Source organism: Lactuca sativa, chromosome 3 (genome assembly GCF_002870075.4).
Source record: "Lactuca sativa cultivar Salinas chromosome 3, Lsat_Salinas_v11, whole genome shotgun sequence".
In the NCBI taxonomy this organism is placed as follows: domain Eukaryota; kingdom Viridiplantae; phylum Streptophyta; class Magnoliopsida; order Asterales; family Asteraceae; genus Lactuca; species Lactuca sativa.
In genome coordinates, this window is record NC_056625.2 from 214,964,793 (window position 1) to 215,036,881 (window position 72,089).

Here is a 72,089-nt window from a genome sequence, read left to right on the forward strand (position 1 = left end):
TAGAAAGGAAAGTACACACCACCATAATATAAATATATTTGAAAAGTTTACATGATTGTATATGTTACATGTTTGCAAAAGAAATCAAATACAATATGGTGATCCAAAATATGTTACTAACGCCAGCGCGTTAGTCTTCAAAAGTAGTTGCTACCTGGTCTAGCGGTTTCCTGAGAATACAAGTTATTTCAAAGAAAAAGTGTCAACATTTAAGTTGGTGAGTTCATAAGTGGTGTTTTGAGAAAATGTATGCCATTCGAAAGTGCTTGTATGTTTTCCAGAAAATCCCTTATTTTCTATTAGATGTATGAAATGAGTTTGAAAGATTGTTGTATGTACTATATGTATTTGAACCAGGAAAATCCCTTATTTTCCTAAAAGTGAAATGCAGTCTCAAATGACCAAGACTGTAAGCTATAAGAAACTATGACATGCTCAAAAGTATGATGTTGTAAATCGTTATTGTACAAAATGAATGTATTTGAACTAGGAAAATCCCTTATTTTCCTAAAAGTGAGGTGCAGTCTTATTGTTAAGTAAAACTAGTTGTGGAAGTGTTTTAACCTGAGTTTTGATCATGCCGATAATACCCTAGAATATAGTTATTACCCCTCGAGCATGATTGAGTTAAGTATTACTACGTGCATGAGTCATTGTTTCCGCGTGTTGTGAGTTCCTCATAACCATACTAGACGCAGTACCTAATGTTGACGTTTGTCACCCCAAATGACGGACTGTAGCTAACAGTCAGGGTGCGGAGTTGTCAGCCCCGTATAGATCTATACACACTTGTCACGCTCTCCCTCCAGGAGACTCTGGTTATAGGTGAGGACTTTCGTTTGGTACAAACAAAGCCATATGCCATCACATGATTGCTAACAACAAGTTCACGAGTAATATGATGAAAATCGTTCGTATGAAATGATTTCGTTTTCTACCGTGTTACAAAAACGTGATGATGAGTTGAGTTTTCTTGTAAAAGCATCATGCTATAGTTGAAATGGTTACTCTTGACATGATGTAGTATGCAAACGTATAAATAAAACCTATTTCTATTTATAAAACATTTTGTATCCCAAGAGGGTAAAGTTGTGTTGTGAGGTGTTTTGCATGATAATGACTTCATAAGATAGTTAAAACAACAGTATGAAAAGTATATCAAAAGGTCGATGTTTCACACGATTATAGTTGTGTGTTTACTTGTATTCCCCCCCCCCTAAAAGTGTTTAAAAAGTATTTAAAGTGTGGTTGTAGGGGTATGAACTCACTTGATTGAAGTGGTTGATTTGAAGTAGTCGAGAGGAGAATCGAGCAGAACTTCGACAGGAAGAGTTGAAAATACGGGAAACTATCGGGATTCTCGGGAATCTCGAGAACACAAAACCTTCCTTCGGGACTTGAAGGTGAAAACAGGGGCTTTGGGAGGGTCTCGGGGGCTTAAATGCAGAGTTTCGGCGTGAGAAAGAAAGGGACTGAGCAATGGAACTCGGAGCCCTTGAAATCTATTTATAGGGCATTTTTGGGGTGTGCCACGTCGTGGCAAGTGATGGCCACGTCGTGGGGAGTCAAACCTATCCTCTTCCATTGATTGGATGCCCTCAGTCACTTGCCGGGTCGCGGCAAGCTTGTGCCACGTCGTGGGGCCTGACAGCCTCAGATTTTGGACCCCGAACTTGTAAAATCCATAACTTTCGCATACGAGCTCCGTTTTCGACGTTCTTTATATGCACGTGTAGCTAAAAATATGATCTACAACTCTCGTTTAGACTTCATCTGCAAATTTTGACTTTATTTTTAATTATTTATTTTTAACGGGCCGGGACACAAAAAGTCTGTTAAAAATCCATAACTTCTTCATCCTATGTCCGTTTTCGTCAGACTTTTCGCCGTTGCGCTACTAATGTTGAGACCTTCGATTCTCATTTAGGTTGTTTTGGTCAAAATTATTTCGAGCTCTATTTCGAGTTTTTAGCTGTCTACTGCAGTACCCGAATCTTAGAAAAATCATAACTTCCTCATACGAAGTCAGATTTGGACGTTCTTTTTATGTACGCTCACGGTTTGATGTTATATATAACTTTCATTTAGATACTTAAGGATAAAAACTATTTTATTGAAACTTCGCGTTTTTCGTTTAATCGGTGTTGCCGGTTTTGTCGGGAATTTTAGAATGGTTATAACTTCCTCGTTATAACTCGGATTTTTGTGTTCTTTATATGTATGAAAACCTTGTTACGATATTTACGACTTAGTATACTCAATTACAGTTTTATAAAAGTTTAAATTTTGACCTGAATTTTGCTGTTGTTACATTATCCCCCCGTTAGAGAGAATTTCGTCCCGAAATTCGCATTTTGACTGGGACTCCAATTCTTGCGGGCTGGCGAGAGTGCTTCTGGTTGATTTGTTCCTCTTGTTCCTTTATGAATCTAGATCCTAATGTGCGTGTTTTAGGGGACCTTCATTACTCCGCCTATCACTTCGACCGATCGGGATCGTGTGGTTTTGGGTTTATTTACTTATGTTCTTCTAAATGTTAGAATATTCACTCGATGCATTAGGGAAGCTACGTTTTGAAGTTCATGGTTGAATTCACTCCTAGTTTCTGAGCTTGGATTTGACTCGTTGTATGTGTGGTATTTCTAAATGATCTGTTGGGGGATACTACGGGAAGGTTGTAAAGATATAGTACTCCTCACATGAGTACCTCGGGGTTTTGAAACTTGAAACCAATTGGGTTTAGTGTCGGGTTTGTCGTGATAAATCGATCGAGTTTCGTTAGTCGATGGTTAAAGTGAAAGGGTCTACTGGTATGGGTAGTAGGGGTCTCCTGCTAGGTGGAAATCCAGCCATTGTGTTTGTACGAGAATAGGGAGATAAGGATTGTCTAGAACTAAGGCACACAAGGTTGACATCAACGTTAAACTATTGTATTCATAAAATATTCCTATAGTATTAAAAATGTTATGTTTGATTCTAAAGTTTATAAGTTTGGTAAGTTTTAAATTTGTTGTCCATTGCAGACACTCCTTGGCATACGTTAGTCGGCTCTTGGACAAATATAGTTGATCAGGCTATATTCTTCCCAGTTTCGATTACATGTCCCAAGGCATACCTGCACTGCACAACTTACTTATAATACTTCTATATTGTTTTAGTTATGATACCGACCATGTTATTAATATGAAATGAATGCATGCCTACTTTACAAAACTAAATAAATTTAATTTTAAAAGTATGACTCTTACTCAGAGTGTTTTTGCCCAGTTGTGTTTATAGTCGTATACCAAAATGGTTTTGATATACTTAATTCACTATAAACAATGCTCTGATACCAATCTGCCACACCCCCAAACCAGAACGGCGGAAACGTTCGGGGGCGGAGGACGTCATATTCAGTATCATAACAGTTCATAGAAAGGAAAGTACACACCACCATAATATAAATATATTTGAAAAGTTTACATGATTGTATATGTTACATGTTTGCAAAAGAAATCAAATACAATATGGTGATCCAAAATATGTTACTAACGCCAGCGCGTTAGTCTTCAAAAGTAGTTGCTACCTGGTCTAGCGGTTTCCTGAGAATACAAGTTATTTCAAAGAAAAAGTGTCAACATTTAAGTTGGTGAGTTCATAAGTGGTGTTTTGAGAAAATGTATGCCATTCGAAAGTGCTTGTATGTTTTCCAGAAAATCCCTTATTTTCTATTAGATGTATGAAATGAGTTTGAAAGATTGTTGTATGTACTATATGTATTTGAACCAGGAAAATCCCTTATTTTCCAAAAAGTGAAATGCAGTCTCAAATGACCAAGACTGTAAGCTATAAGAAACTATGACATGCTCAAAAGTATGATGTTGTAAATCGTTATTGTACAAAATGAATGTATTTGAACTAGGAAAATCCCTTATTTTCCTAAAAGTGAGGTGTAGTCTTATTGTTAAGTAAAACTAGTTGTGGAAGTTTTTTAACCTGAGTTTTGATCATGCCGATAATACCCTAGAATATAGTTATTACCCCTCGAGCATGATTGAGTTAAGTATTACTACGTGCATGAGTCATTGTTTCCGCATGTTGTGAGTTCCTCATAACCATACTAGACGCAGTACCTAATGTTGACGTTTGTCACCCCAAATGACGGACTGTAGCTAACAGTCAGGGTGCGGAGTTGTCAGCCCCGTATAGATCTATACACACTTGTAAAACAAACAACAACATCCATTGCATTAATAGTGCACAATAGTAAAACAAACAACAACATCCATTGCATTAATAGTATATGTTATATAAATATGTTTTGTGTAAAGTTTTAAGACACCAAAAACAATATATCAAAATAGAAGACGAGTCTTGAACATGTTCCGTCTTCTCAAAACCCGGTCCAGTGTACCTGTCTACTGGTGACCTGAGAATACTAATTATTTTGAAAGAGAGTACGAACATTTAAGTTGGTGAGTTGATAAGCATTTTTGTGTCAAAAGTTTACATTTGTTTCATGAAAATGTTTGCAATGGTTTGATGAAAATGTTTGTATACTTCCTAGAAAATCCAATATTTTCTACTTAAATGAAAATTAGTCTTCTACCAAGACTCGACTATTTTGTATATTTTGTTCTTTTAAATAAAGTGCAAAATGTAAGTTTGTACTTGATATAGTATAAATGTAATGTTTTCCATATTTGTAAAACTATCTTTATTCTAAAATAGTATGCATTTCTCGTGTGAAAATATCATTGTATGAATGTAATGGGAAATGAAGATTTACAATAGTATTGTATAAAATACACTACTAAATGTATTAACTACCGTATAAATCAAACTGGTTAAATTAGGTTAAAATGTGATAAGGTTATAACCATACTTGATAGACTAGTATAAAAGACGACGTTCTTCAGGCGTCGAAAATGGTATGGCATTTGTCACCCGTAGACCTGCAGGTCCCACTCTAGCTAGCAGCAAGGTGTAGGATGGTCAATCCCGTATAGATCATTACACAAACTCACGCTCTCCCTCCAGGATACTCTGGTTATAAAATGTGACATAGCAAGGATATTGCTACGCCATGAAGTAGTATCTCACACTTTTGTTATCTTGTTCTTGTTATAGTATGTATGTTCCTTCTTGTTCTTGTTATAATATGTATTGTAGTGTATAGTAATAGTATGTATGTACTTACTCATGCATGTTTCTCGATTCTATAAATAGGGTGTAGTGATCCTATAAACTATACCTATTATAGTTTACTAGTATGCTTGTTTGAACTGCTACTTATTTGTAAAAAAGACTCAATTGCTCACCCTAAGTAACTAAGTTAAGTTTGTTCCTTAAAAATGGGGTTTAATATTCATATATGTATTTAATAAGTATAACTAGGGGTGTGCGCAGTGCGGTTTGGTGCGGTTTAGAGTCAAAACCGCAAACCGCACCGCATATGCGGTTTGAATATTTTAGAAACCGCAAACCGCACCACAAAGCTTCAAAACCGCGTTATGCGGTGCGGTTTGATGCGGGTGGTTTATGCGGTTTGGTTGCGGTTTGTGCGGTTTGATGAGTTGTTCAACATTAAATCTATCAAAAAACTGACCCGATTAAAAAATTTGATTCCTTTTATTTTATAAAAACAAATACAATTTTCAAGTTAAATCGTTTTTAATAAATTGTGATTCATGCAACTATAGTTTTGTAGGTGTCACTGTTATTGCTTTATATTGCCGTTATAGTTGCTATATTCTTGTAAACTGTAGGATCTTGATCTAATAGTGATTTAATGTTACATTATAGATATTTGATTATTGTAAGAAATATATTTAAATACATCATTTCTAAATCGTGATTTGAAGTTATAACAAAGTAAAGAAAAAAAAAGTATATATATATATATATATATATATATATATATATATATAAATACATATATATATATATATATATATATATATATATATATATATATATATACATGTGGTGTGGTGCGGTTTGAACCGTGATTTTATAAATACAACCCGCAAACCACACCGCATAGTACGATTTGATAAAATGACGAATCGCAAACCGCACTACGAAATTCCAAACCGCATTATGCGGTGTGGTTTGGTGCGGTTTGTGCGGTTTTTTGCACACCCCTAAGTATAACTATGATTTAGCCGACAGTTGGACTAGTGATCCTACCCTAAGCCCACAACTAAACAAGGAACAGGAGTTACAGTATTTAGCAGTAGTCCTAGGTCCGTTAAAGCATACTTATACGTAAATAGATATACAAATATGATTTTGATAATAAACGACAATCTAAAATGGTTTCAAAAGAGTTCTAAAGTGTTTTTAACAAGTTTTTGAGTATAAGAAATCCCTTTGTTTGATGTTTTCACATGTAAATCAATAACACAATTATGTTGTGTTCAACTTGTATTCTCCCCCTAAAAGCATCTAAAAAGCATTTAAAACTGTAATTTGTAGGGGTATGAACTCACTTTGTGGGAATGATTAGAATGAAAGTTCGATATAGGATGATCGATTTCACAAGCTAGTTCCCAAGACAAAACAAGTCCTAAATAGAAATTTATGCAACATATTGGCATGAAATTATTGAATATAACCTCAAAGGTATTAGGAAAACAACCTAGGATGCAAGAAACAATTACAAAAGAAGTGTTAGAACCGAAATCAAGAGGCTGAAAGGAGTTCACGGCCAAGCTTCAAAGGGTTCACAGCTGTGCACGGTTCACGACCCAAGAACAGTTGGTGTTCTTGAGAGAAGGATAATGATATTTGAAAACAAAGAGATATTTTTGGTTGAAGATTATTAAGAGAGAAAGGGAGGTGTTTACGGTCAGAAGTGTAGAAGTGATGATAAAAATCAGTCAAAATTCTATATATAGGGGTGAGTTCATGGCTGCAAACCAAGGTTCTTGGCCTGAAGCCTGATCACGGCCCGAAGGCTCGTTCACGACCCGAAGGCTGTTCACGACTCAAAGGCTCGTTTGCGGTCCTCGGTCCAAAGGGTTTTCTCACTTAACATACAACACTTTAGAATACTAGGATTGAAGACATTCGTCTCATTAATCTAATCCAACCATAACATAATTAAAGTAATAAGTTTGAACTTTATTGGATAAGTTTGAATTTCGCTGACCGATTAGAATTTCGGGTTGTCACATCATCCCCTTGTTAAAGGGAATTTTGTCCCGAAATTAGAATTAAGAAAATACACATGGACGAAGGGAAAAGATGAGGATACTTATGTTTCATTTGATCCTCCCGCTCCCAAGTAAATTTGGGTCCCCGTTTTGCATTCCAGCGGACCTTCACTATCGAAGCATGGCTTTGTTTGGTTTGCTTGACTTCCCTATCCATGATCTCTACCGGTTCTTCCACGAAGTTGAGGCTCTCATTGATCTCGAGTTGATCGAGTGGGATTACAAGAGTCTCATCAGATAGGCACTTCTTTAGGTTGGATACATGGAAGGTAGGGTGTACGTTACTATGTTCTTGAGGTAGTTTGTGTTTGTAAGTTATTGGGCCGATTCTTGCGAGAATCTCGAAAGGATAATGTACCCTGGATTTAGCTTACCGCACTTTCCGAAGCGGATCAAGGCCTTCCAAGGTGAGACCTTCAATAGAACAAGGTCACCAACCTGAAATTCCAAAGGTTTTCATCTCTTGTCAGCGTAGCTTTTCTGTCGGTCTCTAGAGGCTTTCAATCGCTCACAAATCTGAACGATCTTCTCTGTCATTTCCCAAATGATTTCCGAACCTGCGAGAGTGCTGTCAGGAACTTGTCCTCTAGCTAGTTGCGTGTCACCCACCTCAGCCTAGCACAGAGGGGATCTGCACCTCTGGCCATAGAGGGCTTCAAATGGAGCAACTTTAATACTAAAATGGTAGCTATTGTTGTATGAAAACTCAACTAATGGTTAATGGATATCCCATGCTTTACCAAAGTCAATCACACAAGCTCTTATCATGTCTTCCAATGTCTATATCGTCCTCTCACTCTGTCCATCAGTTTGTGGGTGGTAGGCTGTACTCATGTCTAGCCTAGTTCCTAAGGACTTTTGTAGCGACAACCAAAATCTTAAAGTGAATCTACTGTGTCTATCAGATATGATAGATATGGGAACCCCATGCAGTTGTACAATCTCCCTAATGTATGTTCTTGTCAGTTTCTCTATCTTGTCCGTTTCTTTGATTGGCAGGAAGTGTGCGGACTTAGTTAACTTGTCTTCGATTACCCAAATGGTATCGAGACCACCTGTTATCTTGGGCAATTTGGTAATGAAGTCCATTGTAATCCGCTCCCAGTTCCACTCATGTATCTCTGGTCATTGTAGTAAAACTGAGGGTTTTTGGTATTCAACCATGACCTTGGCACAAGTAAGACACTTTCTCACAAAGGTCGCAATCTATGCTTTCATGTTAGGCCACCAATATAGCTCTTTGAGATCCAAGTACATCTTATCTGAACCTGGATGAACGGAGTATCGAGTATTGTACGCTTTGTTCATGACAGCGTCTCTGAAACCACTGAGCTTCGGTGTCCAGATCCGATCGATGAGGTACAAGGCTCCGTCACCCTTGACTTCTAAGTTCTTATCCATCCCTATAAAAGATTAAACTACCACACTTTCAGGTTTTAAGGCTTCCTGTTGAGCCTCCTTAATTTGTGTGGACAGATGTGAATGGATTGTCATAGTCACTTCTGTGACAACCCGATATTTCAACTCTATGCAATGACTTAAAAAGTCAAGTATTGTAACCACTTTTGATATAATGAAATTAACTTCGAAAATAAAATGTTCAAAAATCTCAAATTAATTACCTACTATGTTAGATGACATTAAACCATGATCTTACGTAAAAAGAACGACCAAATCTGACTTCGTATAAAGAAGTTATGATTTTTCCAAGTTCGGCTTAACGACAGACAGCTAAAAACTCGAAATGGAGATCTAGCGACTTTTGGCCGGAATGACCTAAATGAGAATCGAAGGTCTCGACAATGGTTTTGCAACGGTAAAAAGTCTGGCAAAAACAGGCGTCAGATAATGAAGTTATGAATTTCTAATGAAATTTTCTTACCGCGAACTTTTAAAAATAAATAATAAAAATAATTTCAAAATTTGCCAACGGAATCTAAACGAAAGTTGTAGACCGTAGTCTCACCTACGCGTGGATATAAAGAACGTCGAAAACGGAGTTCGTATGAAGAAGATGTGAATTTTTGAAGTTTATTAAATAATTAAAATATAAATTTTATTATTTAATCTTGGTATTATCCGAAGGAGGAGTCACCATGCTGATCCGAGTTACGCCCAGCATACACTCGTACGCCCAGCGTACTCGAGGCCTAGGCCTCGGATCGTCCACGTCGCCCCTATGCGAGGCTATGCCCCGTCCCATCCGAAGGTCCGAGGAAGTCGAGGAAGCGGTCACGCATGATGCACGAGTACGCCCAGCGTACTCGTGTACGTCCAACGTACCGAGGCGGTTCCCACCCCCTATAAAAGGGATGCGAGGGTTCCGAAGAAAAGGCAAAATTCCTCTCATCTTTCTTGCATTTTGCATCGTTTTCCGTGCACATACTATCCCGAAGCCCCGGTCTCCTAGCTCAAGTCCCGAAGGTCGTTTGTGCTCCCGAGATTCCCGAGAATCCCGAGAAAATCCGCTTTCTCGAGTCGAAATTCTGCTTGGTTTTCATCTCGCCTTTTTCGATCTATCAAGTGAGTTCATACCCTTATAATCCACACTTTTAAATGTCTTTTAAATGCTTGTATATGCTTTTAAGGGTGGAAATACAAGTAAAACACACGATTATTATCGTGTGTTATATAAGGTTTCATTATATACTTTTTATCAACAGAATCATATGTGATTTATAACTATTATAGGGAAACTTTCATATGCAAAACCTATCATGATAACATCATATCTTTTGAAATGAAAAATGTTGTTATATATGTATAAATCAAACACTCTGCTTATACTGTATGTATATGTGTGCATTTTAGGCACTATAAAAATTATACTTTTCATAACAAGTGAGCATTTTACTAGGGATTACTATACAAACGAGACACACTTTTAGATAACTATAATAGCTATAGTTTTACGAGAACATCACGAACTTTTACATACTAGAAACACTATTTTCAAGAAGTCACTTTCACATACAAGAACAAACGAACATTTTTACACGTAAATCTGTTTTTATACTAAGTTTTGTGAGACATTAACTTCACGTACGTTCGAGTACACATTTCAAGTCCTGTATTATATACCAGAATCCCTTGGAGGGGGAGCATGGTGTTTGTGTATAGATCTATACGGGCTTGACAACCCCGCGCCCTAACTGTTAGCTACAGTACACCATTTGGGGTGACAAACATCAGAACATTCCAACGCCTGAAGAACGTTGAGTATAGGCATTTCTAGTCAATAGCATGGTTATAAAACTCACATGGGGTATTAAAATACATTGATTTATGGGGTTTTTCAGACATATTGGAAATTTTATACGTACATACATTTTCTAGAAACAAACATTGATCTTGATAGAAGGCTACATTTATGCTAGTAGAAAATATGGGATTTTCTAGGAACAAACAAACAAAAACAAAACATTTCATTTCATACAGACATTGTCATTTATTACTTATGAAACTCACCAACTTAAATGTTGATCTACTATTTCAAAACTAATTGTATGTCCCAGGGATTCAGTAATTACAGGTAACACACAGCTTTTGAAGAAGGGACGCTGCGGCGCCAGTTTAAATTCATATTTTTGGCATCATATTGTAATTGGTTTTGAACATGTACCTTTTAACAATGTAAACTTTCAATTATATATATGATGGTTGTATTGATTTCCTTACTATGTATTCATTTGTTACGTTATCACATGAAGTCATCCGCCCCCGAACGTTTCCGCCGTTCCGGTTTGGGGGTGTGACAACTTCCTTGACTCTACGACCTTAGTATTCTTTCCGAATTAGGGCGTCAACTACTACATTGTCCTTACCGGGATGATAACAAATTTTTCATTCATAGTCATTAAGTAGCTCGACCCACCGTCGTTGTCTCATGTTGAGCTCGTTTGTTGAATATATGTTGAAGGCTTTTGTGGTCTGTAAAGATAGTGCTTTTCGTACCATACAGGTAGTGTCTCCAGATCTTTAGAGCAAATACCATTGCTCCTAACTCAAGATCATGTGTAGTGTAGCTGACTTCGTGCGTCTTAAGCTGTCTTGAGGCATAGGCGATGACCTTTCCTCGTTGCATAAGAGCATAGCCAAGCCCTTGGTTGGATACATCGCAGTAAACCACGAAATCTTCTATCCCTTCTGGGAGGGATAATATCAGTGCGTTGCATATGGCTTGCTTCAGCATTTGGAATGCCTTCTCTTGTTTCTCTTCCCAGTCAAAGGTCGCACCTTTCTAGGTCAATGTGGTAAGTGGTTTTTGCAATCTTTGAAAAGTTTTGAATAAACCTACGATAGTAGCCAGCAAGACCTAGAAATTGACGAATTTATGTAAGCGTCTTTGGTGCTGACCAGTTCTCAATGGCCTTTATTTTGGAAGGGTCCATGTGTATTCCCTCTTTGCTAACCATGTGACCCACAAATTCGACTCTACGAATCCAAAATTCGCATTTAGAGAACTTCATATAGATCTTCTCTGCTCGTAGTGTTTCTAAGATCTGTCGTAGGTGTTGACTATGCTCCTCCTTACTACGAGAGTAGATAAGTATGTCATCGATGAATACGATAACGAACTGATCTAAGTAAAGACAGCACACCTGGTTCATTACGTCCACGAACGTCGCGGGCACATTGGTTAATCCGAAAGGCATCACTACAAACTCGTATTGTCGATAACAAGTTCGGAAGGCTGTTTTGGGAACATCTTCCTTTACAACTCGTAACTGGTGATACCCGAATCTTAGGTCGATATTTGAAAAGTAGTTTGCTCCTTGCAGTTGGTCGAATAAGTTGTCTATAAGTGGTAGAGGGTATGGTTCTTAACGGTCAGTTTGTTTAGCTCTTGATAGTCGATGCACACATGCAACGATCCGTTTTTCTTCTTTACAAACAAGACCGGTGTTCCCCAGGGTGAGAAGCTTGGTCTAATAAATCCCTTTCCTGAGTAGTTCGTTCAGTTAACCAGATAGCTCTTGCATCTCAGCTGGTGCAAGTCAGTAAGGTGATTTGGCTATACGGGTAGCTCTTGGAATTAAATCAATTCTGAACTCGACATGACATTGTGGTGGTAATCATGGCAGTTCTTCGGGAAAGATGTCGGGAAAGTCGCGTACTTCTAGGATGTTGTTTATGTCTTTCACCTGTTGGCTCATATCAACCTCGTGTGCAAGGAATGCATGATATTCATTCTGTAAGTACTTCTGGGCTTGTATATTTGAGATGATCTGAAGGTTCATGCTAGGTTTGTCGCCATAGATAACTAGGGTTTCGCTATTCGGTAGATTAAGAGGAACGACTTTCTCAAAACACATGATGTCAGCACGATGAAGACTCAATCAATGCATGCCGATAATGACGTCGAAAATTTTAATTGAAACATGCACGAGGTCGATTTGAAATGAATGGCTATCTAGAGATAGGATACATCCTAGGTATATTTTTCTAGTGCTCTTAGTCTTTCCGTTAGCCATTTCTATGGTGAACGTTTCTTTTACTGCTCGTGGTTGTTGTTAAGTAAGTGTGCAAATTTTTGGTTCACGAAACTCCTCTCCGCTCCACTATCAAATAGTATGCATGCATAAGAGTTATCGAGGAGAAACATACCATTGACCACTATAGGGTCTGCCATGGCTTCCTCATGGCCTATCGCCAAAACTCTCCCTACTCCACCAACATTCCCTACTCCAATGCCATGGACCTAGGTGATTGGTCTTGCTGGAGCCTTACAGAAATGGGCAGTGTTCTCCTTCCTGTTGTAGTTATCACACTACATCTCCTGACAGGGTTCGACGTGGTGGAAGTTTCACTTGTTGCACTTCGGAAAACTCCAAGCATACTGTTTCGCTGGTACAGTGACATCAGGTGTTGTTGTGGCATGAACAACCACAATCGGATGCTTCTTGGTAGTGTTATGTGCATAGTTGTTCTTCCCGTCCCAAAACTTCCTCTTGTTGTCGGTTGCCTTGGCTGGTTCTGGGACAACAAGGGTTGTTGTTGGTGTGTGGACTCCATGGTTAATGAGTCGTTGTGCCAATCGTCTGGCACTATCGAAGGTAGTGGGGTTTGAAGACAATACATTCCCCTAAAATGGAGGTACCAACCCCCATATGTATCTCTCAATCTTCTTTTCCTCAGTGGGGACCATCCCCATACATAGAGCCACTAGATCACTGAAACTGGAAGTGTAGGCTACTATGTCTAAGCCCTTCATGGTTAGGTTCCAAAGTTCCTGTTCAAGTTTCTGAACTTCGTCCCTCGCGCAGTACTCCTCTGTCATGAGGTCTTTAGGTGTTTCCCAGCCCATCGCATTAGCCACTACTAGAGTAAGTGACTTGACATGGCCATTCCACTATGTGAGGGTTCTGTCTGAGAAGGTACATGCAACAAATTTTACTCTGCTTCCTTCCGGGTAGAAGCAAATCTCGAAGAGAGACTCCGTTTTCTCTATCCATTGTGATAGAGTGATAGTTCCACCACTGCCATTAAAGGCTTTGGGTTTATAGTTGGTGAAGTCTTTGTATGAGCACTCCGTAGGGTGCCCATGACTATCACCTTGGGTCGAGTTAACACTCATCTCACCTCCGCTAGTTCTGCTAGCATTTATTTGAGTTAAGGCTGCCGTTACAACCGCAATCACTACAGCATGGAAAACCGCATGATCGTATTGTGGAGAAGGTGGTGGTAGAGTTGGAGTTATCGTAGAATTGCGTCTTGTTGATATACGAGGAGGCATCTTTCAACTATAAGTCTACAAAGATGAAGATAATAGTAAGTATTCAATAAAGAGAATAATGAGAGTGATCCTTGTTCTAACACACCATAGATCAACATGTAAGAAATGAAGTGTTTGCAATTGAGTTGTACCGTTTGAAAGATAAAAGATATTGGATAAGGATTTTCCAAGAGGATTGGATGCTTGTCAATATCATTGGTATTATAGATGTAAAGATTTCATGAAAATTTGACCTTGTAATAGGTCTACAAATACCAATACAGGGAAAAACTTGACATCATAACGACGTAATTACTAAAAGTTCAGGGTCTAGATACAAACAGGAACATAATGCCAATGATATTGACAAGCATCCTGTTCTGTTTTCCAAAAGGTGTGTGTGGAAAACAGAACAGGAGTTGGCTGAATCCTCGGTAGAATCCAGTACCAATCAGAACAACACTCCCCGCGAGTAGAGCCTAAAAGTAGACTTAATCTATATCCAAAAGAGTGAATACTAGGCTCTACTCGCGGGGAGTGTTGTTCTGATTGGTACTGGATTCTACCGAGGATTCAACCAACTCCTGTTCTGTTTTCCACACACACCTTTGTAATGCCACTTGGTTCTGTCGAAGATCCGTAACTTCAGATTGACAGGCATTCAGTTCTACCTATAGGGCGTCAGTGTGTGTCCTTGCTAACTCCTGGTCATCGGTCAGATGGCGGAGACGAACTGTGTTGACTCCCGAGTTAGCACAAATTTCCATGACTTGGTCAAAGTTTGCTCTTCCCTATTCAACATTGCGAGCAACACGGAAAACCAAGATAGGAAGGACTCTGTCTGCTGAGCCTCCCTCATTCGGGTTGTAGAAGCTTTGGTCTCCATTGTAAGGAGGTGGGTGTCCTTGTTCCTGGCTCCACCTTCCCAAGTTCACTGCCCATAGAGGCGTCGGGCTTGAAAATCCTGACGTGGGTTAGGATTTTGAGCAATTTGGGGTGGATTATAGACCTTGAGTTCTGAGTTGGAGTCTTCCTGATCATCTTCTTCGTTCTCTTCCTTAGAACTCTCATCAGGGTCTTTTTCTACTGGGACCACCGGGTTCCCTTCTTCGGGTTCAACTTCAAGCCATCCACCGATCCCTTGATCGGGAAAGTATGGGTCACCAGGTAGATGGAATTCAACTATGATATCTAAGCGAGAAAAGGGGTGTAAGAAACATATAATAGATATACTACTAAAGATAATTATAAGTGGATCCTTACTAGTTACTTCTATACTTACGTAGTGCATACTAGATATACACAACTAAAGATAAAATAGACCTTCGAATAAGTGAGCCAATCATAAGTCCACAACCAAAGAAGGAGTATGAGGTAAAGCGAAGATCACGTATTCTAAGCCTATAACATCTTATTCACATGTAACCTAAGCGTATCCATTCAACAATTGTAACGCCCGTAGATCCGCGCTAGTCAATTTAGAGACGATTAGCATCAAAAATGACTCTTTTATGGAAGATTATTGAGAATGATTAATCTTAACTAATTAAAGTATATGTTACAAGGATTCCGTGCATATAAAGAACGCCGAAATCTGATTTATAACGAAGAAGTTATGACATGTCGAAGTTTGGCGACAGAACCGGCACGACATAGCGCGACGTAAAAAGTGAATTTATGATAGAGCGATATTTATCCTTAGCAATCTAAACGAAAGTCATAGAATACGTTAAACCGAGAGTGTACATAAAAAAAACGTCCAAATCTGACTTCGTATGAGGAAGTTATGATTTTTCTAAGTTTTAGCTTAGCAGTATGCAGCTCGAAGTTCGACTTTGAGATCGAGCAATTTTTAGCCAAAACAATCTAAACGAGAATCGAAGATCTCGTCAATGGTAGTGCAACGGTAAAAATACAGACGAAAATGGATGTCGGATGAAGAAGTTATGAATTTATAACGGAGTTTTCCTGTCCCGGCCTACTAAAAATAATATATTTATAATATATTAAAAATAAAGTGAAAATTAGCCAATAGAGTCTAAACAAGAGTTGTAGAGCATAATCTCACCTACGCGTGGATATAAAGAACATCGAAAGCGGAGCTCGTATGCGAATGTTATGAATTTCTGAAGTTCGAGGTGTGAACCCCAAGGCTGTGTCAGAGCTCACGAGGTGAACATATGTATTTCACGAGGTGAGCGTTAGTGGCTCACGAAGTGAACAGATGATGGATGTCTTCTAGGGCAAGTGGCCATGACGAACGCAATGACGTATCTTGCTCACGAGGTGAGTATATGTAGCTCACAGGGTGAGCCTAGCTCATGAGTTGAACATTAGAAACTCACGAGGTAAACCCAGAAAATTCACCCTATAAATAGAATACAAGGGGCAGCCGTGTTTGGTTGCTTATCTCTTACTCTCCCACTCCCGATACTCTCTCTAAGCCCTATTTTAACCCCCCGAAGCCCTGATATCATCCCGAGACCCGAAGCAAGTCCCGAAGCCTGAAGATCCCGAAGAAAATAGTTTCCAAGCTGAAGCTCTGCCCGCGAGAAGCCCGGTGTGCGAAGTGATCCCGATTTCACCGAGGAAGTACTACTCTTAGAGCCGTAGTGTTGTCCGATCATCTTCTGATCAAGTGAGTGTATAGTCCCTTTCATAAACACGATAGTAATACAAGTATTATTTGAATGTATTAAGTATATTGTTGTTTATATGTGTGAGTGTGTAGTTACTTTCTTCTAACACATAGATATGAAGTATTTGCTATGAAATACGTGCTATGTGTTTATACATTGTTTGTTTACTTGAGATGGGTGCTGAATGAATGTTTTATATGTGTTTTTAAATAGTTTTAAACTGTATATGTAATTTATATCTACAAATATGTTGGGTAGAACATGGGTAGATGAAATAGTTGGTGTGTGATGAAATAATGTGATAAGAGATAGGTGAGGATAATTAGGTGATGAAAGATAGGTAATGAATTATGAGTCCAGGCGATGTTGTGGTTATGTATTCATGCGATGATAGTCTAACCCTTATTATGAATTACGAGTCCAGGCGATGTTGTGGCTACGTATTCATGCGATGATAGTCTAACCCTTATTATGAATTACGAGTCCACACGATGTTGTGGCTATGTATTCATGCGATGATAGTCTAACCCTTATTATGAATTACGAGTCCAGGCGATGTTGTGGCTACGTATTCATGCGATGATAGTCTAACCCTTAGTATGAATTACAAGTCCAGGCGATGTTGTGGCTACATATTCATGCAATGATAGTCTAACCCTTATTATGAAGTATGAGTCCATACGATGTTGTGGCTACGTATTCATGCGATGATAGTCGAACCCTTATTATGAATTACGAGTCCAGGCAATGTTTTGGCTACGTATTCATGCGATGATAGTCTAACCCTTATTATGAATTATGAGTCCAGGCGATGTTGTGGCTATGTATTGATGCGATGATAGTCTAACCCTTATTATAAATTACGATTCCAGGCGATGTTGTTGCTATGTATTCATGCAATGATATATAGTCTAACCCTTATTATGAATTACGAGTCCAGGTGATGTTGTGGCTGCGTATTCATGTGATGATAGTCTAAACCTTATTATGATTTATGAGTCCAGGTGATGTTGTGTCTACGTAATCATGCGATGATACCCTAACCCTTACTAGACACATATTGAGGGAGTGATCCCCGAATTAGTATTGTCTATGCGATGTAGGCGATGATCCTTAGGAAAAGTTCTTACGAACAAACATATAAGGAAATAAGGTGTAAGGAGATGAGAGGTAAATATGATATAGGAGACGACCCTTAGGATAATATCTTTAGGGAAGATTAAACGGAGATAATGGGGATGGGTAATTAGGGTGATTGTATGAGAATTGAATATAATAATTATATTATTGTTGGTTGAAAACCCTATATGCTCACCAGGCTCCCAAGCCTGACCCACTCAGTTTTCTTTGCATTACATGTAATGGCACAAGGGTATAAGTTGGTGGACATGACGAGAGATTTTGGATTATAGATCGGTAGTTATAAATAACTGTTGTAAGGTCTATTTTATATTGTTTATGCTTTTGGTCTGTATCGGAACATGACATCCCGAGATTTTGTTATATAATGAAAATACTTTTATTTAAGAAATGCTTTGATAAATTCTTATCATATTTTTTTTGGGAACAGATTCCGCAACAGTTTTCTTTAAACGATTACTCCTATAGTATTTTAAGTTTATGTTATGTTCTAGAGTTTCATTGTAGTAGAGTTGGTAAATAATTTTTAGACTTGTCGCAACACCACAACCATTCCTAGGCACATGCTAATCACTTCTTGGGTAGATATAGTTGATCAGGCTATATCCATCCCAGACCTGATTATATGTCCCCCCCCCCCCAAGCCTACTTGTGTTGTTCAACAACCGCAATACTTTTGTTCTGTTCTAGAATGACACTGATCTAAGTATGAATGCATTTATGTATACTTTAGTAAATAATTTATTATTTTAAAAGTATAAACACTTGGTTAGAGTGTTTTGATTCCGATGTGTTCATAGTTGTATGTGACAACCCGAAATTTCCATTCTGTACAAACTATATCGCTTCAATAGAAGTTATAGCAGTCACAGTTAATTTTCAGACTTTTTCGTGTAAGTTTGAGTAATTCAGAGTTTACACTTCAGGAAATATCAGGAGAGTGGGTGCACTAGGGTTTTTTGCAACACTGTTATTCCAACACTCTATTATATTAGAGATCATTTCGGGAATAAAAATATTTTCTGCCAAAAATATCTCAGGACTATAAATAGAATTCTGAACCAAATTCATTCATTATTCGCATTTCCAACTAGAGAAAAGCCATTTTCTCTCTCACAGATCTTCGGTTTTTTATCCCAAAACATGAGTACCTCTTGCTAGTAGTGTTAGATAGCTTAATATGTGTTTATAACATAATTTAGATGGCTAAATCACTAGATTTAGGAGTTTACTCCCCAAGGTGTTCTTGGGCGGTAAACTCCCAAAACAAAGCCTAGACCTTCCCTTGTGACATGCTACTACCTTAGACTCATATGTATGTGTGTTAGGGACAAGAAAACAACCAAGATACACAAACACATGGGAGTTCACGGCCCAAGATGATCTTGGACCGTGAACTCCAATAAACTTGGATCAAAGGGTGCTTTTAAGGCACCTAAAGCATTGGACATTTACTAGGAATTGTTCCCACTTAAAACAAGGACCAAAACACATCAAAATCACCTTCCAAAGGGAGTTTACGGCCAGGACATGGTTCTTGGGCCGTAAACATGAAAGAAGGGCACCAAAGTGTGCCAAATGCCTTCATATGCTTTAGGTAAAAGTCTAGAACCTATCCTTCATATGCAAGAGACTTGAAAACAAAAAAACACCATTCCAAAAGATTTTATGGCCATAAACTCCAAAGGAAATGGCCTTGGTACCGTAAACTCCTCTAGGGAGTGTTTCTAGGCCTTTAACCCTTCCAAGGATTTAACCACCAAGTTGGAATAATTCTAAGAATCATTTAGAACTTCAAAACACAAAATACCACCATGGTTGGGAGTTTACGGCCGTAAACTCAAGAGTTTACAACCGTAAACTCCATGTGTGATGCTATATGGAGAGTAAACTCATATGTGGGATCCTTTGGAACCCTAAACCCAAGTACCTTGTCCCACAATAGCTTAGATGCAATCCTTAGGGCTTAAAACACTTATATAAAGTGTTTATTATGTTCTAGGATGTCTTAACATTATCAATTAGTAACTTAAGACTAATTGAGTGCATATATGTGTGATTATAAGTTCATTAGGATCCTAGTGTGTGTACAAGTCCTCACTTGACACCTAACAATCCTACACCGTCCAATTCATCCAAATCACCATCTACAGGTGAGTTCATACCCCTTAATCATAATTTTAAATGATTTTAAATTCTTTAATGGGGGGGGGGGGGAATACAAGTAGAAAACAATATGTTATTAAATCAATCTTATGTATTTTATAACTATGTTTTCACTCAGTAGATTTCACATACTTCAAAAGATGACACATGAAATGGTTTTCTATCTTAAAATACCTTGATAACAAAAGTATTAGTTTTGAAATGTTTATTAAAATGACATCAAGTCACTCTTAATTATTGTTCAAAACTCCTAGGTATCTTGCAAAACCATTATTTTTACCTTCTTGAGCAAAACTACACTTATACACATATGTTCTTATATATATGTATTGATGTTATAGTTTCCATCCTTCGTTCAGTTTCCCACACCCTGGTGTATCGAGGGTGTATAAATCTACTTGAACAACCAATTACTTTCTAGTTAATTATCCTAGGGATATTTAGAAGAAACAAAACATTATTCCTATTACAAGGAACCACACAAGAGTCAGTTCATTCATGAGTCTATACCAGCACATTACCTGATACATGAGTACATTTACATATACTTACCTGATACATGAACACACTTACATGAATACCATACATGAACACTATTACATCGATATATTATCCTGTATTCACTTTCCTGGATATTTGTACCTAGAGTTATTAGGAAGATTTATTCGTACCTTCTATGTAAATTTTCCTGCCTATCCCTGTTCAATGGGATGTCTATACGGGACTAACTATTCCGGAACCCAGCTGTTAGCAACACTGGGTGATGAACATCTACGGATGTCTAAGGTTGTTTCTTATATTAGGAGTCAGTTACGGAACTAACCATTCCTCCATCTCCTGTTGCAACAGAGGATGAGATGAAAATCTTCGGATGATCATTAGGTTAACACTGTTATGGGACTAACCCTCCCTCCACCCTGCAACCGCTACTGAGGGTGAGGGGACAATCTTCGGATGTTCATAGGGTATACCTTTCACTTCGGCGATGTCGTGTTAATCCTGGTCACCCAGGGATACCACTTACATGATTATGCTTTTTCTTGTTTACTTTATTTTGTGATATATTCACATAAACAATGAGTTAGACTACGTACTTTTAGTACTAGTCATAAGAAAGGAAAAACTATCATTTTACTTATAGAACATTTGGGTCTTGGTAGAAGACTATCATATTATTTTCCTATATTACTTTATTTTGTGATATATTCACATAAACGATGAGTTAGACTACGTACTTTTAGTACTAGTCATTAGAAAGGAAAAACTATCATTTTACTTACAGAACATTTGGGTCTTGGTAGAAGAATATCATATTATTTTCCTATTTTACTTTACTTTGTGATATATTCACATAAACGATGAGTTAGACTACGTACTTTTAGTACTAGTCATTAGAAATGAAAAACTATCATTTTACTTACAAAACATTTGGGTCTTGGTAGAAGACTATCATATTATTTTCCTATTTTACTTTATTTTGTGATATATTCACATAAACGATGAGTTAGACTACGTACTGTTAGTACTAGTCATTAGAAAGGAAAAACTACCATTTTACTTACAGAACATTCGGGTCTTGGTAGAGGACCACATTTCATACTTATATCAACTGTTCTATTTAATGATTTATACGACATTCTTAACAGCATTCCAAAACAGGACAATAACACCTAAATACTTATGAATTCACCAGCTTTAAAGCCGATACTCTCTTTCAAAATAACTTGTATTCTCAGGTCATCAATTAGACAGGTACGATGTCTAGGCCTTGAGAAGACGGAGCACAGTCAAGACTCGTCATATTTTGATTATTCATTGTTATTGTTGTACATTATGAAAGAACACACATGTATTAAAACTTTACCAATTAATGCAATGGATGATGTTGTTGCTTGTTTACTACTTTACATTGTTATGATACTTCACATGACGTCCTCCACCCCGGAACGTTTCCGCCATTCTTGGTTTTGGGGTGTGACAGATTGGTATCAGAGCATTGTTTATAGTGAATTAAGTATATCAACCCATAAAAGATATACTAACTATAAACACATTGGGATTAAAACACTCTGTCTAAGAGTTTATACTTTTAAATAATAAAACATTTAACAAAGTATACGTGCCTGCATTCATACTAAAATCCGTGTCACAACGACAAGAACAAAAATTATTGCGATTGTTGAATATTACAAGTAATCTCGAGGATGTATGGTCAGTCTTGGGAGTGGCATAGCCTGATCAACTATGTTGTTCCAAGGAGTGATTAGCACATGCCCAAGAATGGTTGTGATATGGCAACAAGTCTAAAAACTTACCAACAGTACCATAATGAGAACATTATAACAGAACCTAAGTCTAAAATACCATAGGGGTATTTTGTGTTAATATAAGTACTTTATACTTGAGAACTAAAATGGAATCTTCATTCCTAAGTTGATAATTGCTCAGTGGATACGTTAAAGTTATATGTAACTAGGATGTTATAGACTTAGAATCGGTGAAAATTTTGCTTTACCCCTATTCCTTGTGAATTTGGAGTTGAGGTCACTTATTCGAAGGCCTATCCTATGTTGATTACATATAACTGGTATGCACTTTACATGGCTGGATTCCATCCCCACGACAACCTGTTCCTTCTGAACGAAGTGATTGCTGGATGGTTTGGGGAAGAACCAGAAGATGATCATCCAATCCCTCTGAATGATCACCATGCTGACGACCTTTCAGACGATTCCATCTCCGAACCCGAGCTTGAGAACCTACCCCAGTCAGCTCCCTTTCCGATTCCTAACCCTCGTCCGACTTTTCATGGCCCGACGCCTGAGTGGGTGGAATGTTTGGAAACATGGAGCCAAGAACAAGATCAGCCCATGCCATTTAATGGTGACCGAAGCTTCTATGACCTAAGCAATGGGGGCTCAGCAGACAGAATCATGCCAATTCTGATCCGAAGAGATGCCCAAAACGAAATTCAGGGCAGAACAGCTCTACAACGTATCGCAGAAGTTGATACAAATGGAGGAATGCATATGCTTCACACCAGTCGCCTCAAACAAGCTCGTGAGAGGTCTGAGAGAGACCATGAAACCCTGCTGCAAGCACTGGCAGAATCACGAGCCGAAGTCATAGAACTTCGAGTACGTCAGAGAGTGTATGAAAGACACCTACTTGATGCGAAACGCCAACTAGCTGAACTAAGAGTTCTCCAGAGCGATGACCGTCGCTAGTAGTAGGTACTTTACCTTCTGTGTAAATTTTCCTGCCTATCCCTGTTCAATGGGATGTCTATACGGGACTAACTATTCCGGAACCCATCTGTTAGCAACACTGGGTGATGAACATCTACGGATGTCTAAGGTTGTTTCTAATATTAGGAGTCAGTTACAGAACTAACCATTCCTCCATCTCCTGTTGCAACAGAGGATGATATGAAAATCTTCGGATGATCATTAGGTTAACGCTGTTATGGGACTAACCCTCCCTCCACCCTGCTGCCGCTACAGAGGGTGAGGGGACAATCCTCGGATGTTCATAGGGTATACCTTTCGCTTCGGCGATGTCGTGTTAATCCTGGTCACCCAGGGATAACACTTACATGATTATGCTTTTTCCTGTTTACTTTATTTTGTGATATATATCCACATAAACGATGAGTTAGACTACGTACTTTCAGTACTAGTCATAAGAAAGGAAAAACTATCATTTTACTTACAGAACATTCGGGTCTTGGTAGAAGACCACATTTCATACTTATATCAACTGTTCTATTTAATGATTTATACGACATTCTTAACAGCATTCCAAAACAGGACAATAACACCTAAATACTTATGAATTCACCAGCTTTAAAGCTGATAGTCTCTTTCAAAATAACTTGTATTCTCAGGTCATCAGTTAGACAGGTACGATATCCAGGCCTTGAGAAGACGGAGCACAGTCAAGACTCTTCATATTTTGATTATTCATTGTTATTGTTGTACATTATGAAAGAACACACATGTATTAAAACTTTACCAATTAATGCAATGGATGATGTTGTTGCTTGTTTACTACTTTACATTGTTATGATACTTCACACGACGTCCTCCACCCCGGAACGTTTCCGCCATTCTTGGTTTTGGGGTGTGACAGATTGGTATCAGAGCATTGTTTATAGTGAATTAAGTATATCAACCTATAAAAGATATACTAACTATAAACACATTGGGATTAAAACACTCTGTCTAAGAGTTTATACTTTTAAAAAATAAAACATTTAACAAAGTATACGTGCCTGCATTCATACTAAAATCCGTGTCACAACGACAAGAACAAAAGTATTGCGATTGTTGAATATCACAAGTAAGCTCGGGGATGTATGGTCAGTCTTGGGAGTGGCATAGCCTGATCAACTATGATGTTCCGAGGAGTGATTAGCACATGCCCAAGAATGGTTGTGATATGGCAACAAGTCCAAAAACTTACCAACAGTACCACAATGAGAACATTATAACAGAACCTAAGTCTAAAATACCATAGGGGTATTTTGTGTTACTATAAGTACTTTATACTTGAGAACTAAAATGGAATCTTCATTCCTAAGTTGATAATTGCTCAGTGGATACGTTAAAGTTATATGTAACTAGGATGTTGTAGACTTAGAATCGGTGAAATTTTTGCTTTACCCCTATTCCTTGTGAATTTGGAGTGGAGGTCACTTATTCGAAGGCCTATCCTGTGTTGATTACATATAAGTGGTATGCACTTTACAAATAGCGATGGAACTAATGAAGATTTCCTAAATAATTATCTAGATAGATCGTCTAATAATTATTTTCTTACCCCAATTCTCGCGTAGATAACATGGTTGGATTCCATCCCCACGACAACCTGTTCCTTCTGAACGAAGGGATTGCTGGATGGTTTGGAGAAGAACCAGATGATGATCATCCAATCCCTCTAAATGATCACCATGCTGACGACCTTTCAGACGATGCCATCTCCAAACCCGAGGTTGAGAACCTACCCCAGTCAGCTCCCTTTCCGATTCCTAACCCTCGTCCGACTTTTCATGGCCCGACGCCTGAGTGGGTGGAATGTTTGGAAACATGGAGCCCAGGACAAGATCAGCCTATGCCATTTAATGGTGACCGAAGCTTCTATGACCTGAGCAATGGGGGCTCAGCAGACAGAATCATGCCAATTCTGATCCGAAGAGTTGCCCGAAACGAAATTTAGGGCAGGACAGCTCTACAACGTATTGCAGAAGTTGATACAAATGGAGGAATGCATATGCTTCGTGCCAGTCGCCTCAAACATGCTCGTGAGAGGTTTGAGAGAGACCATGAAACCCTGCTGCAAGCACTGGTTGAATCACGAGCCGAAGTCATAGAACTTCGAGTACGGCAGAGAGTGTACGAAAGACACCTACTTGATGTGGAACGCCAACTGGCTGAATTAAGAGTCCACCAGAGTGATGACCGTCGCTAGTAGTAGATACTTTACCTTACATTCCTTGCCTAAAAGGAATCGTGTTCCTGTCTATGCCCGATGTGGCATTTTCTATGAAACTATCTTGTACTGTAAGTACTTTCGTTAGGTCTTTATGCTGTCAAGAACTGTCTTCTCTGGATATGATGTAAGACCTATTACAAGGTCATTTTCCCGAACCTGTACGTCATGAATACCAAAGATATTGACAGTCGGCTAACTTCTGTGTCATTCTTTATTCAAATACTCTTGTCATACTTTCATTTGCGTCTATTTGAAACATGCTCTAGTCAAGTCATTGGACTATAGCCATTTAACTCCGGAGTCATCTCCGAGTCTCTTTTAATGGTTGGATCACGTTATACGCCAACCAGCGATATCTTGACTAGAACGACAAACGTCTTGAGACATTGTACGAACTTACTTCCGATCATTGCAAGGACTGCATCATAGGGATGTAGGTCAAACCTTCATGTACATACTTCCATTCCGTGCTAGGACTGCATCATAGGGATATAGGTCAAACCTTAGAAAACATACTTCTATTCTTTTCATGAGCAATCGAACTACGTCTAGGTTCAAACATTTTCGCTCACAAGATTCATTTTCTTTTGGTGTAACAGAATCATGTCGCCGAAGAAAAACGATCAGCCCATCAACAAACCACCAACTCTTCAGATTGATGCAACTACCTTTCAAGCTGCAGTCTCGGCTGCCGTGTCAGCTATTTTGACCCATCTGAACGCTAACAACACGAATGTTAGCGGGACTGTTAACAACAATGCCAACCCAAGTAACAGTCCAGTACCCCAGCAAGCAACAAACTACCACGATACCCCGAGTGCTGAGGCCAAGAGTAACAAACAGAAGTTTTGGGCCATAAGGCAAAACCAATCGCTTCGAGGGGCGAGTAAGAAACAACCACAGGTAACGACCTTCACAGCTATGACATCTACACCTCCTACTACCATCCCTTCGGGCATCCCGAATTTCCCTAAACCAGCCAAACTATATGCTGGAAATCTCCCAAAATGCATTAAATGCAGTTTTCACCACCATGGACCTTGTAGGGAGATGCAGTGCTCACACTACAACAGAAAGGGGCACACCAAGCGTTACTGCAAGAGCCTAACAAGGCTGAACAACCAAGTTCCAAGCACCAGTGTAAACCAAACTTGCTACGGTTGTGGCAAGGTAGGTCATTACAAAAGGAACTGCCCAGAGGCAGCAAATGCTGGCACCCACGGCAGTATGCTACCAACCACCGCCGCAGGAGAGTCAACTCCGGACACACGTTAATGTAATTTAGGCGTTTCCTTGTAACAGACTTATGAACCATCCCAACACTAGTGCAACCAGAGTCTTATCTTTTGCGAGATCCGGCCTGTTTAGGGATGCTCGTGCTGCATATACGTGTCTTTTGTAGTATACCTTGTTCGCAGCAATAGTCTTGTAGTAAATCCTAAGTACAGTAACTCTGTTAATGGTTGCACTATTGTGTTTTTGTCTGTAACGCCTTATGTTCAAATCTAAAGTCTTTAGTTTCCATATGTTTCCGACTTTATCATATGACTCGAGTAAATTCGATCCTTGCAATACCAGCTTCATAAGTACATCTCTTTCTCAGAAATTGTCTTTTAGCAAAACCGTCATATCAGAACACCGAATACTCATACCAGGAGTACCTTATAGTTGTTTTCCTTTCTGAAGGAATCCCTACAGTATTACTCGTGCAGTACGTCAAGTTCAATTCCAGGATTCATATGGTTGATCTATCACTGAAGAATGTATACATGGGAGTATTATATAACTAATGTTCTACAGGTTTACAATTGATGATACCACTTTAACTTCTTTTCCCTCGATGGGATGTGATATTAAGGAAGAATCAATTATTCGACTACCTTTTCAGTCTTAATTATATACGACTCGTATACACGAAATTGTGATCATTGAATCGTGTATGAATTCTAATATGAACTTCAGGACGGAGACTGTCCAGGAGTACGAGTAATTGCATTGGCATAGGAACAAACTTAGAACCCAATTTGACTCTTATAACCAGATCGCCTTCAGTCTAAACACCTACGGAAGATACTAGAACAACCCGGACAACACAACGAACTACTCAACAATAGATTTAGAAGACCAGGCTTCTCACCCTTGAGAGCTCCGGTCTTATTCTTACCAGAAGTCGACGGAGTGCATCATATGTACCTCGACGACCAGAGACTTCGTTTAGATTTCCTTTAGAAATCGTTATCTCTGCCTCGCTTAGAAGAGCTAATTGAGCAACCACAGGGAAAGTGTTACTTTCAGAAATGGACCTGAGATCCGAATATCACCAGTTCGAGTGTTAGGGAAGGATGTCCTAAATACTACCCACCGAAATCAATACAGACACTTCGAGTCCGTAGTGATACCCCTCGGATAGGGCCAATACGCCCATAGTATTCCTGAGCTATATGAGTGGAGTATGCCTTCTTACTGGGATCAGTTCGTCATTTCTCCATATAATGACTACTTATCTACCCTCGTAGTAAGAAAGAACCCATAGAAACATTACCCTCGGAGATACTTTTCGCAAAGTTCTCTGAACAAGAGTTTTGGAATTTAAAGTCAAATTTCCTGAGACACACTTTTAGTGTTGTGGAAATTTTTGTGTACTCTGTCAACTTATCCAAAACCGTTGGGAATTTGTCGGCACCGTAGCCACCGATGGAAAATTCGCCAAATTCTAGGTCTTATAGACCTACTATCATAGTCCATTCGGAACTCCCCACAAACTTTAGAAACCCTTTCGACTATGACCCAACAAGGAATGGCCTTGACTGGGAAGTAAGCGAGAAAAAGAACCTTTGGAATTCCAAGTGAGAGACCAAATTCTTTAGGAAACCTCACTCTGGGAATGGCTTAATACGCTTCGTAAAGCGTGGAAGGCTGAATCCAATGTAGTTGGGACCTCCGAGATTCTTACCAGAATCGGTCCTACATCTCACAAACTAGACCTACTCCGCGAACTCAGTAGCGTACATTTTCCCCTTCGCGTCTCGAACTTGAAACATTATCTTTCCGTTAGGACTTTTGTAAGCCCTATCAACGAGATCGAGATATACGAGATCCTTGCCATCGTATTAGAACCGTAATGACCCTCGACCGAGAGGTCAAGCGGACAAAGCAACACTGTCACCCATTAGTGAAGGTTCGTTGGAATACCACCTGAGAACCCGATTTCACTAAGGAGCGCGAGAACCAATCGATTAGGAAGTACACATAACGACTCGATCATTCGTACCTATTTCCTTGCCTAAATTCAAATTTTGGGACGAAATTCCTTCTAACGAGGGGATGATGTGACAACCCGAAATTTCCATTCTATACAAACTATATCGCTTCAATAGAAGTTATAGCAGTCACAGTTAATTTTCAGACTTTTTCGTGTAAGTTTGAGTAATTCAGGGTTTACACTTCAGGAAATATCAGGAGAGTGGGTGCACTAGGGTTTTTTGCAACACTGTTATTCCAACACTCTATTATATTAGAGATCATTTCGGGAATAAAAATATTTTCTGCCAAAAATATCTCAGGACTATAAATAGAATTCTGAACCAAATTCATTCATTATTCGCATTTCCAACTAGAGAAAAGCCATTTTCTCTCTCACAGATCTTCGGTTTTTTATCCCAAAACATGAGTACCTCTTGCTAGTAGTGTTAGATAGCTTAATATGTGTTTATAACATAATTTAGATGGCTAAATCACTAGATTTAGGAGTTTACTCCCCAAGGTGTTCTTGGGCGGTAAACTCCCAAAACAAAGCCTAGACCTTCCCTTGTGACATGCTACTACCTTAGACTCATATGTATGTGTGTTAGGGACAAGAAAACAACCAAGATACACAAACACATGGGAGTTCACGGCCCAAGATGATCTTGGACTGTGAACTCCAATAAACTTGGATCAAAGGGTGCTTTTAAGGCACCTAAAGCATTGGACATTTACTAGGAATTGTTCCCACTTAAAACAAGGACCAAAACACATCAAAATCACCTTCCAAAGGGAGTTTACGGCCAGGACATGGTTCTTGGGCCGTAAACATGAAAGAAGGGCACCAAAGTGTGCCAAATGCCTTCATATGCTTTAGGTAAAAGTCTAGAACCTATCCTTCATATGCAAGAGACTTGAAAACAACAAAAACACTATTCCAAGGGAGTTTACAGCCGTAAACTCCAAAGGAAATGGCCTTGGGGCTGTAAACTCCTCTAGGGAGTGTTTCTAGGCCTTAAACCCTTCTAAGGATTTAACCACCAAGTTGGAATAATTCTAGGAATCATTTAGAACTTCAAAACACAAAATACCACCAAGGTTGGGAGTTTACGGCCGTAAACTCAAGAGTTTACAACCTTAAACTCCATGTGTGATGCTATATGGAGAGTAAACTCATATAGGGGATCCTTTGGAACCCTAAACCGAAGTACCTTGTCCCACAATAGCTTAGATGCAATCCATAGGGCTTAAAACACTTATATAAAGTGTTTATTATGTTCTAGGATGTCTTAACATTATCAATTAGTAACTTAAGACTAATTGAGTGCATATATGTGTGATTATATGTTCATTAGGATCGTAGTGTGTGTACAAGTCCTTACTTGACACCTAACAATCCTACACCGTCCAGTTCATCCAAATCACCATTTACAGGTGAGTTCATACCCCTTAATCAATATTTTAAATGATTTTAAATGCTTTAATGGGGGGTGTCACACCCCGCTAAAGCGGAAACGCAAGGTATGACAGCGATAACGGTTTCATTGCAAAAGATAAAGATACATCACCATAGCAGTATTTAAAAGTTTACAACCCATAGCTTCAAAAGAAACAAAATACAAGTTTTTCCAAAATAACATTGTTCAAAGATAACTTCATAAATAACTTCAACACGATGCAGCATGCTCTATGATGATGAATCTTTATATCCACTTACTAATTATTTCTTGAAAAAGCATGTAAAACGAGCGTCAACTATGCAAATAGTTGGTGAGTTCACAAGTTTATAAAATCGAACTTGAAATAAGGCTTTTCGTAAATACAAGTACATTGCTTTAATGATAACCAAAGTTGATTGCTATTAATGAATACAAGTTTATTGCTATAACGAGAAACGAGTTTCGTTGCTAAAATAAGTATTCAAGTTTCATTGCTAAAATAAGTATACAGGTGTCGTTGCTAACATGGGAATACAAGTTTCGTGTGTGCATAAATATTCGTATGTGCATCAAGATTCCGTTCATGAGTTCACAACCCAAGCCTAATGACCGAATCGTGCCCTATTGACTACTATGTGTATCGCAAACATAGTGTATAAAATGGTAAAATGCACTCAAGCGAATCGTGCGAGTGAGGATTTGTCTACCTCCTGATAGCGCTATCCATAATAACCATAGGCTCAAAAGAGTTAATGAGTTGTGTCTAGAGATTCCAGGGACTTAACCGCGATACAGTCCTCATGAATTAAAGTAACATACACATACATACGAAATACAGCAACCAAGTTTCATACAAGTCAAAATAAATACAACGAACATAAAAAATAGTTTAGGACATGCTTTTCCACCCCAAAACATTTAAAAACCGAAAATAGGGGAGTGCATGAATACTCATAATATGCAAAATATAGCAAACAAGTTTATACGAGTCAATTAAATACAACGAACATAAATAGTTTTTCGGACATGCTTTTCCACCCCAAAGCATTTAAAAACCGAAAATAGGGGAGTGGTGAATACTCACAATATGCAAAATATAGCAAACAAGTTTATATGAGTCAATTAAATAAATACAACGGATATAAATAGTTTAGGACATGTTTTTCCACCCCAAAACATAAAAACCAAAAATAGGGGAGTGGTGAATACTCACAATGTTTCGTGTAGGTACAAGTGGTGCCTCGGAATGCACCAACGTCTTACTATCAGGATCCTACGACATCAAACACACACTAGTGAGTTTCCATGTCGAAATCTAATGCTAATATACTAAACTCTACATATAGTGAAATGCCAATTTATATTTTAGTATTGAATTTTAGATTAATTGGTTACACGTTTTCTGAAATAATGAAATTATACAAGTCGTGCGATTAATTACAACTTTGGAATATTAATTTTCCAGATTTAGTAATATAAATTAAAGGTATTTCTACACATTTAAAAGTGTTTTATATTCCTAAAAATGTAAAATATTATCAAACAGTTTCCTAAAATTGTCAAACCTTGTATTTTCATTGTATATACAATAGAGATTTTCCAGAAAATTTTCCTTGAATTTTTGATATGGTTAACTATTTTTCAAATTTTTAAGTCTTCTTAACACCATAAATTCACGAAAAATATCATTCAAAGGACAAAAATTCTCAAACTTTTTATTTTATTGTTATTACACAATACTAAGCTGGAAAAAATATAAAAATGGATTTCCAAGCTATTTAATTATATTTTATGATTTTGAGCATTTATTCCAATAAAAATTGAAATAAATAGAAACAAGTTTCCAAAATTACCCAAACTTTTTATTTAACTGATATTATACATACATAGATTGGGAAAAATGTAAAAGATATTTTTCAGTGGGTATTTCGATTTTTCCTTGTTTTATACCTTTAAATAATCATTAATTGAAGAATAAATATTAAACAGTTAAAATAAATTACCAAAATTTTTTGCAATATCATTTACAGTATAATTAATCTGGGAAAAATAATAAAAGTGGTTTTCATAATGTATAATCCGGTTTTGGGTATTTATGTGTATTTAGGTGTATTTAAGTGTATTTAACTTTAGAAAATAGGAGAAAAATAGTTTACAGTTGAGAAAAATCATCAAAGCTTTTATGTAACCTCCTACTGTACAACATTATGTTCTGGTAACTTTTCATGAATCGTGGATAATCAGAACTAGTTTTTCTATTTTTAGGCCATTATAATTACCAAAAATTGGGAAAAATAGTAAGGCATGATGAAAAACTATGAAATTACTTTTCTGAGTCACCCACCACAGGTAAGGGCTGCGAAAATTGTTAGATACAATTTTTAAACTATCTAAAGTGTTTTTTTGATTTATTATACCCAAACAAAAAGAAAATCAGAAATCATACCAAACAGCAACAAAAATCGAAGACATTTAATGAGGGGTCATTATTCACCATAAGGGTCGTCCATGAATTTACTCCGGATTTATAGACCTCTGGAACTATTTTATGTGATTTATGCCCTTGATTTTTCGCAATAATTTTTAATAAATCGAAGAAATAATAAAAGCTCTTGGTATTTTACAGATTATCACATGCATGTGAGGGATTTCAAAAGGAAAAATGTTCAGAATTTATTTAGAAGGGAAATAGGGGTATTGAACCCAAACAAGTTAAGAAATGTTGCACATAATGGTGCATGAGATGTAAATGTGGCTGAAGTTCATGAATTTGAGTAGCCCATTCAGTGAGGTTTTAAGCCACGAAATTTCAGCCATCATTCACTTGATATGTTAAGTTTCTAAATTATTTTTCCCCAGATTTATGGTTGGGTTTAAGGCCATTGATGACGCAAAGCAAAAATGGTGATCACAGAAAAAGAGCTGTTTGCGCAACCATTTTGTAAAAATTGCCAAAAATCCGATATTTAATATTTTACAGTGAGACCATTTGGGTTTGAAAGCTAACTCGTGTAACTATCCAATACAAAAAGAATATCAGGATTTGGTTAAGAAATGACCGAGTTATGGCCGTTCAAATCTGAACAATGTAATCTGGCAGATTGCATGTTTGCTTCGAGTGCATTCTTAGGGCATTTTGACAAGAACAACATGCATGCTTCTATTAAGGTCCGATTTCTAGCACATGCATGGAGTGAATGAGCATCCAAGATGTACTAGAAATGGTTTAAATGCTTTTGGTCATGCAAGAACACAAAAGAAATGGAGAAGAAGATGCAATACTCGGTTTTGAAGTCACATGAACACATGTGCATCTTTTTCACTCCTTGCATGGGTTTGATCCCGGATTTTCACCATCTCAAACACATACATTGTGTTATGGTGAGAATCTACAAACCACAAGGGAAAAGTAAGGATTTCTAGCCATGGAAAGGCATAGAATCCGAAGAGTATAGAAGACCATGAAGAAGAGGAAGTAAAATCATGAAACCATGAGGGAGGATTGTGTTGTTTACCTTGGTTTTGATCTTGAGAGAAGCAAGAACACCTCAAGGCTTCCTTAATCTCGAAATTATTGCAGAGAATGGAGGATTTTATGATGTGTAGGAGTGGTCTTGGAAGTGGGAGAGTTTTCTTGGAGAAGGAGTGTGAGATGGAGTGTGTAGGTGGTTCAAATGAGGTGTAATGATGGGTTTTAAGGCATGGGGGAGAGGGAAAAGCCTAATGGACGAAAATTTAAGAGGGATATGGTATTGTTTATTGGCATTTGATCAAATAATAATATCCTCCCTTGAATTTTTATAAATCTAGATTTTAAATTTTATAAAACTCAAACATTTTCATAATCTCCTAAGGTTTTAATTATTGGGTTTTGTTGAGGTATTTACACTTGGTAATGACTTCCAAAAATTATATTTGTTGAAGTAATTTATATAATGATAACCTATCATTTAATTTTTTTTTATAAAAGAATCAATTTATCATAATTCAACAATTTTAACAAGGATTCATAATATGTGCTTGTAAGAATTTGATATTCATGGATTTTACTTTTGGTTCACATTTCGAATCATTAAGTGTTTGAATTTGTCATCAACTTTATAGTTGGTTCATATTATGATCTAATTTTTGTTCATATTAGCTTGTGATACTTAACCTTGTTAAGCATCAACTTGTTCCAATATGAAATTTTTAGGGTTTTTGGAATATTGTTTGATATTCACCATCACATTGAAGCATAATTAGAATACTTTAATTTATTTTTAGGGTTTTATAACCTTTTTCAATTGTAAAAAAGTTTGAAGTTTCATTCTAATTATAGCATTGGCATTTCCTATTGTAGTTAAGTAACTTACTAGAATCGTAAGTGTCAAGTATATTAGTCCTAGATCTTAGTTGGATCCTAGTTTATGCAAGGTTTTGACTTAATTTATACTACTAGGCCATGGCATGTTGTGCATGAATGGTTTTTATAAAGATGCATGAGTCCGAGAATGACCTGAAGTTGACAGTTGTCACAGGGGGGAATACAAGTAGAAAACAATATGTTATTAAATCAATCTTATGTATTTTATAACTGCGTTTTCACTCAGTAGATTTCACATACTTCAAAAGGTGACACATGAAATGGTTTTCTATCTTAAAATACCTTGATAAAAAAAAGTATTAGTTTTGAAATGTTTATTAAAATGACATCAAGTCACTCTTAATTATTGTTCAAAACTCCTAGATATCTTGCAAAACCATTGTTTTTACCTTCTTGAGCAAAACTACACTTATACACATATGTTCTTTTATATATATATATATATATATATATATATATATATATATATATATATATATATATATATATATATATATATATATATATATATTGATGTTATAGTTTCCATCCTTCGTTCAGTTTCCCACACCCTGGTGTATCGAGGGTGTATAAATCTACTTGAACAACCAATTACTTTCTAGTTAATTATCATAGGGATAGTTAGAAGAAACAAAACATTATTCCTATTACAAGGAATCACACAAGAGTCAGTTCATTCATGAGTCTATACCAGTACATTACTTGATACATGAGTACATTTACATATACTTACCTGATACATGAACACACTTACATGAATACCATACATGAACACTGTTACATAGATATATTATCTTGTATTCACTTACCTGGATATTTGTACCTAGAGTTATTAGGAAGATTTATTCGTATCTTCTGTGTAAATTTTCCTGCCTATCCCTGTTCAATGGGATGTCTATACTGGACTAACTATTCCAGAACCCAGCTGTTAGCAACATTGGGTGATGAACATCTATGGATGCCTAAGGTTGTTTCTGATATTAGGAGTCAATTACAGAACTAACCATTCCTCCATCTCCTGTTGCAACAGAGGATGAGATGAAAATCTTCGAATGATCATTAGGTTAATGATGTTATGGGACTAACCCTCCCTCCACCCTGCTGCCGCTACAGAGGGTGAAGGGACAATCTTCGGATGTTCATAGGGTATACCTTTCGCTTCGGTGATGTCGTGTTAATCCTGGTCACCCAGGGATAACACTTACATGATTATGCTTTTTCCTGTTTACTTTATTTTGTGATATATTCACGTAAACGATGAGTTAGACTACGTACTTTTAGTACTAGTCATTAGAAAGGAAAAACTATCAATTTACTTACAGAACATTTGGGTCTTGGTAGAAGACTATCATATTATTTTCCTATTTTACTTTATTTTGTGATATATTCACATAAACGATGAGTTAGACTACGTACTTTTAGTACTAGTCATTAGAAAGGAAAAACTATCATTTTACTTACAGAACATTTGGGTCTTGGTAGAAGAATATCATATTATTTTCCTATTTTACTTTACTTTGTGATATATTCACATAAACGATGAGTTAGACTACGTACTTTTAGTACTAGTCATTAGAAAGGAAAAACTATCATTTTACTTACAAAACATTTGGGTCTTGGTAGAAGACTATCACATTTTTTTCCTATTTTACTTTATTTTGTGATATATTCACATAAACGATGAGTTAGACTACGTACTGTAAGTACTAGTCATTAGAAAGGAAAAACTACCATTTTACTTACAGAACATTCGGGTCTTGGTAGCAGACCACATTTCATACTTATATCAACTGTTCTATTTAATAATTTATACGACATTCTTAACAGCATTCCAAAACAGGACAATAACACCTAAATACTTATGAATTCACCAGCTTTAAAGCCGATACTCTCTTTCAAAATAACTTGTATTCTCAGGTCATCAATTAGACAGGTACGATGTCTAGGCCTTGAGAAGACGGAGCACAGTCAAGACTCGTCATATTTTGATTATTCATTGTTATTGTTGTACATTATGAAAGAACACACATGTATTAAAACTTTACCAATTAATGCAATGGATGATGTTGTTGCTTGTTTACTACTTTACATTGTTATGATACTTCACATGACGTCCTCCACCCCGGAACGTTTCCGCCATTCTTGGTTTTGGGGTGTGACAGATTGGTATCAGAGCATTGTTTATAGTGAATTAAGTATATCAACCCATAAAAGATATACTAACTATAAAAACATTGGGATTAAAACACTCTGTCTAAGAGTTTATACTTTTAAATAATAAAACATTTAACAAAGTATACGTGCCTGCATTCATACTAAAATCCGTGTCAGAACGACAAGAACAAAAATTATTGCGATTGTTGAATATTACAAGTAATCTCGAGGATGTATGGTCAGTCTTGGGAGTGGCATAGCCTGAACAACTATGTTGTTCCAAGGAGTGATTAGCACATGCCCAAGAATGGTTGTGATATGGCAACAAGTCTAAAAACTTACCAACAGTACCATAATGAGAACATTATAACAAAACCTAAGTCTAAAATACCATAGGGGTATTTTGTGTTAATATAAGTACTTTATACTTGAGAACTAAAATGGAATCTTCATTCCTAAGTTGATAATTGCTCAGTGGATACGTTAAAGTTATATGTAACTAGGATGTTATAGACTTAGAATCGGTGAAAATTTTGCTTTACCCCTATTCCTTGTGAATTTGGAGTTGAGGTCACTTATTCGAAGGCCTATCCTATGTTGATTACATATAACTGGTATGCACTTTACATGGCTGGATTCCATCCCCACGACAACCTGTTCCTTCCGAACGAAGTGATTGCTGGATGGTTTGGGGAAGAACCAGAAGATGATCATCCAATCCCTCTGAATGATCACCATGCTGACGACCTTTCAGACGATTCCATCTCCGAACCCGAGCTTGAGAACCTACCCCAGTCAGCTCCCTTTCCGATTCCTAACCCTCGTCCGACTTTTCATGGCCCGACGCCTGAGTGGGTGGAATGTTTGGAAACATGGAGCCAAGGACAAGATCAGCCCATGCCATTTAATGGTGACCGAAGCTTTTATGACCTAAGCAATAGGGGCTCAGCAGACAGAATCATGCCAATTCTGATCCGAAGAGATGCCCGAAACGAAATTCAGGGCAGAACAGCTCTACAACGTATCGCAGAAGTTGATACAAATGGAGGAATGCATATGCTTCGCACCAGTCGCCTCAAACAAGCTCGTGAGAGGTCTGAGAGAGACCATGAAACCCTGCTGCAAGCACTGGCAGAATCACGAGCCGAAGTCATCGAACTTCGAGTACGTCAGAGAGTGTATGAAAGACACCTACTTGATGTGAAACGCCAACTGGCTGAACTAAGAGTTCTCCAGAGTGATGACCGTCGCTAGTAGTAGGTACTTTACCTTCTGTGTAAATTTTCCTGCCTATCCCTGTTCAATGGGATGTCTATACGGGACTAACTATTCCGGAACCCAGCTGTTAGCAACACTGGGTGATGAACATCTACGGATGTCTAAGGTTGTTTCTAATATTAGGAGTCAGTTACAGAACTAACCATTCCTCCATCTCCTGTTGCAACAGAGGATGATATGAAAATCTTCGGATGATCATTAGGTTAACGCTGTTATGGGACTAACCCTCCCTCCACCATGATGCCGCTACAGAGGGTGAGGGGACAATCCTCGGATGTTCATAGGGTATACCTTTCGCTTCGGCGATGTCGTGTTAATCCTGGTCACCCAGGGATAACACTTACATGATTATGCTTTTTCCTGTTTACTTTATTTTGTGATATATATCCACATAAACGATGAGTTACACTACGTACTTTCAGTACTAGTCATAAGAAAGGAAAAACTATCATTTTACTTACAGAACATTTGGGTCTTGGTAGAAGACTATCATATTATTTTCCTATTTTACTTTATTTTGTGATATATTCACATAAACGATGAGTTAGACTACGTACTTTTAGTACTAGTCATTAGAAAAGAAAAACTATCATTTTACTTACCGAACATTTGGGTCTTGGTAGAAGACTATCATATTATTTTCCTATTTTACTTTACTTTGTGATATATTCACATAAACGATGAGTTAGACTACGTACTTTTTGTACTAGTCATTAGAAAGGAAAATCTATCATTTTACTTACAGAACATTTTGGTCTTGGTAGAAGACTATCATATTATTTTCCTATTTTACTTTATTTTGTGATATATTCACATAAACGATGAGCTAGACTACGTACTGTTAGTACTAGTCATTAGAAAGGAAAAACTACCCTTTTACTTACAGAACATTCGGGTCTTAGTAGAAGACCATATTTCATACTTATATCAACTGTTCTATTTAAGGATTTATACGACATTCTTAACAGCATTCCAAAATAGGACAATAATACCTAAATACTTATGAATTCACCAACTTTAAAGCTGACACTCTCTTTCAAAATAACTTGTATTCTCAGATCATCAGTTAGACAGGTACGATGTCCAGGCCTTGAGAAGACGGAGCACAGTCAAGACTCATCATATTTTGAATATTCATTGTTATTGTTGTACGTTATGAAAAAACACACATGTATTAAAACTTTACCAATTAATGCAATGGATGATGTTGTTGCTTGTTTACTACTTTACATTGTTATGATACTTCACACGACGTCCTCCACCCTGGAACGTTTCCGCCGTTCTTGGTTTTGGGGTGTGACATTGTATATATTTTATGGGTTCATATACTCAGTTCACTATAAACAAAGCTTTGATACCAATCCGTCACACCCCCAAACCGAGATGGCGGAAACATTTGGGGGCGGAGGACTTCATGTACAGTATCATAACAGTGCGCAATAGAGAAACAAGCAACAAAATCCATTGCAATTAATAGTATAGTTTATACAAAGGTGTTCTCTATAAAGTTGTAAGACACCAAAAACAATATATCAAAATAAAAGACGAGTCTTGAACATGATCTGTCTTCTCAAAATCTGGTCCAGTGTACCTGTCTAACGGTGACCTGAGAATACAAGTTATTTTGAAAGAGAGTATCAACATTTAAGTTGGTGAGTTCATACACCTACAAATTACAATTTTAAATGCTTTTTAGATGCTTTTAGGGGGAGAATACAAGTAGAACACAATATAATTGTGTTAATTATTTACATGTGAAAATATCAAACAAAGGGGTTTCTTATACTCAAAAACTTGTTAAAAACACTTTAAAACACTTTTGAAACCATTTTAGATTGTTGTTTATTATAAAAATCATATTTGTATATCTATTTACGTATAAGTATGCTTTAACGGACTTAGGACTATTGCTAAATACTGTAACTCTTGTTCCTTGTTTGGTTGTGGGCTTAGGGTAGGATCACTAGTCCGACTGTCGACTAAATCATAGTTATACTTATTAAATACATATATGAATATTAAACCCCATTTTTAAGGAACATACTTACCTTAGTTGCTTACGGTGAACAATTGAGTATTTTCTACAAATCAGTAACAGTTCAAACAAGCATACTAGTAAACTATAATAGGTATAGTTTAGAGGATCACTACATACTATTTCTAGAACCGAGAAACATACATGAGTCAGTACGTACATACTATTACTATACATTACAAAACATACTATAACAAGAGCAAGAAGGAACAAACATACTACAACAAGAACAAGATAACAAAAGTGTGAGATACTATTTCATGGCGTAGCAATATCCTTGCTATGTCACGTTTTATAACCAGAGTCTCCTGGAAGGAGAGCATGAGTTTGTGTATAGATCTATACGGGATTGACCATCCAACACCTTGCTACTAGCTACAGTGGGACTTGCAGGTCTACAGGTGACAAATGTCACACCATTTTGACAACCGAAGAATGTCGTATTTTATACTAGTCTATCAAGTATGGTTATAACATTATCACATCATAACCTAATTTAACCAGTTTTGTTTATAAGCTAGTCAATGCATTCGGTAGTGTATTTTATACAATAATACTGTAAATCTTTACTTTCCATTACATTCATAGAATGATATTCTCACACGAGAAATGCATACTATTTTAGAATAATGATAGTTTTACATATATGGAAAACATTAAATTTATACTTCTTCAAGTACAAAATTAAATTTTTCACTTTATTCAAAAGAAAAGAAGATACAAAACAGTTGAGTCTTGGTAGAAGACTACTTTTCATTTAAGTAGAAAATATTGGATTTTCTAGAAAGTATACAAACATTTAGATGAAACAAATGTAAACTTTTGACACTAAAATACTTATGAACTCAACAACTTAAATGTTGATACTCTCTTTCAAAATAACTTGTATTCTCAGGTCACCAGTCGACAGGTACACTGGACCAGGTTTTGAGAAGACGGAGCATGTTCAAGACTCGTCTTTTTATTTTGATATATTGTTTTTGGTGTCTTACAACTTTACACAGAACACATTTGTATAAGCGATATTATTAATGCAATCGATGTTGTTGCTTGTTTTACTATTATGCATTGTTATGATACTGTACATGACGTCCTCCGCCCCCGAATGTTTCCACCATCTCGGTTTAAGGGTGTGACAGTGGTGGCATGCTCATAACAGATGGCTACGGGCTACAGTCTATGGTGCACTTGTTATTCGTCCAAAATCAAGTTCTTCATACCCATTCCCGAAGCCCACAATCGAGTTTCATGTTATTCTTAGTATGTAAGTCATGTCCTTTTGGCTTTGCGATTTACACATTTTGCTAATTCAACCAATTGTTTTGTAACTTTGTTCATTGTTGACAATGAAACAGGTGAATAATGGGATAGAAAGGTCATCAGTGTTTTACGACAAGCGTTGTTCTCTGGTGCAACTGTGACAACCCGAAATTTATTCCGTCATTTTTAACCCCCTTCTTCCGTTAATAAGCCTCGTTTTATTTAACTGTCCGTTAACTTTTGGACTGGTTAATTAATTTGGGACTTTTTAAATGACTTTATGAGGGTTGAAATAAATTAAACACCCTCATTAATCCATTGGAAAAATTTTAGTTTCAACCAAGTCGAAATACGACCACTAAATCGGGTGCCACCAAAAGCCCCGTTTAACGGCAGTATCGGGTAGATTTCCACAGAGCCCCAACTCCAACCCCTATATAAGGGGGAGTGGACTCCATTTCCACCCTTTTCACCCTCTCTCTACAACTTATTTTCGAGCCAAAATCGTCCGTTTCGAGCTCCAAAACGTAAGATCTCTTACCCTAACTCGTTCTAGACATCAATTCTTGTTACAATAGCTCAAAAATCACCCAAAATGACCATAAAAAAGGAGTTCACGGCCTAAGAACCTCCTTAGGCCGTAAACACCAAAAATGGTGCCAAAAGTCCCAATTTTCCTTCATTTGAGCTTAAAAACTAGTTGTGGAATTAACCTAGAAGGGTTTGAACCTCAAAACAACAATTTTTAGGGCATAAAAGAGGGTTTATGGCCCAAGCACATGCTTAGGCCATAAACACCCTCTAAACTTGTAAATCAAGTCCAAAAACACTTCCTAACCACCCTTGGACTTAAGATATGGCTTAGGGACTTGCTATTTCGGGTTTGGAGCAATTAAACACAAACATTTAAGGGGTGAAATAGAGTTCACGGCCCAAGCATGTGCTTAGGCTGTAAACTCCCCTAAATCATGCAAAATGGGAGTTTAAGCCCCCCTAAAGAGCCCTATACCCTTACTAGAATTTGTTAGAATTAAACCTAAGGCCTAGAAATCAAGGAATGGGGGTGTATGAGAGTTTACTGCCATAAACCATAGGGTTTACGGCCGTAAACTCCCAAGGAGTGGCCTTTGGGCCGTAAAATCCAAGGGAGTATACTCTTGGACCCTTAAACACCCCTATAGCCTTGTATAATTCCTTAGAACCATTTCTAGAACCACATGAGACTTGAAATTATTCAAAAATACTCCTCCCATGAGTTTACGGCTGTAAACTCATGGGGGATGTGGCCTCCCAACCGTGAACTCACTTAAAGTGAGTTTTAGGAGAGTAAACTCCAAGGTGAGGTCTTACACTCTTTCCTTTCAACCCATTAGTCTCCTAACATTCAACCGCAAGACCTTTACTCACATTAGGATGGGTATATGTGTTTAATTAGAGTTTAAATCACTAATTACTTGCAAACATATGTCTTCATATGTTAATAGGGTCATAAAGCGTGTTCAAGTCTTTACTTGACACCGAGCACCCAACCAGCACCTTCGTCAGATCCGCTTACATCAGGTGAGTTCATACCCCTGAATTAACCTTTTAAATGTTTTTACATGCTTTTATGGGGGGGATACAAGTTAAACATGCCAGTTATCATATCAATCACATGTGATTGATAACCCTCATGCACAAGGATTTATTACATTGTCAACTGTTTTACCAAGAATGATACTATAAATGGTTTTCTAAAATGTTTTCACTTGTTCAAAGCTCTTTTCAAATTGTCTCTTGCGTTGTATGTTTTATTTCAAATTCAGTTACAACAGCATTTTAAGCAAAGGTTTTCTTTACCTAATATGTTTTATCAAAGTTTCATTTAAAAACTTATTTTACAAAAGAATACCAAGATGTGATTTTCTCAAGTATAAAGGTTTTCCCCAAGTTTTTCATCTAAGTTTTCTTCCATGCTTTTATACTCCTACTTTGTTAGATACTACTGCTTCGTTATACTTCCTCTTTGTAAATGCTACTACTTTGTTAACACTTTTACTTCGTGACACACTTTTACTTCACGGTACACTTTTACTTCACGATACGCTTATACTTCATGATACGCTTATACTTCACGATATGCTTCTACTTCACGATACGCTCCTACTTGTTAACACTTATACTTTGTGAAACACTTCTACTTCGTTAAACACTTAAACTTCGTTAAATGCTTCTACTTAGTTAAATGTATGTCTGTGCTTGTATAAGTTATATAAATAATGTTCAAAGGACTTAGGAACGCTATTCGCCCTATTTCCTTTTCTTCGTTGAGATGTGATCTGGTGGGATCGGATGTCCATCCGAAGGTTGTTTGATCATTAGTTATATATTATGTATACAAGCATAGATTTATAGGTTTACATTAGTCAGTTCAGTTGTGAGTCTCTATCGTTAGTCTAGTATTTTACATCATATCTCACTATACGAGATACATCTTCAGTTACGGCCTTCTCCGTTGTCAAGTTGGTAACCAGATTCTCTTGTAGGGAGAGCGGACATTGTGTGTATACATCTATACAAGATTGACACCCCCGCACCCTGACTGCTAGCTATAGTCCACGGCCTACCAAGCCAAGGGGTGACAAATGTCACACTTACACTGACGCTTGCAGGGCGTCAAGTTCTCTAGTGTCTATCAGTATGGTTACGAGTATCTCGGGGTTACCTTGCAATTCATGGCCTTAAGGTAACGGGTTTTAACACTGTATTCACTCTATTCACTATTTTTAGACCTTGTTAGACGTATCATTCAGTTGATACTGTTTGGGGTCTGTGTTCACTGTTTTTAGACCTTGCTAGATGTATCATTCAGTTGATACTGTCTGGGGTCTGTGTTCACTGTTTTTAGACCTTGCTAGACGTATCTTCCATTTGATACCGTCTGGGGTCTGTGTCTCCCTTTCGCTAGACTGAGCCAGGCATACCGTTCATTCGATACTCTCCTGGAGTCTATGATTTTTTTTGCCTTAGTTAGCAGTCTTCACTGCTGAGGCATATGTTATTTTTCCCTGATATTCTCCTACTTTCTTTCAAAATCAATACCACATTTTGATAATGATAGTGTTAATGAAAAACTACTTTTTACCACATAACTCTGTCCAGTCTTGGTAGAAGACTACTTTTAATTAGAAAATATAGGATTTTCTGGAAAGGACTCTAATTCACTATATACTTTAAAAGTACTACTTATATAAAGTTATTTGGATAAAATGACACTAAATACTTATGAACTTACCAGCAATTGTAAAAATGCTGATACTCGCTTTCAAATAACTTGTGTTCTTAGGTCAACAATAGACAGGTACATCTCAGGCGCTTTTGGTGAAGACCGTTTAGTACCAAGCTGCATCTATATTATTACTTGTATTACTTTGATGTTTATATGAAATGTAAACTATGTAAAACTATTACTATTAATGCAATGGTTGTTGTACTTTGATTACTATACTGCATATGTTGTGATACTTGACATGACGTCATCCACCCCAGAACGTTTCCGCCATTCCGGTTTTGGGGTGTGACAGCAACTCCAAGCGTGTCAGATGCTATCACCATTAACGGACAACCTAGTGATCTTTTCCGATGTCCAGGCCAAATCATTACAAAACTAACTGTAAACAAAGGCGACACAGTTCTTCTAAGGGTCATCAATGCTATTTACCCCAAAAAGTTTTCACATACATGAATAAAGTCTTTCTTTTAAATTGTCTAAAATTTCGTGGATGACCATTTTACCCTTATGTATAAGAATTTAATGCTCCAACATCACAACAATAGTTGCATTGAGAATAATGAGTCAACCTTGCATCATTTGTACATTCGAGAGATATTTGAGTATATTTTAGCAAATACGTTCAGATAAAAGAAATAAGATTGATTTTTATTTGTAGAGTTCTTATAAAAGGATTTAATGATTGTATTTAAGTAATTTTACTCTAACACTTTGTAGTTTCAAAATTGGTTATCTGATAGCTTCAATTTTTTCAGTTTCAGCTGAGAAATTGGATTGCATCTTTTTTAGGACATTAATGGTACTTTATTGTTGTTTTGCTTTTATAGGACTATAATTTTGGTTTATCTCTTTATGGAGATAACGCTAAACCAAATACATTCGCAACATGGTTTGCTACACCTGATGGGTAAAACTGTAATTTAGGTTTTATATTTGTATTGTTTTGTGCGTATAGTTCATATGATATCTGCTTATCTTAGGCCCTGCTTCTCTTTCCATATTACATCCAATGTTATAGGAATAATAATTTGTAACAGTTAGAACATAAAGCCTCATGTTCTTCAGCGTCGCTAACCACAAACTAACTGTGGTTGCCACGCATGCTGTTTACACCAAACAGTTTATTGAGTATTGATGATAGACCAACAGTTTCTAGAAACTTGTGATAACAGATGAATACTTTCAGAGGGTGACTCAATCACTTATGATGCATCTTAGACAACATGAGGAAACTGTTATGCAAGATGGTATGACATCTTTTCTTTTTGCATCATAATAACATAACAAACCTTCATCCTGTTATACAATTCTACTTTCATCTTTCAAAATGCTCTAATAGGTGTAGTATGTAAACTATTTAATAACAAATAAACAAATCAATATGAAAACCTCTCAAATATAAGTAAAATGTTGGTTGATATTTTTTATTTTTTTCTTGTTTTCAGGGAGTGCGTTAGTTGGAATGAGGCAAAGGGATCTGATACAGTGGCTTGTATGAAAACTTCTCAAATAGAAGTAAAATGTTGGTTGATATTTTTTTATTTTTTACATTTTGCAGAAACCTATTATTCTTGCTCTTTCCAACCCAACTTCACAATCTAAATGTACTGTTGAACAAGCTTTCACCTGGAGTGAGGTTCGTCTGAACGACCTCTATTTTCCTTAGTTCTACCTGCATACCAAAAATATAATAATCAATATTCATTTGTTTTTTTTATTACTGGATTGGGTTATTTTTGCAAGTGGGAATCCATTTGGTCCTATTGAATATAATGGAAAGGTCTACGTATCTGGGCAAGTATCAAATTAATATATGTTAATATTTTTCAAAAAAAGAAATTACATACATACTGTTAATGTTAAATAAAGCACATGAAAGTGAGTAAACTAACTGGAAACGGTGAGTGGGTTTTGTTTGTAGGTTTGGCTAGTCATCTTCCTCAACCAAAAGATCTTGTGGTATATGCATGTAGTAGTCATGGGACGCTTAGTTTCCTTTAAAATGGAAACATAGGTAACATGTTAAATCTATCTTTTTTTCTCTATAACTATGGAATCTTAACGCTTTGATTTTTTTTTCTATTAAAAGTTTCCATTTCTTATTTGATGGTTGTTATTATTACTCACTGTAATATAAAGTATTAGGAAGATTTGGTATTGTGTAAGCTACTTCCACAATAAGATTCAAACCTTCGAGCCTCAAAGGAGCATTCAATTCATATTAGGTAATATTTACCATTTGTATAGGGGTATTCTTGTCATTGTGATTGTCATTGTTGATATCAAGTAATTCATATTATAGTGTATTTATTCCAAATTCCCCAAGTGCAAAGAAGATCAGGTAACTAACCATACGATATTCTTCTTTTTCTTCTCTTGCTCTTCCTTTTTCTCCTGACTTGTTTGTAGCCCTTTCCTTGTGTGTAGATGGTAAATTGGTGTGAGAAACATCCACTCAGCCTTTTGGTGGTTGGCCGGTCCTTAAATGGGAAAAATGAGTTAGCTACGACAAATTATTCCACCGTGTAGATTCATGTTAACACTATTATACATTTAATGGTTGAATATTAAACTTGATAAATACTTTATATTTTAATGGAACCCGGAACACCACATGGATCAAATATCATATCTCGAGTGCGGTCCCACATTCTTTGGATGGAGAAAAGGGTAATTTCGTCTTTTTCAACTAACATTCCATGTTTGATTCTTCTAATAATTATATTAGCATATTAATTTTTTGACTTTTATTTCATCAAGTCACAAGAATTATCGGAGCAGGTGTTCATTAGTCTTTACGAATTATGAAAGGCAAGATGGAACTCTACTTCGTTGGAATTTGATGTTTATCATCTTTATGTATATCTTTTTAGTATGTATAGCATTACATTGCAGAAGGTGTCCCTTAACAGCAATGTAGTATTAGGTTATATAGTTAGAGAAAACCTCTTAATAACAATGTACAATTAGATCTCCTTTAAAATCAATGTATTACAATCTTTTGACATTATGTTATTGGATGAAATTGATTGTTTTGGTATATATTTGTTTACATACTTTTGTATTATGCGTAAATGAGTATCGTAAAGACGTGTCGTAAATGCATATCGAAAATGGTTACTGAAGTTTATGACATGCAAATGCGTGTCATCTTCATTTATGACAGAGGCTTCCTTGATACGCATTGTGTGTCATAAACGCGTCGTCGTAAGGTTACGACACATAAATGCATGTCGTCTTCCTTTACGACAGGGCCTTCCTTGATACGCATTGCATGTCATAACTGCTTGTCGTAAATGTGTGTTGTAAATAGACGGCGCGCAAAAGCATGTCGTCTCTCGTTATGACAGGGCCTTCCTTGACATACATGTGTGCGTCGTCTTAGCATTTTACGACACGCATTGCGCATCATGAAATGCTATTTTTCTAGTAGTGCTGGTCACCTCAACTTCTTATTAAGAACTTAATCCATCAAGTCCTTATGTCCAAATCCAAATCTAAGCCCAAAATGACATTATAAGTCATAAAGTTTGCAACTTTATGACTTTCCATGGCTAAAAGTGCTTAATACCAACAAACATTAACTTCTTAATCCATCAGGACATCGTAACACATGCATGGGGAAGGACTAAGATCCAAGATTACATTTTTATGGTTCCTAATAACTCCATAATGGATAAAGTTTCCAACTTTATCCATTAGAATGGTCCGACTAACCAAGATCAAGCCTTTAAGTCTGAAAGGGACCAAAAGTGCATCTTTTCCAACTTAATCCATTAAGTCCAAGTCTCAAGCCTTTAGATATGAATCAGTATGATGTTTAGATGGATAAAGTTTCCAATTTTATCCATAACAAGGTCACAAACTTTCAAGATCTAAACTTTATGCACTAAAGTGACCAAAAGCTCATAACACCAAGGACTAGCTAGGTCTATTAAAAGGATCATCAAGATCCAAACTTTATACCTCTAGAAGACAGATCAAGGTGAACAAAGTTTGGATCTACAAGTTCCAATGCAACCAACACTTCTCCAAAGAGCTCCTTCTTCTCCACAATGCACCAAGAACACTCCAAAGCACTCAAGCACACCTTTTTTTGCTCAAAAGGCTCAAACTAGGGCTAGGGTATTCAAAGGAGGTGTTGGAGAGGTGGAGGTTCAGAATGGAACGGGTTTAGGGAAGTTAAGGAGCTTAAATAGGGCTCAAACCACGAAAATAGGGTTTGGGCACTGATCGCGTACACCCAGTTTACTCCTGGTTCGCTCCGCGAACTAACGGATGCCCTAGTATGCCCATCATACTTCCCCATACGCCCATCATACTTCCCCGTATGCAGCTTAACCCAAAATCGTTATAAATTCAAATGGTCATAACTTTTTCATTTCAACTCTGATTTCGATGATCTTTATATCCGTGAAAAGGTGTGGAGGTGCCCCATAATATTATCTAAATATCTTGGACTAAAAAAATTCTCGAAATAAATCCATATTTCATGCAAGAAGTCTGAAATATCACTTCTCCGGTTTTGCCCCTTTGACTCCAATAGAAACTAAGAGCTTGGATCGCATAACCGGTATTATTAACATCTAATAGGGTCTTAACCCTATTCCCTTGAAACCCAAGGTCTTTATTTGATCCATTTATTGTCCACAATCCCGAAATAAGAAACTTCTCGAAACAAGATGTTACATATACAATGTTTATTTTGGAACAATGTATATTTTAATTTAGTTTGTCTAAATATATGTCTCGGTTATTTTAATTTACGAATGATTGACTATTTACATAAAGTGTTTTTCATAACGATCACATTTATATTCCGAAATGATTAAAATTCTCGTAATGAGACTAGATCTCCTAATAAGAATTATAAAGTAAATATCAATGTTTTATAAATAACAAGTTATATATGCAAAATACTTTTGACTTACACTTGTTTTGAATCAAAATCATCTTTGACATTTTTATTTTTATTGTATAAATAACATTCACATATTCCAACTTCAAGAAATTCATCTTTGAAGGAAAATAATGTAGTTTATTTGACATTTGTGAATCTTACTTATATATAAAGGATTCCTAATGATATTTTCACTAAGTTGTAGATAAAATAAACTATTAAGGATCTATACATTGTTATGTATGACTTCCTTTCTAATGAAAGTATATGATTTAGCACAAGATACCAAATCAACTTTGTTAACAACTATAGTAATTATTATTATATTTTACATGGTAAAGCATAATTGTGAAACCTTCGTTTAAGTTTTCAAATATAAAGTTGAGATAAAAAGCGGTAATAATTATCTAAAGCTACTAATAAAGGATGAATTAAATCTTATTTGGTATGATTTACTTTCTAATCGGTAGAAATGTCCTCCTTTTATTTCCTTAGGATAACACCTATAACACTATCAATTGTACTTTGAGTACAAATACCAACTAATAAGAAGATAGAGAATTTTCTTTATAAGATTATGTTTGGAAAGGCTCAATCCCTATTTTATTAATTCTTTTTTGGATTTAAATCCTATGTTGGACAAAAGTTGTTAAACCCAAAATCTACTAAATAATTATTATAGGATACTCTAAATGTGGCTTAGATTATCGTATGCAAACCCACCAAGAATAACTTTTTTATTGCATTGATAGTTGAGTTAGTAGAAAACAAGCTTCTAATGACAAAGCAAGTAAGAGGTACATGGAACTTGAATAAGCTCAAGAACCATAACCTGATGTAGTTACAGTTAGCATTAGTTTTAACAAGGATTGTTAAACTTGAATAATAGCTATTCACAAACACAAATTGTTCGCATTAGTGGTAGAAATCATTTATGACTTGAGAAATGTGGAATCTCTCATTGATGAGATTTTATTGTTGGTTTATGGTAAATTCATCATATACCAAGATGTTATGTTTGATCTAAGATCTGATTAATGACTTAGAGTTATCAAGACAAGATGTAATCCATGTATAATAATCAAGTATAGTCTTGATTTAACTTCCTCCCTATAGCAAGGCTAGAAGGAGTTAGTGATTCTTCTAGAAAGAATACATTATATGGATAATTATACATATTTAAATCAAGACTTATTATAAAGGATTTTCTCATACTAATGCCATTGACTATGGTCTGTATTATACTCATGACATTGAATATGATCAAACCTTTTTCACAAGTAACAATTATTAGATCAACAAAGATATTATTTACTATAAATTCATATTCTTAATATGACATATATCAAATAGATTTTAGAAAGGTCACCTTTCTTAATAGACATTTAAGATATTTATATAGATTAACTTGGAGGTTTTCTTAATCCATGTTATCCTAACAAAATGTGTAAAGCTTGTGATCCACTTGTGGATATAAATCAAGCATCTCAATGTTGCAATCATTTTTTTAATATAAAACCAGAAGGTATGCTTTTATATCAAAATGAATAGAACCTGTGTTTACTAAGAACTAGTGGGGGCATACTGACATTCCTAATCTTATATGAGTGAGATATACTTAATCATAAGAAATTACATTCTAACTATGCCAGGTTTTTTCACATTGACTCGGAATGTGTTTTTAAAATGAAAGTCTTTGGAAGAACAAGATACATTCTTGGAATGTAAAATCTATATGGATAGATAAAATGAATGTTACGAGTTTTATATATTTATGCATACATTGACAATATCTTGAAAGATATCAAGATAGAAGAGTCATTTAGAGGAACCTTAGCATTGTTACATGGCATTGAATTTGAGACATCCTCCAAAGGAACCTGGCTCATAGGTTTGAACTAGATAAAATGATTTATATTCGATTTAATTGACAAATGAATCCATCATTTATGTCATAATATGCATAAGACTTGGTATATGATCATGTTATGAGCATATCATAATATACCAATTGAATATATGGTTCAAGCACCTAATGACTATAGGAATATTTTAAGAGTACTTTAGAAGAACTAAGAGAATATATATGCGAAAATTAGTCTAGAATAAAATCTTCATGTAAAGAGCGACATAAGATTCTGATTTCTAAGAAAATATAGATAATTATGAATTATAATTGGATTATGACTTCTTTGTGGGATGAAGAGTAAGTTTAGTTGGAATGAGGTCTAAGCAAAACAATATGGCACAATCTACTACAAAATATGAATACACTACTTTAGAAGTTGAAATGTAATATGATTGGATGAGTGAGTTCATTGAAAAACTATGTTGATTTATGCCATTTAAGGATCACATATAAATCTTTTTGACTTCGAGAGTATACTTAATCGAGCTAAGAGACTCTATATCACGAAATAACACCAATCATATACTCCAAGATATTTAACTATACCTAAAGTATAGTCAAACATAGAGATGATAATATTCGCAGAATTCACACAAATTACGTTTAGTCGAACCTATTAATAGTTCTTCTGAGATAACTATGAATGATCACCTTTCAGCTATAAGACTTTATTATTCTAGAAATGAGATTTTGATTTGGATTTAGTATTTGGATATTGGAACATTGTGACAACAACTATTATATAATGTTTTGATATACTGAGATATGATCCTATCATCAGTACTTGTAGTATATATTAACATGTTTAATCCATGAATAATATTATTATTCTAAAAGCTCATAGTGGATTATAACTGTGGGAGAAATTATGAAGTAAGACTAATATGAACTAGATTAGTTGACTTTCACTAGATAAAGGTAGGAAATGGGTTGTAACCAAGTTTCATAGGTACTTGTCAGATAAGTAGTATCGAACTCACTCGCATCAAGATCATCTCATGGATCGCTATCATGAATGATACTTGATTAAAAGGTACTATCTTTGTATCCTTAACCTCGGAGATACATAGTAGGACTTAATTGTAGGGAGTGACGTGCTTTGATATGGGCAAATGCTGGTCCTTAATCGGGCAGTTATAAAATCCATTTTCAAGTATGGTGTGAACTATACAAGAGGCTTATGTAGTCAAGATGGAATTTTTTCCTCTTATGTTCCGAGTTAGACATATCTAAGGCATCTTACCAAAATTTGAACACCATATGAGATTGATTGTGATCCATATCTCATGTTCAACATGATGTTTGTGAAAAAGGGATAACTAATAAACATACCTTATACACCAATTGTAGCTTTGAGCTTCTGGGGAATTGGATGTTGATAGAATGGCACAAATTTGTATGTTGTTAGGGGCAATGAAATGTTTCTAGATGTTCAACACTATTTATATCAATCTAATATGAGTCTTACGCAGGGGGGATATTGAAAGATCTTGTATGATCAAGAGTCATATTAAAATGATATTGGTAATTAACATATGATACTAATGGGTCATACTAACAACAACATGATGCAATTGATTATTTATTAGAAATTGATTTTAATATATATTCAATAAAATCTTATAATTAATAGAAAATTATTTATTTCTTGGAAATAATAATTTTTCACTAGCAAGTAACATAATATATCATATGGTATGATTTATTAAGTCATGTACATTATTTTGGACTAGAAAGACTTTTGTCTTTTAGCCGAAAGTCAAAGTTTATATTTGTGACAACCCGAAATTTCCATTCTATACAAACCATATCAAGTCAGTAGAAGATTAGAATAGTTACAGTGAATTTCCAGACTTTTGGGTATAAGTTTGAGTAATTCAGGATTTACACTTAAGGAGATATCGGGAGAGTTGATGCACTAGGGTTTTGTGCAACACTGTTATTTCAAAACTCTATGATATTAGAGTTCATCTCGTGAATAAAATATTTTCTGCCAAAAATCCCAGGACTATATATAGGATTCTGAACCATATTTATTCATTAGTTACATTTACAACTAGTGAAAAGCCGAATTCTCTCTCAAGGATCTTCGGACTTTTATTCCGGAAAGTGAGTACTTCTACCTAGTGTTGTTTTAAAGCTTCTTATATGCTTAATACACTAGAAATCATAGGAAAACACTAAAATCTGAGAGTTTACCGCCCAAGAACACCTTGGGGGTAAACTCTTTTATAAGGGTCAAATGGTGCCTAGTCCCTTCCTTAAGCAATGAAGCTAGTTTAGACATGTACCCTAATGTGTTTAGGACTAGAAAACACCATAAGAACACCAAGAGTAAGGTGCTCACGGCCCAAGCAATTCCAGGGTCGTGAACTCCAAACAATAGGGCCAAATGGTGCTATAAACTCTTCTAAAGCCTTGTACACTAGAATAGTTTAGTTCCTAGTTAAATTAGGGACTTGAAAACACCAAAAACACCCTCCCAAGGGAGATTATGGCCATAATCTCCAAGGGATTTGGTCCCAGGGCCGTAAACTCCTAAAAGGAGTTATATAATGCCCTAAACTCTTCCATAGACCAAGCCATTAAGTAGAAATGCTTCTTAGGGTCTTATAGAGCATCAAAAACAAAATGGTCATATAAGTATGAGCTTATGGCTATAAACTCATGAGTTTACGACCGTAAACTCATTTGTTAGTGATATTAGGGTCGTGAACTCCCTTATGGAGTTTTCCTTGAACCCTACACACAATAGCTTCCCCTACAAACACTTAGATGCAATCCTAGAGGCTAATAACACTTGATAAAGGTGTTTAGCATGTCCTAGGGTGTCTTAACTTTTTTATTAGTTCTTTATAGACTAATTTGATACATATATGTGATATTATATGTTAAGTAGGATCATAGAGTGTGTTCAAGACTTCACTTGACACCTAGCCATCCTACCTCTTCAGTTCATCCGTACCACTCACAACAGGTGAGTTCATACCCCTTAATCAATCTTTTAAATGTTTTTAAATACTTTATAGGGGGGGATACAAGTATAATCATGCTACTTATTATATCAATCACATGTGATTAATAAGCAACATTCAAATGATTTACTACTCATTAGCCGTTTTACCAAACAGTTTCCATTAAATGTTTTTCATAAACACTTTATATGTTTAAAACTCCTTATTAAACTATACATTTTAATCTGTATGTTTCATTTCAAACTCATTTACAATTGTGTTTCAACCTAATGTTTATTTATACTTAAATTGTTTTATCAAACACATGCTTTCAACCCGTTTTAAAGATTGACGTCAAGTCAATCTTTTCTTATATAATAATTATGTTCAAAGGTTTTACAAACTTATTTTATGCTTTTATATTATCAATTGCGTGCCTTTATATGTATAGTTATATAATAAATGTTTAAAAGACTTAGGAAGGCTATTCACCCTATTTCCTTTTCGCACTTGATATGTGGTCTGGTGGGACATCGGGTATCCGTACGAAGGTTGTTTTAATATTAGTTATATATCATATGTACATATATAGTCATAAAGGTCTTTCCAGTTCATTCAATACCCTTAGGTAGCAAGGGCATACTTCCATGTTCATACGTACCAGTTATATTACTAGTAAGCTACCATATGGGTAGTTTAGGAAGATACTAATACTAATACTAGAACAATAAATCACACAAAGAGTCAGTTCATACATGAGTCATAATACATAGTGATGAGAAACAAACATAATACTTAGTGATGAGAAACAAACATAATACTTAGTGATGAGAAACAAACATAATACTTAGTGATGTGAAACAAACATAAAACATAGTGATGAGAAACAAACATAATACTTAGTGATGAGAAACAAACATAATACTTAGTGATGAGAAACAAACATACAGGCTAGACAAATGAAGAACACACAATACAGCTAGCACATACATTACACATACATTACATATACATTACATTTAGTTAAGTGAGCCATTAAACGGGTCATGGCACTACCTGCCATGACCGTTTTTGTGTCCATAATCTCCTTAATTGGGGAGCGTATGAGTTTACGTATAGATCTATACTGGATTGACTATCCTATACCTTGTTGCTCGCTACAGTGGGACTTGTAAGTCTACGGGTGTCAAATGTCATTTCTTACGGCGTCTTACATCTACATTTTACTATAGTCGGTAGCAGGATACAGGTCGATCACATGTTACTTTAAATTACATTAGATTTAAGGTAGTTAGTACAGTTGTAGTTAGATACTACACCATAGTACTGTTTCATTTTCCCATTACATTCACTTCGTGAACATTCACACAACACACGGTAATGTGGAAACTATATTTTTGGTTAATGATAGTCAGATTTGGGAAAATACACACTCTTACAAGAGACCCACACACAGACACTAGATGCCTTGGTAGAAGGATACGATTAGTAGGAAACATAGGGCTTCCTAGGATCATTCAAAACATTTTCATACTTATAGTTCATATACATTTTCAACACCTACAGTTCATATAAATACAAATACTTACATACAAATTAAGACACTAAAATACTTATGATCTCACCAGCTTTAAAGCTGATACTCTCTTTCAAAATAACTTGTATCCTCAGGTCAACCATAGACAGGTACCGATGCAAGGTTCAGAGAAAATGGTGCTCGTTCAAGACTCATCTTTCATTTTGATTTATACTTTAGTGTTTATTATATATTGACAGAACGCACTTGTATTAAAATTATATTATTAATGCAATGGATGATGTTGTTGCTTGTTTACTACTTTTCATTGTTGTGATACTGTACATGACGTCCTCCGCCCCAGAACGTTTCCGCCGTTCATGGTTTTGGGGTATGACAATATTTTATAAAAGAAGTTTACAATATTTGTAAATTTTTTTTTCTTCTTTTTTATCTTTACAAGAAAGAATAAAAGAAGCATGGTCTTTTGATTTTTTTTAATTAAAATCATGGCTAGTTCTTAAAGGCATGGGGGGCAAGTTCCTTTTATGACATGAGTGCTTAATTGGTTAAGGACTCACATGTATTCTTTTAACTTTAAGAGACAGCATGAAAGACTTTCATTTTTGACTTTTTCACTAGCCAAAGTTGTGAGTATGCTTGGCATACTCACTCTCTCTTGTTTTTGATTTTACCCTTGAAATAATACTTGTATTTTTCTCTCTTTAATTTCATACTTTATTTATGAACTTAAAGATTAAGAGCATAAGAGTTTAAGGACTAGCATCATCATCAAGTTGGATTATTGTTGGTGTCTAAAAGGTTCATAAATTCTTCATCAACTTCCAAGCCTCCCCTTGAGGATTCAAAGTCTATAAAGGTTGTTATTCTTTTCTTCCTCTTTGGTTGTTGCTTTTTTTCCAAACTTTACAAGAAGATCCTTGGTGGGTTATAAATTTGTTTATGTTATTTCGAAATCCCAAGTCTTCTGTTTGCCAAATTTTCTAGTTTATGAAACAAGTTTTGAAATAAATCCCAACACTAATTTCACGTAAGAACTTTTTTTAGTTATTGTAAATGTGCATGTGCTACACATATTTATATAACATCCCAAATTACCAATAATTCTTTTCATTTTTAAACATGGAGTCATACAACCAATTATTTCAAAACCAAATAAAGTAAAAGTGTATTTTTCAAACTTCAAAGTATTTCAAAAGTAACCAATGAGGAAAAAGCCATCAGGGGATGCGGTGTAGTCAAATGGGTCCTTCCCTTTGAAACTTGAAATACCTGAAAAATATTAAACTACAAACCATAAGCACAAAGCTTAGTGAGTTCCCCTAAACACCACATACCATACATAACCCCGAGCCCTGCCCATCATAACGTGCCTGGTCCAACATACAAACGGGCGCCCACCAACATACATAACTAGCCCAATCCAAAGTGCATTTGTGACAACCGTCAATTTCTGGTCGAGTCAAAGTCAACTAAAGTCAACAAGTCAAACCAATCAACTCAATTAACCCTTGTGTGCTAGGGTTTATGCTATGTTATTTCCGTACAGCTCGCTATTCTAATGAGAAATGACCAATGGAAAAGTTCGTATATCTAGATTTCATTAACATAAAACGACGTTAAGTAATGAACCAAACCGATAAAACAATGTTGCATACTCATCGGGAGTGTGTAAGATCCTTGAACATGGCTTAACAGGGCTTATGGACCTTGCGTTGCGGAGTCAAACACTCACAAATGTCACACCTGAAACCTCTCTCAATCGTTTTTACTCTATCTCTCTTTATCTAGAAATCTCTCCCAAATCTCTCCAACTATGTGAAATCTCTCCCAAATCTCCCTTTGTATGAGAAATCTCTCCAAGTATGTGCAATCTCTCCCAAATCTCTCTTTGTATGAGAAATATCTCCATGAATGTGAAATCTCTCCCAAATCTCTCCAAGAATGTGAAATCTCTCCCAAATCTCTCTTTGTATGAGAAATCTCTCCAAGTATGTGAAATCTCTCCCAAATCTCTCTTTGTATAAGAAATCTCTCTAAGTATGTGAAATGTCTCCCAAATCTCTCTCAAAAGTTCCCGTGACTTTTTGAAGTCATTCGGGTCATTCCGACCCTTAACCGGGTCAAAAAGTGCTTAGGGTTAGAACGGGTAAAATACCCCAAAGGATCCGGAACCTCCCCTAGGGCCGAAGCCTCTTAGAGACCGGACCTTCTTGGACTGGAACCGCAGCATGCGAGCCGCAGCCACACACCACATCAGAACTCCCCTCGGACCGCACCTTCCTTCCTTCGGACCGCAGTCACGCGACCAATCCACTTCGGATTTAGGCTGCTGATGACCGAGCCTTAGCACCTACGGTCCTGAACCTCGGATTTCAGGACTTTCTACCCGGTTTTCAACATTTTTAACATTTTAAGCCCGTTTTAACTATTTTAACGTGGGATTTTCTCCAAAAATCATATTTTAACATATAAGACCCTAAATATTCATAATATAAACATATTTTTATGAAAATATTTATTAAAGAATCAAATCCATTAAGGGAAATCATGAGGCGGAGTGTAGATCTTGCCATAATATTTGACACAAACAACCACCCCATGCCCATTCCTTTGACCAGCCATTCTACTCCCCACCACTCCTAGTCACCTCATGGTACCTCCTTACTCATTTCCTAGCAAACCCATGTTCAAAGAGCTGGGAAATCCTCTTTCACTCTTCATTTCTCTCATTTGTCTCTCATTTCCACCCAAGGAACAAACACCTTTTCTCTCAAACTTTCTCCCTCAAATTCGAGATTCAAGGCTGATAATCAAGTTTTGTTACACTCTTGGTAAGTATAATACATCCTCCTTGTGTTAATTATACTTCCCTTTACTCATATCATAGAATGCATATACAAATTCCATCAATTTGGTGTTAGATTCTTGTAAACCTCTAGGCATCTTCAAGTGTTCTTGAGTTGAACACTTCTCACCTCCAACACTCATCTACTGAAATCACATAAGGTGAGTTCATACCCCTATAATTTCATGTTTTCTTAGGTTTTAAGGGGGTGGGGGGGGGGGGAATACAAGTTAAAACACTAAGAACACAGCTAAACTCATTTAACAGCCTTAATTAGAAAAGTTCAACTCCATTCACAGACTGTTTTGGGCAACCTAAACATTTTAGTTTTCAAAACTCTTTTTTTTGCAAGTAGTTCCAGTTCTTAGCTTTAAAATGACTACTTGCACATCTCTACGCGATTTTTGTATAATTTATGGTGATTTTTGCAAAACAGCCTATCATTTCAAGAACAAATCTGGACCAGTCTGTGAATATGAACATTTTATCACAAGTTAAAGGCTTCCAAAAAATCATGATAAAAATTATGAATAAACTAGACACATTTTAGGAACTCTCAGAATTTACGGATTCAGTTTTCGACTTCGTATGATTTTTCTATGATCTTTCTAAAACAGTGCAGAAAATTTAAAAACTAGTTAACAGCTTATAACTTTCAACACACTTTGTAATATGTTGAGCAAAGTGTTAAATCTTTGATGACTTCATATTTTACATGTGTTTCTTGTTGTGGTATATTTATATAACAGAAAATACTCACTGAATTGTAAGAATCCTCCATCATTACCATTAGTACAAAACAAAGCAAGATAAACATAGTTATATTTTGCTATACATTCGACTTACATAGAAAAGGGTTCTTATACACCACAAACAAACATACTAAACTATAATAGGTATAGTTAGGTTGCTTATACATTCCAAACATCTTGATAAACTATAATAGGTATAGTTTATGTTCATTTACGTTACAAAAGGTTTTCATATGAAAAGGGGTACAAATACAAAGTACCGGTTTCATACCAAAAAGGGGTACAAATACAGAGTACCGGTTTTAGGTTTTCATATGAAAAGGGGTACAAATACAAAGTACCGGTTTTATACAAAAAGGGGTATAAATACAAAGTACTAGGTTTTCATACGAAAAGGGGTACAAATACAAAGTACTGGTTTTATACAAAAGGGGGTACAGATACAAAGTACCAGGATTTTATACAAAAAGGGGTACAAATACAAAGTACCAGGTTCACATAAAATAGTTTTTTTATGATATTAAAACTATATTTCATCTAGAATTGTTAGGCTTCAGCTATAATTGCTAAGCGTATATGCTAGAGTTGTATAAGAATCTAGTCTCGATCGACTTAGAATTGGTGGGCCCGCCTCATCTCCTGTTCCTGTGGACCTAGGGCGGACCCACTATATTCAACGATTTATTTAACTTAAATCTTATATAAATTATATACGTTGGACGATTATAGAAGAAATCTACGGGTCTTTCTAGGGTTCATTATCACATAATATAGGAATATTCTTTTCACAACTTAACTAAGAAAATATTGGATTTTCTGGAAATCAAACTCTATCGCTTTTACAAGGAAAACGGTTTCTTCCTCAAACAAAACTCTTATGAAATCACCAACTTAATTGTTGACACTTTTTCAAAACTACTTGTATTCTCAGGAAATCAGTGAAACAGGAAAACACCAGCGCTTTGAGGATGGGACGTTAAATTGTCAAACAATTTATTTTGTCATCATAATGTAATTGATTTTGAAACATGTAAACATATACTTTGGTTTAACTTTTTCAATTATATTTATGATGGTTGTATTTACTTTGAGCACTATTATACTCATTGTTGTGATACTTTACATGTAGTCTGCCACCCCCGGACGTTTCCGCCATCCTTGGTTTGGGGGTGTGACAACATTCCAATGGGCCTAGCCTAACATACCAATGCAAGTCTCAAAGACAACTAGCATCCTACATAACACAATCTACTAGGTCGACATTGCTGCCTTCAACCCATAAGTATAGTGAAAAGACTCACCTCAACCCTAAAGACAAGATAAACCACCCACTCGAGCCAATGATATAAAGACTCCCCTTGCTAAACATATCCACAATAAAACCCTAATTAACAATTAAGGAAATGACTAGCCCACGAAAGGTCTAGGCTCACAAGTAAACATCCTTTGGTCAAAACACCATTTTGCCCTTCCAATATTAAGTCCCAAAATAGTTGACGAAAATTCAAACTGGTCAAAAAGTCAATGGTCAACCCTCATTTGACTTATGCCCAACGTAGCTAACCTATACCCAATGTAGAGCTACGCCCTATGTATAGAGGCTACGTCCGTATCTTAATACAGCAAGCCAAACTCTCAAACTCCCAAATCTGATCCAAGTGAAAGTTTTAATGGATAAAGTCTCTGACTTTATCCCTTTGCATATCCAATAGGGGTGGATGCAAGAATACATACTAGGTGTTGCCAAGATGAAATAGGTGTTGCCGATACATGAAAAACAGGTAAAAAAATCTAAATTTTTTCCACTTCGGACAGTAAACGTAGGTGTTGTCGGTGCTACACCAGGACACTAATAAAACCGCCCCTGGTGGCCAAGAAGAACACACAACCAAACTCTAAATCCAAGATGATACCTTTTGTTCAACAACTCATGCATGGAGGACATCCATGCAATATGTATTCCATACATCTAGGAAAATGAAGGATTAACCATTAAGCAATAACCATGATAATCCCTCTCTCTATTCCTTCTCTAAAACTCTGCTAAGATCCCCTTTCTCTCCATTCTTCACTTCAAATTCATTCCAACACTCTCATATTTCCCTCTCAAGCATAAGAAAATTTTCCTTCATCCATCTCTTGAAAATTTTCGTGATTTGTGGGTGTGTTCCAAGAGTTTTCCGTTAAGATCATAACTAGGTAAGTTATTATGACTCTTAAAATGATTTGTTTCTAATCTACACTAAGAACTCTTCCTTACATGACTTCATTTCATGTTCAAAGCGTCCTAGAACCATCAAGTTTCACAACTCATCCTAAAGGAGTTAGCTAAGGCCAAAAACACCTTCATCCTTTCTCTTCAAAACCGATCCAACACCAAGGTGAGCTTCATACGTGCTTGTTTTCGAGTTTTACTATCTTTTGGGGGGAGAATACAAGCTAGTTTGTGGTTAATCTTAGTGTTATGCATGTATGTGTGTATTTTCATGTTATGTTGTGTAAAATTTTCCACGAAAATGTGTTAAACATTCACCAACTTGAAACCTCTTCCAATAATTGATGATATTAACAAGTAAACTACTTGAAGTAACTATTATGATTTGTTTGGAAATACTAAACATGCAAAAGCTACTAGAAAATCCAAAGAATGTACACAGAAGGACCACTCTTGAAAATAAAGATAAACGAAATGGGCTTTTGGAGTCATTTTCAGGTTTGATGGGTTTAAATTGACAATCCATGGTTTTATAAGCCTTACTTGATAACTCATGATTATTTTGGGCCTAAAGTAAATTTCCATAAATATGGACCTTATTTTGAAACCCACGGTTTAGTGGGCTTAAATTGTTATTTTTCATAAAAATGGGTCTTATGTGACAACCCACAATTTTATGGGCCAAAAGTACCAATTTTCTTTAAAATGGGCTTTATTTGGGAATTCATGGTTTCATGGGCTAAAAATGTCATTTTTGATAAAAATTGGCCTTAGCTGACAAAACACAGTTTTATTGGGCTTAAAATGTCATTTTTAACAAAAATGGGCCTTGATTGTAAATTATCGGCTTAGTGGGCCAAAAATGTCATTTTTAACAAAAATGGGCCTTGATTGTAAATTATCGGCTTTAATGGGCCTAAAATGTTATTTGTAAGAAAAATGGGCCATTGTTGTAATTCTCGGCTCTAATGAGCTTAAAAGGTCATTTTTAACAAAAGTGGGCATTTGTTATAAATTTCGTTTTTGTTGGGCCAAAATGGTCATTTTAATAAAAGTGGGCCTTTTATGTGATTTTTGTAATAATTGAGTTAAAACAAGCATTTTGATAACAAACAGACTATTTACGACATTTTTACTCTAATTGGGCATTATATACCCATTTATATGCTTATTGGGCCTTTACGTACTCAATTACATGCTTATTGGGCCATGGTTGGTAATTCTATCCTAATTGGGCCTTAAATGTCCATTTGTTTTCTTATTGGGCCTATACGACACCTTCTATGCTAATCGGGTCGGTATCAATAAATATTTGACATTTTGATATGAACAAATATTTTTTTTATCACCAATGATTTGTTATCAAAATACATATTTGAAACATTATTTAAAGTGTTAAACAATGAGGCACACTATTTGCGCAGATTTAGTTAAGGCTCTTGTGAGACACTCATTCATTCGTACCTACCTAGCGTACACCGTAAGCCCTGTAGTTATAACTAAAGTCTCCTGGAGGGAGAGCGAGAATTTATGTAAAGATCTACATGGGGTTGACACCCCCGCACCTGAGTTGTTCGCTATAACTAGACAGGCTAGTCTAGGGTGACAAATGTCTTACCTAATAGACGCCTGAAGAACGTCATGACATGCATATCAGTCATATCAAGTATGGTTATAGTGACTCACATAGGGATTAACAAACACCATAAATTTACGGAATACACATACTATACTCTTAATACATTGTACGAACTATACATTGACTACATTACTCAGGTCTTAGGGTTTTAAAACCACATCACTTTTACAAATAGAAAATATCAGATTTTCTGGGAACATTCTTTTTTTACACTACTAAACAAGAACACGCATGCTTTAATACAAGATTTGGAACAAAACTTTCAAACTATTTTTGCGGAAATATCAGATTTCTGGTGTTTACAAAATGATACAAAACTTTTCATACAAACATGCTTATGAACTCACCAAAATTATATATGTTGACGTTTTCAAAATAACTTGTATTCCCAGGGGCTCGTTAATCAGGTCGGTCGTCAAGGAAATGAGGACTTTTGTTGTGTTTTTGTTTTCATCATACATTTAACATTTGGGATGTAATTTGTAAACCAAAACTTTGATGTAAGCTATGATGGTTGTTATATTTCATGTATGGTGATGATGTTGTCTTTGATTCATTTATATACACTGTGATAATATTACAAGATGAAGTCACCTGCCCCCGGACGTTTCCGCCGTCTGGTTCGGGGGTGTGACAGATTGGTATCAGAGCAATGTTTATAGTGAACTGGCATATCTAATCATACAAGATATGCAACTATAAATACATTGAGACTAAAACACTCTGAACAACGATAAGAAAACAATAAAAGTTTTTGGAGGAGTTGGACATTGTGGTTAAACCCAGACAGTTATGTAATTGTGTTGGGGATAAATATAGCCTGATCAACTATATTTATTCAAAATATGACCAACATGTGTTTGGGAGTGATCAAGGTGGACAACGAATTTGAAACTTGTCAACCAAATACCCAAAGGATTGATAAACCGAACATAAACAAATAAAATACTATAGGAGTATTTTACGATATCATATAAATGTCCCACGTACACTCTCTACACTCTTCTCACACCTCCATTCTCGCGCAGGCACCATGGCTGAATTTCAGCAAGGTGATCTCTACTACCAGACCCTAGTAGCCCACGGGTAGATTGATGAAGGGCCAGAAGTGGTCCCAATGGGAGACCCAGGGATAGGACACGAAGAATATCAATAAACAAACTATGGGGATGAGAGATCTGACGAGGATATAGATGAGGAAGAGGGCATTTGAGAAATTCCTAGCGAACCCCACCCTTCAGAAGTAATACCGGATCAACACATAGCACAGGAAGACAACACTGATCGACTACGCTCCTTAGAGGAGCAGGTAGCCACTCTCAGGCAACAACTCTTTGCAGCCAAAGCTAGGGCAGTTCGAGCTGAACAAATGGAAGTTGAGATCACTCGGGAGGTGAGTGAATTGGCTGAACTTCTGGTGCGTCATTTCGACATCTGAGTACCACCACTACTATCGATAGGGCTCTCTTTTCATGTACTATTGTATTTAAGACCGACTTTATGATTAAGTGACTACACTACTCAAAGAGTCGTTATGTTGGCAGATTTCATTTTCTCTATGTACGCCTTCTTGTTCAAGGAAAATTTTCATGTATTGTACTATGAAGATTATCAGTAATGAAACAAGTATGTATTTTATTCGTGATGTTGTTATCTGCTATGAGTTCTATTTTTATAATTTCATGATACTGTATGATTTCACTTATAATCACACATTGAATCGTCGAAACAACTATTAAGTGCTCATAATGCTTCTGTTCCATGACAGAAGATGCCTAAACGACCCATTCGCAGAAATAACAACACGGTTGCACCACCACCACCGCCTCCACCGGAGGTAAACTCTGTTGCATTCTAGGCAACAGTATCAGCTGCAGTTACCGCATCATTGGCTCACATACATAATGGAAACAATGGGGATGAAAATGGTCAAGGCATAGGAAGCTCCAACCATGGAATGAATCAAAGGTCTACAAAAGTCTACACTTACAAAGACTTCTCTAATGCAAAACCCCAAACATTCAACGGAACCGGTGGGGTGATAACTTTGAAGAACTGGATCGAGAATAATAATAAAAAGTCTATAATAACCTTATAGACGATTTAATTAGTCAAAATGTGTGATGATGACAATAGTTATGTAAGATTGAAAGTATTCATATTATCAAACAACATATTTTCTTTGTCATTCTCAAAGAATAACATTGTCCACACGTCTGCACAATAGATGTCAATCCACATTTGAACCTCTCTCTCTCTCTCTCTCTCTCTCTCTATATATATATATATATATAGATATATATATATATATATAATTTACACAAAAATGATATTTTTTATTTTCTGTTCGGTTCGGTTTGTATTGTTTTTTATGTTTGGTAAAACTGAACCCAATATTGCGGTTTTAACTATAAAATACAATAAATTATAAAAATACATCATTTCATTTCATTACTTCTCAAACCCCACGTCCAAACATTCAAACAAACGGTATTTCAACACATTTGTACTCAACAATCTATCTATGCCATCCAAGAATAATCTTTGGTTGCCACACCTTCTTGGTTGCCACACCTTCGATTCTTTAATATCAACTTTGATCTTCTCATTCTCTTCGGCCAATGCAAGTTCAATAAATATGCACGCAATTCTGATTTCATACATAAAAGACACCAACAATACCAACATACAATTCTAAATGCATGTATGAAATTTAACAGCAAAATATACACCTCTAGCGCATGATAACCATGAACTATATTTACCAGCCGAAGTCATTGCAACAACCTCTTATGTTTAGTGATAATTATGTGATTAGTTTGCAACTTAAAAAAAGGCAAACAAAGGATGAAAGGTTAAATACCGGAAAGCCACATGAACACTAAACAACACGATTTAATCAGCCAATAAAATCTCACAAACTCAAAGTAATCAGACCAATTCAACTCAATAAAGAACATAAAATTTGAAACCGTTATGACCAATTGTTTGTACATGTGTCAAAGTCTTTTTACTTCTTAATAAATAAAAATAACAATTAGAGCTAAAATACAACAGCTTCAAGAACATGTTCGAACAGTAATTCCACGTATCATTAAATAAAGAATCAATAATCAAATTCAGTTTGACTTTCAAATTCAGTCACATCCATAAACAAGAAATCAAAATCCATCCATCAAAACAATGAACTTGCCAAATCCATCCATAAAAAATCGGAAATCAATCAACGATTCTTCAGTTCAATCTTTAAATGAATTAAAGAAAAATACCATTTTCGATTGTAGACCTTATCGGAAGAGATGGAGGACAAGGGTGACCAATGATCTATGATGGAGTATGTTCATTCATCCAGGTTGCATCGTTGGGTGGAGGAGGAGGGTTGCACCACGATGGCAGAAGGGGGAGAAAACTCCGGTGAAGAAAGAAGCGAGAGAGGGAGAAAAAGTTGGGTTGTTCACGATAGAGTGTTGAAAGCATCATAACAATATGGGATTTGTTCCGGTTAGCGCCTTTTTTACCTAGGACCAAATTAGAAATTTTCTCATGACCGAATCAAGACATGATTAACCCTTTATCAAACAAGCTGATTGGACCGAGTCAGCCAAAAGAGTTGACCTGATCCAGTCAGCTACATATCAAACAGGCCCTAATAATGGGGTATTTAGTCCTTGCGAAAGAAGGGCTCGATGGTTCAAGATGATCATCACCACAACCCTACCCTACCATCATCATAATACCACCGCCACATACCTTACCGCTTACCGACACCAAATGACACAACCATTTTTGCTTGTTTTCATTTAATATCCTTTAGACTAGAACAAGCCCTAAATACCTTGTTCTTCATATTTTGGAGACATTTGTTCATCGGCGGTTAAATGATAATAGCGTCGCCACCTCCGTCACTAACGAAATCGTTTTTTCATTGTAGTGTTCGAGTTTTCCTGTGAAATTTCACAATAGTTCTTAAATTTGGAGCGAACCATATTGGTTATCCTCAAGCAATAGTCGTCACTAAAGTACAGGAATGCATTTTCATCTCTATATTACTACTGGCCAATAATTTTTTTTCAATGCTAACGTCAGTGTTATTGTTCTTGACCTGATGAGCAATGGATTAGTTGGACCTATACCGCCATTCATCTATGACCTATGGAACATGGTAATTTTCTTCTCATTGATAATTTCCTCACCTGAGAGTTGCCTAGGGTTTTGGATAACTGTTCGAAACTAGCTGAAATTGATACGGATAAATATCCTTTTCATTAGAAGGTTATCGGTTGACATTAATTGTCAGGACTCAAATCCATTGATCTCAGAGGTAATAACTTCAACGACGATATAACTCCAACAATCGACAATTTGTCCGCTTTAATGTCCCAACATCTATATTGGAACATTGCTAAATGGTTTAATCTCGTTGGAGATTGGAAACTATCTAATCTATTAACATTAGATTTGGTGAATAAAATTTTTGCAGTAACGAAACACCATTAGAGTTTGAGAGGTTGAGAAATTTAACATATTATTTATGCAATAATTTGGAAGGTGAGCAACCAGAAAATGTTGCTTAAGGATTTATTCAGTATAGGTACCTTGTCTGCAACAGTTGCTTTTTCCAACAAACTCACCCAAAACGTTGCCTAAGAATTTATGCAGTGGAGGTACTTTGTTCGCGGTGGTTGCTTTCTCTAACAATCTCATTAGAGAGAGAGACTGAGAGTCCTCTAGTGGAGGTACTTTGTTTGCAATGGTTTCTTTCTCAAACAATTGTTTCACGGGTGAATTTCCACCAAGAATTTGGACATTATTCAATAGTTTAGGCTTCAGGCTCACTTACAACTTCGTTTTTGGTGATTTACCTAGTAGAGTAGCAATTTAGGTTCCCAAAATGTTTAGCCCGTAAACTTTTCCCGATAACACTAAGCACCACCATTGGTGGTGAACAGTGGTGGTGAGAGACAAGTATTGGTGGTTTTGAAGTCATGGAGGCCGATGGTGATGAGAGGCGGACGGTGGTGGTGATGGGAGACGAAGTTCGGTGGTTTAGACGACATGGAGGCAAATAGGTGGGGTTATGGTGGAAGAAGGCCACATCATCAATGTAATGTCATATCAGCGTCCAATTATAGCATATATAGACATAACTCATGTTTGGCTTACCACAACTAGTTGATAAGCTAGCTTATTTGTCGGGTTTTTTAAAGTTGTCATAGTTGACTAGCCAAAAAGTAGCTTTTATAAGCTAGCGTTTTAAAAAACTACTTAGACTAGCTTTTAATGAGTTTTTTCTAAAAAAAATTTCAAATACACCCCTTAATTAATTATAGAAAACATATTTTTTTTAAATGCCTCTTTATGTCATTTCATAACTTTCATCTAGTTTAACAACTATTTTACTAAACGTCATTTTTTACCGGCTAGCTTTTTATCTAACAACTAGTTTTTCAGCTACCAGCTGACTTTTCAGTTAACAATAGTTTTTCGGTTAATAGTTATCTTTTAGTTAGTACACCAAACATAATCGTAACTAATATAAGCCACATTATCAATGAACCGGTAACATGCTTTTTATTAACAAGTTATTTACAATATCAGTAACAGTAACTTAGAAGATACAAAAACTAATTTATTGACCTTTAAAACAAAATGAAAACTTTGATGAGTTATGATGACAATAATGGGAATTACCACTTTGGGTTTCTTAACCGTTTTACATTTCATGAACTCATTCTCGGGTCACAATTTGGGCGTACCAATAAGTGTCTCCACTATTATTGGCATGTTGGGTTGCATAATTAATTAAGGAATTAAATTTTTATATACGAAGGACCACTTTAATCACTTATTTTTAGCGTTCGGTTACAATTTAGTTTGAAAATTTTATAAAATCCATACCCATCTTATTAACATACGTGTTTTTTTATTATTTATTTTTTATTTTTTTAAGAACTAACCTAGCAAGTTGCTAGGCAGCGGAGGAATACAGGTAGGTAAATGTTTTTTTTGCTAAGATATACATTATAGGCATCGTTGTATAGCGTAATATATTGGGACTGATGCGAAAATTGTAAACAAATGGCCAGAATATGGGAGAATAGCTCAAATGAATAAACACAAAATAGGGTTCTTTTTTTATGAAAACATAATAATGAATGTTGCAGCTACATTCAACCCTTTTTTAAATAAGGTCTGCTATCCAAAAGAATAGGAAAATAGATAGCAAACAAATCACTAAATAAAAGGAAACAAATAAGTACTAAATTGATAGATAATAACCCAAAGTTAGACTTGATCGGATGCCCCTGCATCATCCTCCCCTGCTTGAAAAAGACTAGCCTCCAACTCCATGTCGTCATCAGTATTTGCCTCGTATGGTGATAAATCCGCAACATTACAAGTAACGGAAACATTGTAGTGACCCGGAAGTTCAATTTTATAAGCATTATCATTAATGCGTTGTAGTACACAGAAAAGACGATAGGCACAGTGCTTTAGCTTACCGAAACGACCCCTAGGAAATCGTTCCTTACGTAAATGAATCCACACGAGATCACCCTCTTTGTATATCATGCATTTTTTTATGCTTGTTTGCTTGAGTTTGATACGGCTCATTGTGTCTAATAATTTGGTGACGAACTTGCTTATGCAATTCTTTGATTTGTGTGGACTGGTCCTCCCCCTCATGACTAACAAACTTAGTCATAGGTACGGGACAAGGTCAAGAGGAGTGAACGAATTACGCCCATAAACGACCACAAAAGGAGTCTTACTGGTTGTGCGATTAACTGAACCGCTTATAAGCAAACTCAACGTACGGTAGTGTAAGATTCCACTGTTTGGGTTGCTCATCAACTAGGCTACGGAGTAAATTTCCCAAGCTGCAATTGGTTACTTCGGTTTGTCCTTCAGTTTGAGGGTGGTGAGAACTACTAAACTGTAATTTGGAACCCATGCATTTCCAAAGAGTATGCAAAAAATGACTTACAAATTTGACATCCCGATCCGATGTGATTGTTTTTGGAATACCTTGCAACTGGACTATTTCAGCAAAATACAATCTCGCAACTTGGCTTGCATCGTATGTCTTGGCACATGGTACAAAATGAGCCATTTTCGAAAAACCATCAACAACGACCATTATAGAATCTTTTTGCCGTTGTGTGCGCGGCAAACCCATAACAAAATCCAAACCAGCATCCTCCCATGGAGCGGTGGGAACCGGTAAAGGGGTATAAAGACCGACATTAGAGCCATGGATCTTAGCAATATGGCAAATTCGTGCATATTTAGTGTGTATTTAGTATAGTTTTTTATTCATATATTAGCTAAATTATCGCATATTATGGACAAAAGGTACTTAAAAGTGTTAAATTATGTTTTTAAGTCCAAAGATGAAGCTAGGAAGTAAAAGGAAGCAAGAGAAGCGGTTAGGAGTTCGAGAGTGGAATGAAGAAGGAAAAACACTAAAAAAAGCTTCTACTCGTCGAGTCAGATAGCTACTCGACGAGTCCGGTCGAGGAATCAGAAGGATAATGACTCGGGATCCCAGATAGTTATCGCAATACGGGGAATGTGAGAGGGACTCGACGAGTCACCAATTGACTCGACGAGTCAGACCGCTTATTTATAGATAATTCCACAGATCGATGAGGGAGAGTTCTGGGACGATTCAGAAGTATCTTGCTACGATTGAGAAGCCTGAAAAACCCTAGAAGACGAAGAAGGAAGCTAGAATTCAATTCCGAAGGAGCATTGAGGCAAAACTTATCATACTTCTTAAATCTTTGTGTTTAGTTACTATGTTTGAACATTTAGATTCTGTTTGTTTGCTGTTATTTACTTTAATGATGAGCTAAACCCTTTAAACTTCTATTTGGGGATACGAAATTGGTAGTATGGTTTGATTCTTGGTAGGATTAATTCTATGTTGGTTAATTTAGTTATTTTAGCTTGCTAGAGAACCTTGTGTGTGAATGATAATTGATTTTCTGTTAATAGGGAGATAATTAATTAGCATGAACATCTATTAGTTATCAATCTCATATGCTTAGTGAACACTTTTTGTCATATGTCTAGTGTAGTGAACATGAAACTAGGATTAATAAGAAAATCAAGTAAATTTATGTGCAAGCTTGTGAGATGACCATTAAACAAGAAGTTAATTAAAAGGATAAATTAATTAGCTATTGCAAGTCTAACTTAACCCGAATATTATATCTAGTAAATTTAATTGAAATAGACAATTGGCCATTGTTTAAATTGATTTATTTGCTAAGAATTAATGAAGTGAATACGGAACTAATCAATTAAATCGGTAACTAGCAAAAGAATTAATCCATTGCACTTTTACCTTGAAATCAACCATAGGATCAATTAAGTTGAACTAAATAGAAGTACTTCTCTGTTATTGAATCTAGTCAAAGTCTTTATTTTCTAGCTTAAATTAGTAATAATTAGTAAGTTTCTAGTCTTGTAAAACTAGAGAACAACCCCTGCTTTTTAATTAACTTAGATTAAATTAGTTTTTAGTTTAATTTGTCGTTCCCTGTGTTCGATACCCTACTTATTTAGCTATACCACAATTGATAGGTTCATTGCCTTTTGTGTGTTATTTGATAATTAAAAGTAGGTTTAAAACTAGTGGGTTTTACACACATCAAGTTTTTGGCGCCGTTGCCGGGGAACGGTTCTAAAATTAATATTAAAATCTAGTTTAATCGATCCTTTGTGTGAGATTTATCTTACACAAAGTTATTTACAAAGCAAATCAGTAAGTAGATTTAGTTTTAATAAATTCCGATTTTAGAATAACTAGAAAATCTTCTTTTCTGTTTTGGCCTTGAACTCGCCGAGTGCATTCGAGCAGACTCGGCGAGTCCATCGCAGTTTTAGTCCCTATATATTATTTCGTTTTTATTCCTTTTACGTGTT